Source organism: Pimephales promelas, chromosome 20 (genome assembly GCF_988280905.1).
Source record: "Pimephales promelas chromosome 20, fPimPro1.hap1.1, whole genome shotgun sequence".
Lineage (NCBI taxonomy): Eukaryota > Metazoa > Chordata > Actinopteri > Cypriniformes > Leuciscidae > Pimephales > Pimephales promelas.
The window spans coordinates 7,922,315-7,973,228 of NC_142788.1; the positions used below are offsets into that span (position 1 = coordinate 7,922,315).

The 50,914-nt window shown below is 39.0% G+C and overlaps 1 protein-coding gene across 4 annotated transcripts; it reads left to right on the top strand.

Annotated features, from left to right (window-relative positions):
* The first annotated feature begins 962 nt into the window (after positions 1-962).
* Positions 963-49,586, top strand: rbm10 (RNA binding motif protein 10). 4 transcript variants are annotated; one of them, XM_039664032.2, is made up of 23 exons: positions 963-1,113; positions 1,766-1,839; positions 5,551-6,061; positions 7,407-7,595; positions 9,219-9,288; positions 13,673-13,746; positions 17,670-17,756; positions 23,978-24,038; positions 24,139-24,297; positions 24,372-24,532; positions 24,621-24,718; positions 26,492-26,579; positions 32,490-32,679; positions 32,761-32,843; positions 36,543-36,630; positions 39,409-39,500; positions 40,597-40,782; positions 42,965-43,129; positions 43,210-43,272; positions 43,957-44,145; positions 47,441-47,506; positions 47,622-47,710; positions 47,820-49,586. In XM_039664032.2, exons 2-23 carry the CDS (start codon positions 1,823-1,825, stop codon positions 47,893-47,895), a joined length of 2,802 nt encoding a protein of 933 aa, XP_039519966.2. In that variant the 5' UTR covers positions 963-1,113; positions 1,766-1,822; the 3' UTR covers positions 47,896-49,586. The 4 variants fall into 4 exon arrangements, with proteins under 4 accessions (XP_039519966.2, XP_039519968.2, XP_039519969.2 ...); XM_039664034.2 differs by having other exon boundaries at positions 47,823-49,586; XM_039664035.2 differs by having other exon boundaries at positions 43,966-44,145.
* The last annotated feature ends 1,328 nt before the right edge of the window (positions 49,587-50,914 follow it).

The following is a 50,914-nucleotide window of genomic DNA, read 5'->3' on the forward strand; positions in this document are numbered from 1 at the left end:
TTGAGAGAAAAAAAGCCACAATTTTATTTTAAGTTGCCAAAAAAATACTTAAGTGCAGTAACTGGTTTTACTCAAATACTGTACACCATGGACAAATGTGGGCAAAATAGTTTTTTTTTTTTTTTTTTTACCCTTGATCTGAGCTGTACAAGACTTGGCTACTTTTCCTAAGTTTGCCTCCTGAACACACACAATTGTTTTTTTTTTTTTTTTACTCAATTCTACAATGTTAAGTGGGTGAGACAAAAACCTCCTTAATCTTGTATTTGTGTCAAAAATGGGCAATCATAGAAATGAATGGGTAAAACTGTAATTTAGAGCATTCTAAATTTGGCCAAAATAAGACAGCAGGTGACAGCAAAGTCACTTCATCTTTAGGTTTTAGCTCTAAGAACTTATTGGAATGATATTTTAATGTAGATAAAATACTTTTTTTTTTAACCATAATTTACATAGAAAATATATGGTACCTTTTGAAGTAACTAAATTCAAAAATACCCCCAAAATAATAATAATAATAAAAAAAAAAACACCATGAATGGACAGACAAAACTTTATCGAAGACAGTGATATAACATTTATAATAAATAAAAAATAGGATCACACCTGAGTCCTCTGTGCCCACATTTGTCCACAATTACAGAATTAAGGCCTATAAATTGAATACGGTTTGAGGGTCAATACGACACAGTGTACACACTGTTCACTAGTGAGATAGTAGTATGCGACATTGCAAAAGGGCGCATGGGGGGCGTTAGTGAGCAGCAGTTTTCTGGAACCCAACAAATGGGACACGGCACCTTACGCACACTGCAGTGCAAAGCTAATTCAAGATCTCAAGTACACGAGTGCCAGTTCAGACACGGCCTGAATCGAAGTACGCTTATTGTGAAACGAACAACATGTTTCCATGTTTAGCATTAGAAATGGTCACCTTATCTAACACGTATATTATGCGTTTGTATGCCAGTGTGCTTTAAGCCAATCAGCGTGAGAGGTCTGTCCCCGCCTACCGGGCTGAGGCCATCTTACACCGAGCTGTATCGTGAGTGAGGCGTCACGCATTTACACTGTATCAGTTTCTGTGCTCGTGACGCTGCTGCTGTAACAGAGGTAAATGACTTCGTGTTGTTATTATTATGCAATTTAAATACTGTTGTTAAAAAGTTCGGCGCTTTTGGACTCCTGTTTCGTTAAACTGGGTTTGGTTGGTGTCCGTGTCCTCTGGACTGAATCTGTCACGCGCAGCTCCGTAAAGTGTATTTTCACATGCTATTTATTTGGTTACGCAGAGGTAGAGATTTCATTGACGGTTGTTGTTTATGTATTTATTAGATGTATATGTTTTTCTATAGATTGGTGTAAGGCTCAATTTAGCATTTGCATGACTGAACAGCCCTGCAGAAAACTATTATGTCATTTCTGACAACGGTATTTCTGCCCTTTTGTAGTTTTTCCAAATGGCGTAAGGGTGCAACGACATGCGAACGAGTTTTTGGGTTCGGACCCCTATGCTTCGGACACACACACACGCACACGCACACGCACACGCACACACACACACACACACACACACACACACACACACACACACACACACACACACACACACACACACACACACACACACACACACACACTACTGTATCCGTCCTACTCGTGTGCATGGCAGCTAAAAAAAACAGTAAAAGTCAACATGATATCCATATTGTTATGCATTATTTTAATACATTTTAGGGTTGATTATTACAAATTTCACCAACAGTTGTAAATGAAGCAGGCAGAGGAAGAGGTGGGCGTTTCTGTCAACTTGCACTGAAGCATGGATTATGAGAGGAGGTAGGTCAGTGTTCTCTTATGTTTTTAATATGAATGTGCATTTAACCTCTGGTCAGGATGGATTCATAAATTAATGTTTTGACCTTATTACATAACTTTCTGCTGTCAGACATGTTCAGTGTTTTGACAAATGTCCTATGAACTGTTTTTCTTTTTTCTTTCTTTTTTTTTTTTTTTTTTACAAAATAATTAAGATATGTATGCATGCAGGGAAGTATATTTAAAGGTACTGCAGCTGGTCACCATTTTTCTCACCCTTTTAACATCACTTTTTTTGCAGCTTATTAAAATAGTACTGCTGTGTAATAGAAGGATTTACAAACATATGGATGTACAAATATTTAATGTTGTCTTTCAATTAAGAGGTCATAAAGCTTCATCGATGATAATAACTCTACAAGAATTAGATGGATTGAAGTAGTTTTCAGTTAAAATGTAACACTTGACACTGTCACTGCTTTCAAAATGTATGTCAACTACCACATGCTTGACGGTACATGATTGGTGGTTCTTGAGTTGGAGTAGAAGAGCATGCAGATTTAAAGAGATAGTTCCCCCTAAAATTAAAGTTCTTTCATAAATTAGAACCCTCATGTTATTCCAAACCTGAGAGCTGAGAGCTTTCTGTCCTTGAATAGACAGCTACACAACTGACACATTGTTTGACACTTCAAAAAGTTCATAAAGAGATTGTAAAACTGGTTTAGTCCAACATTTTCCAAAGAGACACACTCACTTTATATGATGCACAGATTGAATTTATGCTTTTATTAACATAGACATTCATCACAATCACTTTGTTATGATGCACAGATTGAATTTATGCTTTTATTAACGTAGACATTCATCAACTCACATCATTTGTGGTTAATGGAAGCTCAAGCATGTGCAAGAACCAATGAGGTTCATTCTTATTTTACGCAGCACGTTTGAGCATGTTATGCAAGAGGTTTGTTCCCATTATGTGTCAAGCAGGTTCAGTTTCTGTTTATGTCCACTGATCAATGTTTATATATGAATAAAAGCCTATATTCAATCTGTTCATCATATTAAGTGATTGAGTGTCTATGGATGAACAGAAAGCTACCACATTTCATCAAAAATATCTTAATTTGTGGTCCGAAGATGAACGAAAGTCTTACTTATTTATTGAATTATTAATGACACAATTTTCATTCTTGGGTGAACTAACCCTTTAAAGGTGCAGTAAGTTATTTCTGAGAAACACTGTTGATTATTTGAAATCAACACCCAAACAAACACATCCCTATCCAAAATAAACTCATCTTGGCCTTCATTACTCTACCACCAAAATAACGAACACACATTAGGGGAGTCCAAACTTGGTCCTGGAGTGCCACTGTCCTGCAGAGTTTAGCTCTAACTTGAACCAACACACCAGCCTGGAAGTTTCTAGTATGCCTAGTAAGACATTAAGACACCGTTTCTCAATACCAAGTACGCAGACTTCGGACTTGCATCCTTGGTAGTTCAGACTAGCCAAGTTAGTCTCGGGAGAACGAACTCCCGAGGATGCGAGGACGCATGGGTTCTTCTGCAAATGGAACAGAGCGTACTTGATCGCGTCACTCAGCACGCTCTACTCCGGTTATCTCTTTATATAGCCTATATTTTAGGCAAAAATAAAACGAAATTTGCTACAACTCTGCATCTTTTCGTCAACAATAAAACGAAATATGTTATAAAACACCTCTCTGACTCTTTTCATTAAAAAAAACAAACAACATAGCCTATTAGCCTAATGGCCATGTGGTTCAGGCAACGCGATTCTCTTCACTGCATATATTTATAATAAAATGAACATGATCTTTTTGTTTTCATTTAAAAAATATAAAACATTGATTTTTTTTATTGACATTTATCAAACAGAGACAGGGTTATGTCATTTTATTTTATTGTTCATATAGTGAAGATAATATATATATATATATAAAAAATGTTGTTGAAGTTAAATAGCCATTAGTTATGAAACCTCAAGAACATTTTTTTTTTTTGCCATGGAACAAACTATAGTTTAATGAGACCAAAAATAGACTTATACACAAGACGAATTATATGTCAAGGTTTATCCACTAGACTAGAGAGGTCAGAGCCGGCGGCAAGCGTCAGAAGCACTAGCCGAGGATAAGCTGTTCCAGTCGCTGTTGATCTCGCTGAGTGTCCGCTGTAGGCTTGGATGTCAGAACTCCGAAAACGTCAGATGCATTTTTCAGATAGGCGCTATCTTTATAAATAAACTACAGATTTGAGATTTAAACAACCACATTCTCGCCTGAAACACTCTTAAAATTACATTTCATGACTCAATAACAGTAGTATTTTGATATTTCGCGGATTTTCTCCTCTCCTATTGACGCTTGCTGGTTGGTGCGAGGTGCGTTCTGGGTTACCTGGCTATCTTAAGTCCACACAAGTCACCTCTCGATGCATCCTCGGTAAACGGGGTGGATCAAGAAGACATCCGGGGATTTGAAGTGGACTTGGCTAGATATGAACTTTGAATTGGAACAGTGCTTCGGCTACTACAAGTCCACAAGAACACAAGTACAGACAAGTATGCATATTGAGAAACGGCTATTGATTAACTGCTTCAGGTGTGTTTAATTGGGGTTGGAGATGAACTCTGCAGGACTGTGGCCCTTCAGGAGCAGGATTGGACACCCCTGCACTATGCAATACTGCAACACAGGCAACGACTTTAAAAGCTGCCGCATCTGACTGTCTCATTACTAAGCTAATATTACAACGCCAGCATATCTTAAATTAATGTTACTAGCATATCGAGCAGAAACAACTCAACCTTGCCATCCATTTCAGTAGCACCTCAATGCAGTACATGAGATCCATGGGGAGGAGTCGGATCAAGATCCAAGGGGTGGAGATGGGTAGGATTAGGGTTGGGTTTAGGGATCAGGGGGCGGAGTTGGGTTGGTTTAGGTGTATGTAAGGTTGGATCCAGATCCGACTCCTCCCTGTGGATTTCATGTTCCGCAGTGAGAACCATCTCATCCATTTTCAGACCTTTCCACCACTGGAAGGTTTCCCAATATTCAGAGTATTAGCTCTTAGATCTGATCGTAGCCTACATTCCTCTAACCTTTTCCTCTTTGGTAATATATTCTCAGCCATCTCTCTTTCTCTAGTCTCTACAAATGACTCGCTTGTTCTCCATCACAAGCAGATACGCACCCTAATTGCTGATTGACTGGAAGAATGTTGTGGTGCTCGATCTGATCTAGAGCTGCACAATTAATCGTTAAAAGATCACTATTCAAACACCCATGCGACCTTATTCCTAAATGACAACGATTCGCCAGTGTCTATTAACCTTTGACAAAAACACACCGGAACATTCAAATTACCGACCCAGAGAGAACGGTTTCAAGTAACTGTATTGTATTTATATCAAGCAAGTAATTGTATTAATTACATTGTTACTCAACTAGGTAGCGACATGTGACTGTTAAAATGTGTTCATCATTGAATCATTCACTCAAGAGATTTGTTCAAAAACACTAATTCATCCAGTAATGAAACGAGTGGTGTATTTATGAGTGAGTCATTGAATGATTCATTTAAAGCATCTAGCAAAGAGGATGCAAATTTTGATTGTTGATTGCATTTTAACAGAGTTTTCCGAAAGCTTTAATCTACAGAGTGCCTAAATATTGCTCTTTTTCAATGCCCTAGGGGTGGTCGTGGGGACCGCATGGGCCGCTATGGGAAAGAGTCTGATGAACACGACTATAGGGACATGGACTATCGTGGCTATGGACAAGAAAATGGCTTAGGCCTGAATAGCAGATTAACAAATGCAAGACAACACGAGCGTGACAATAGTTTCGAAGGTGTGAGAGACTTCGCCTCAGGCAATTTCTCGAATAATCGACCCGGATTCAGCCAAAAGGGGAAACGTGGATCCAAAGACAACAAACTTGGAAAAAGTCCCCCAAATCAGAACATCCATTCAAGATTCCAGCAAGATGATAAGAATTATGAATTTGAACCAGAGATGGATGCACATAGGAGAGATATGCAGACATTTAGATCAGGACAGAAAGTGTATGAGGAGGACCAAACGCCTGATGGAGGTGAAGAAAATGAGGACAACACTTGGGGCAGAGTTAGAGGACGGCACAACTCTCAAGGCGAATGTGGTGCTGAGGAAGACAAATATACCACACATCTTGGCCACAAACAAGTGAGTACAGTTGTCTCTCCAAAACGGTTTTAGTTTTGTATGATACTTAAATCTTAATTTGCTTTACTTGCCTTATATTGTTTATGCTCTAAACATTATACAAGTCTAAAGAAATCTCTTGGTGATTAAAAAAATTGAGAAGAGTTATATATAGACCCTTTTACAGTTGGTAAACATGGTGACGTTTTTTTGTGGGCGGAGCTTAGGTGGAGGCAGAAAGATCCATCTGGCCGCTTCACTAACGCTAGTTAGCAAGGATTGTTAGCTTGTTTTTTAACAATGACTGGAGAAAATCCGATATTATCTTAATGTGTAAGGTCACTCAGTGTCCAGGACCGCGATTGTTATTTCCAAAAGTTATTTTTAACGGACAGAACCAGATTGGCAGACCTGTAGTCGCCTACACGCTCACTCAATGCATGGATGATCTGACAGGATTAACGTACGTTGCCTCGGTTGAGTGGCCTGACTTCTACACCTACCTTATAGAGAAACCGATCGTAAAGAGAAACTGAGGGCATATAAATCTTTAGATGCCTATATGGTCCTGTACAAGACTTGTGTGTACGATCCGCAGTTCTGCAGAGCCAGCGCCGAGACCACGACAATGTAAAGAGTGACATTACAGTGCGATTTTAATGATGTGAATATTTTCTAGAAATAAAAGTTCCAGATACAGAATATTCATTTTTCATCAATTCTTGCACCAAACCACACAACAAGATGACATTTAATAATAGTAACAATTATTTAAGCTCCTTATTATGTAGCCGAATCTGTGCTGTTTTGTATTGGCCACCTCCAGTTTTCACTTTGTTTTGCCTCCAGCTAGCACCGTGACGTAACTGTGACGTCGGCGCAAAAGGGGTCTATAGGGGGAGGACTATTGCTGGGTTCACGTGCTATGGAAAATATTTTCCACTGGTACACTTGTGAACTGGTATTTACCAGTGTGTTGCATTCAAGTGCTTTTGTTTTCGTAATGTGGTAAAAAGATGGAGATCCAGACCTGTTATTTAGCTAAAACTATTTTAGATTGCTTAAGTCATCTGCAACAGCAAGAAAATGATTGATCAAAACTCAAAAGGTAAATAAAATGCTGTTGCCTATATTTTCTAGATCATGAATAGTATATATTTTACCATTCACGACTCTCGCGGTGCTCTCCGCCATTTTCAAAAGATCAAAGGTTATCTCATCTCGGCAACTTGTCCATCAAAATATTCTACGAGTTGCCCAGTGGAAAATACCACATGAGGGGGTGTTCATGTGTATTTTCACGTCGGCTTTTGGTATTTACCATAATTACCATAGCACATTAACGCAGCATATCTTCCTGATTTAGGGTGTTCCTGACCAAGTCCAATCAGCTAGGGGCAAAATGAGAGATAGAAACTACCAGAATGCTCTGGAAATGAGCCAGGAGGATACAGAACCCCGTGACCAGGACTACAGGTCTGATACAGAGCCGGTCCAGAAACCCAGTAACGTTGTCATGCTGAGAATGCTACCACCGAATGCAACCGCTAACGAGGTTTGTCAATATTTGTTTTGTTTTTTTACTTGTGTGTGTGTGTGTGTGTGTGACGGCTTGGGATGCGCGTTAAAAAGGTATCTTGTCCATGTTAATCAGACTTTTTGTTCCAACCATCCACAGTTAGAACAACAACACACACGTGACAATGATAATCTCATGTATTGATTATGTGCTTTATTAAACATTAAATTAATTTATTGTGAGTATGAATATCATTTTGTGTGTGACCTTTATAGCCATACTTAAAGCGAAAATGATAATTCACCTCAGATCTTCAAATGGAAATGTGTATTCATGCTGTGAACTCAATGTGAACAAGCAAGTGTTTTCTATGACAAGGATTTTTTCAGTCACTAATGTATTTTTAATAGTGTTAAATTGGTGCAATATTTATTTAATTATGTACTTCGTTGTGAGTGCAGTGCATTTGCGGAGAGACTCTGCCCACACGCTCTTCTGATTGGCTGTTTTTAAATCGATTTTGTTGCATCCAATAGACAATTGCTTGTCACTGGAATCTTATTGGTTAGAACATGGACACACAAGCAGAGCCAGACAGTATCGGAGTACATTTACTTGAGTACAGTACTTAAGTACAATTTTGAGGGATCTGTACTTTACTCAAGTATCATTTTTGGGGAGTACTCATGACTTTACTCACGTACATTTGAGAGGGAAATATTGTACTGTTTACTCCACAACCGTGAGTACGAGTTACTACTTCTAAAAAAAAAAACAAACAAACATGGAAATAAGGAATCTCGGAAACCCTCAATTTGTTGTTTCCCTCTCAAACATGATTGGATTGTGCAGGCGCCACTGATTGGTACAGCCTATCAGCAATCACCCTCAGCTTTCCCACCAAAGTCAACTCCATGGTCCAATTTAGATAAGAGACGAAACCATGGATAAAGAAGCAGCCGGTCCATCCAGTGAACGTGCCAGCCCGTGGCCCAATTTTTAAATTTTTTGAATATTCTGATTTTTTCTTAAATGTTAAATAAAGCAACATGGTAAAATATGAAAATGACTTGATTTTACTTTCAATTCCTTTTACATTCTCCAAGGTATTGACATTAACATTTTTCACAACTACATGTTGGACGTTTCTGTCCATAAATGTAAGCACTGTGGCAGTAGTAATGCAATATTTAGAAAATGTACTCTTGTACTCTTGATACTCAAGTACTTTTAATTAAGTAGACGGCTGACTGTAGTACTTTTACTTGTACTTGAGTAAATTTAGCAAGGGGTATCTGTTCTTTTACTCAAGCAATAAAGCTGTGTACTCTGTCAGCCTCTGCACACAAGATACACATAGATGCATACCACACAAGATAATTACAACAGAAAACAAAACAAAATACTCTTACTTTATAATAGATTTCTCTGTGGCAGTTGTTTGCTTGCACTATAAACTTCCATTGCGCATTGTACGTAGTTTTTAGAAACTGTGGGATAGGTTAATATTTTCTGGTGTTATATACACGGTATACTACAAATGACACTATTTTTATTGAACCTGGAATATTTAGTCATCCAGCTATTAGAATACCAATTTTGGGCAAACACCATGTTTTGTTTGCTCATCAAATCAAGTGTCTGGTGTTTGCTCTTTAGATTCGGGCTCGGCTGCAGGAGCAGGGGGTCCAGCCCAGGGAAGTCCGCCTCATGAGGAACAAGTCTACAGGTAAGCGTGCTCTACCGGAGGGCTTCTTTGTACCCCATACTGACTTCCAAGTCTCTCTTCCACTGCCTTTCATAACAAGCCTTAGCTCACTCTTGCGTCTGCCTAGGTCAGTGTGTTACTTCAGTACAGTCTCTGTCGTGTTTCTCACTTTCCTCCTGGTGTATTTGAGTTGAATGAAAAGGCTGCTTAGTACTGGTGTTTTGAAATCTTCAGGTGTATGTTTCTGTAACCCCTTGCACATTTTTTCATTTAAGCCATCACTTCTGATTGGTTCCTGTTCTGTATTGTGTATGACCATTTTCTTACCATACCCCTTGTCAGACTATTCTTAACCAGACAACATTCACATGCACACATGATACATCCACAAGGAACAGTAATGTATATGCCTTCGCACAAACACATCTACTCCTAGTGCCAAGCTTGCCTCACATGTTCTTCCAGCCTTATCACTTTGATTGCTCTTGTCATGAAGTCTGTGGAAGATCTTGCACCTTGTATTGTGTAAGTATATTGCAAAAGCTGTGTTGAGCGGATAAATGTGGCTGACCATTTAATGAGCAATTGTTGGCTTTTTTTGATGGGTAAGATCCTCATATTTTGTATCCTCAGCTAAAAGGGTGGACAAAGTAAGGTAAACACCATTTAAAAGCGTTTTGTTTCTTCAGGCCATTTAGTGCGTGTCGACTCTGGTAGTTCGGTTCTTTTGGTCTGGACCAAAAAAAGAAAATTATACATTTAGTCCTGGTTCGCTTAGCGTTCACGATGTCATTTTTAACACCAAACCTGAAGAACAGCTTTTATGACGTATATTTCGTGACGTAACTTACCGAACATCCAAAACAAAGCTGTGTTCTGGGATAAATCTGCTTATTGTATGTTCATATACATATGAGGATTTATTTTACCAGTGTAGAACTCACAAAAAGCTAATAATATGTGTAAAGAGTAGGGTTGGGTATCGTTTGAATTTGAACGATTCTAATTCCGATTCCTTGTTTCGATTCCGGTTCCTAAAGATTCTTGATTCCGATTCTTTTAAGAGGCAGGGTCAAAAAAGTTTAGCTAAACTTGCTAACCAATGGTCTTTCTGAAGGAAATACTCCGTCCGTCACAAATTTTGCATTTCGCCAAGACTTCGTTATTTTTAGAAAAGTGAAGCCACACTTTGGACCGCCAATGTAAGCTACTCATGTTCGACTCGCGCGGTTAGACGCTTCTTCGTTGGTGTTGTTCAGCGGTTTCTTCTTCCGGTCGGCGGACTGTCAATATCGAAACTAGGAATCGAAATTTTAACATTTGAATGATTCCGGGAAAAACGAAAAGTTAGTCCCGGTTCCAATCGATTCTCGATACCCAACCCTAGTAAAGAGTTTCTAAGGGTTGCATCTTGCGACATCATATCCTGTTTTTGGTTCGTTTAGATGACTTTGTTCCATGTTGTATTCATATTTCAGGGCATTTTTTTCTGGCAGTTTAGTGCGGAACGAGGAACAGTTTGCGTGACACATTGCTAATGTGAAAGCTGTCATGCGGACCAGGGTTACACTGAGAAACTGAATCCATGACTACCTGAAGGAGCTGGACTGAGTTCGGTTGGACTCTGAGATTCGCATTAATGTAAAAGCAATTCGTATTCGGGTGCGTACTTGTTCAGGAAGTAAAGTAAAATGTGCGTGCGTTTTAGCCAATTACGATGTATAGTTCAGTAAAACACATGTAAGGGATGATCATGTCCGCACCAGAGTTCGTTTGGAAGCGGATTGAGACTCATCTTTTCAGCGTCTCGGTCCGCTTGTTTGGTGTTCACCAGGGTTCAAATGGCAACGTTCACACTTAATCAAATGAACCACACTAACAGAGCAATCGCACCAGAGTTTTATTAAATGAACCAAACCTAAGTGTGAATAGCCTTAATTACACCGCTACAAAGGTTAGTCACATTAGGTTAAGTCTATGCTCTGATGGGTTTGCATTTGAAGAAAGCCAACGGACACCAATAAATCACAGTGTTTAAAAATATATCTTACTTTCAAATATTGTACATAATCCATAAAAATATAGGCAGCTGCATCTGATTGCTGTAACACACAGTTGTATACAGCGGACTAGGGGCCCCCTAAGAGGCAAACACTGTTATGTGATAATACCTGCAGAGATACAACTGAGAATGTCTTTCTGAACAGCAGGAGGAGGTCAAATACCAAATGCCTTGCTGATTACCAGATGTAAATGTAATTGTAAACATCTTCTGTATGAGTTGATCTGCTAAACATTTTCGATTCTTTTCTTGAATGGTGTAGTATCCCACAACACACGATTGAGGGCTTGTATGACACCATTCCAAGAAGGACTAAAGCTGTGGCTCTTTTCCTGTATAGATCCCTGGTATCAATGTATTATTAGGTGTTTCCTTTATTTTTTCCACCCTGTTTATGTGTCAGTGGCATGAAGGTATTTTGGAGAGAAGATAAAAATTCTTAGATATTGACTTTTAGCGGATGTGGAACAGCCATTTGCCGTAGTTTAGAGGTCAGTCCATTTATTTCATATTAAAATGGTTGTGGTTCAAGTATAATATCTTTTTTTATCAATTAACTATAGCAATAAAACATATTGTGCTGATGTTTTGCTTGCAGTTGGAAACAATGCAATAGTGGATTACTTGGAATTAGGGCTGTCAAACGAAACGATTAATCGCAATTAATCGCATCCAAAATAAAAGTTTGTGTTTACATAATATATGTGGGTGCATGCTTGTATATATTTAAGAAATATTTTCATGTATATAGATTGTTATATAATTTATATTATATATAAATAATATATTTTTTTCTTAAATATACATGTATATGTGTGTATTTATTTATATATATATATATACAAAACAATTATACACAGTGCAAACAAAAAAACAAAAACTTTTATTTTGGATGCGATTAATTGCAATTAATCGTTTGACAGCCCTACTTGGAATGCCTATTTCAAACAGCTTTAATCCTATGTTGGCAGTTTAGCCAGAGACCTTTGTTAACCACTTTGGCATTTCAGGCTGACTGATATAATTGGCCTGTACTGTATCGCCTGGTGTGATTTCAGACATGCCTCATAAAAAAATAGGTATTAATTAGAATTGTATATAAATTAGACAGTCAAAACATTAAAATAACGAGTATCCAAAAAGTTACATGTTAGATAAAGTAAAGCAATTACTAAAGCATCTAATAATAATAATAATAATAATAATAATAACATATACACATACTCACACTGCCATTAAAAAGTTTGGGTCACTAGGATTTATTTATTTTTTAATATTTCTTTTATTTCATTTTATTCAGGAAAGACATATTAAATTGATCACAAGTGACAGAAAATACTTTTACATTGTTTCATAATAAAAATCGATTTCAAATAGATGCTTTTATTTCACCAAAGAATCCTGTACTGTAGTTTCCACAAAATAGTATTATAAATATTGAATTATAATAACTGTTTTCAGCATTTATAATAATCAGAAATGTTTTTTTGTGTGTGTGTGTGTGTGTGTGTGTGTGTGTGTGTGTGTCTGTCCATAAAATTAGCATATTTGAAAGATTTCTGAAGGATCGTGTGACGCCGAAGACTGGAGTAATGATGCTGTAAATTCAGCTTTACAAAAAACCATTTAACATTTCACAATAATTTATTGTTTTAAAGGGATACTCCACTTTATTTAGGAAATAGACTCATTTTACAACTCCCCCAGAGTTAAACAGTTGAGTTTTACCATTTTTGAATCCATTCAGCCAATTTTCTGATATTTAGAAGAATATCAGTAACCAGACAGTTTCTGATCTCAGAAACTGTCTGGTTACTGATATTCTTCTAAATATCAGAAAATTGGCTGAATGGATTCAAAAATGGTAAAACTCAACTGTTTAACTCTAAGGGAGTTGTAAAATGAGCCTATTTCCCAAAAAAGTGGAGTATCCCTTTAACTGTATTTTTGATCAAATAAATATAGCCTGAGTGTGCAGAAGAGACTTTCAAGAACCCCAAACTTGTGAATGGTAGTGCATAATAATGTTTTTCAGATGTTGGGTTTTGTTGCTGAAACATCAGAAATCTAATAGATGTATAGTTTTGTGTGTACCCACATTTTCATATGAATCTCATGTGTGATTATTGTTAAATTGACTGGTGTAAATAGCAAAGGGAAACAAAAAGAGCCATCAGTTCTAGCAATTTAAAGGCAGCAGTGTTATTATTGGTTAGAATACATCTATACCTCTTTCTACCATCTCTCTGTCTCTCTCTTTCTCCCTCTCTGTCGATATGAAAACACTAACCCCTCACTGCGTTGTGTTCTGTCATTGTGGCCCGGCGACGGCTGTGTCTCCAGGTCAGAGCAGAGGATTCGGCTTCGTCGAGTTTAATCACTTGCAGGAGGCCAGCCGCTGGATGGAGACCAACCAGGTCACTTCACACTGCACACACACATACACACTAAAAGACCACACGTGTATGGATGTATATGCCCTTTATAGCTGGATTCCTTATAATTTCACAAATTTCGCCATCTCTTAAGAATGAGGTCTGCCGGTTGCCATTCTAAGAATATGCAGTCTGTCTAGTGCAAATATTTGACTCTGCTACTAGTTGGGTTTTTTTTCTGGAAATGCCCAAGCATGATATAAATTCAACCGTATCGCTGCCCATGAATGCTCAGTTTGTGTGTATTGTCTCCCTTTTTCAGTTAGCTGCGAAGTGTTTCTTGGCAACTGTAAAATCCTAGTCTGAGACCTGCCCTATATTTTGTGTCTCTCTTGTCAAATCCTCATGGCTTTGAAATGGCAGAACCACTCAACTTCCCAAAGGGTTTGAGTTCTGGTAGTTTAGAGTTCCATGAGAATTTGAGCAGAATGTTCCTCTAACGTATCTTTGAATTATTCAGTTATTACCAGTGTGTTCATAGATTAGCTGATATACTGAATATCGGTTTACATTAATGCCAGGAAGAAGTCATAATAAATAAATACTCTGTGGCAGACACATTTGTTCAGAGAAACTTACGGTACACTTTACTGGGTCTCTCCCTCCCAATCTAACTGTTGTAAACCTTGCTGAATACTAGAGAACATCACAAGTTATGGTCCACACTGCTGCTTATTCTGATCAAGAACCCCATACTTAAACAGGAAGAATTGGTTTGATGGTCTTGTAAAGCCATTAACCACAATTTCGTCTTTGTATTGATGATGCCACCAAAAAACTGACCCAAATAATGATGCAGTTATGTACCTCCCCATGCAATTCTACTGAAAACTCTGGCGAAAGCAAGATCATTTATTGGTCAAAGCACTGCAGTCTTATGATGTCACTGGTACGGCAGCATGACTACAAAAGGGCAAGTTCTGCATTAAACGTCATACACTCAGAATGATCTGATGGAAAACATGCAGGCATGCCTCGAGTGCCTGAAGGTCCCACCTTCATCTCCAGTTTGTAAAGCTTTTTAAAAATAACCCAACTGAGAGGAGCATGTATCAAAGAGCTGGCGAAGACTACAGAAGAGAGTGAGAGATGCCGTATAGAGTTTGAACCATCTGCTCTATCAACATGCCTGCTCTAACCCTTGCTTGGAGAAGAGTAGCAAAAGGAATTTCAGGTGATCCAGCTGGGAAAAACCTCTCAGTGGACACCGGGGAAGTGTGCCGTCATATCTCGTCTAAATTATTGGCTCTGAGTTAAAGCGTCAACACCATGATTCAGCACCTTGTTCCCTTCTCAGGGACCCGGTTACAAACATAACCCTAATACATTCCCTTTCGAGGGAACTCGACGCTGTGTTGTGGTGTTGACGCTAAACCCACAAGGCCATACTAAACAAATGCTTGCTCACCAGCTGTTCTTTGAATGAACTGCAGTGAACGAAGCATAGTCCAAACCAAAGGTCTGAACCTAGAGTTGCCATATAGGATGCATACCAAGGGACCAAGAGCTTTAGCACCTAGAGGTGCAGCTCTGATGCCTCATCTAATAACTGTCAGGGATGCTTCAGCGACCAGACTGGTCCTAGGATCAAAGTTTATTAGGTAATCTTCCTACCAGAGTCCCGAGGGGCAGAGCTGACTAGGGAGGTTACAGCTTCCACTGTGTCTACCGAACGCACCCACTCTGGAAAAGGGCAGACTACTGTTCCACCACATTAGCCGTTCCCAGTTTGTAAAGCTCATTAAAAGCAACCCAACCGAGTGGAGCATATATTCAGCGTCCAGTCTCAAAGAGCTGATGAAGACTATAGAAGCAAGTGAGGGAAGTTTAGTGTTGGAACCATCTGCTCTATCAACTGCCCGCTCTAACCTCAGTCCTCCTTGGAGAAGAGTAGCAGAAGGACTTTCAGGAGATCCAGCTGGGAAAACCTTCCTACTTTGGAAACAAAGATACCTACATCTTGGATGCCCTTGAGATAAGCTAAAACATATCAAAAATTAATTTCAAAGTGAACTATCCCTTTAAGGGGAAAGGATTTCTCCCCCTCTTTTATCCCCAAAATGTTTGACGACAGACGCCTCTCCATTGCAACCATCACAGCCATAGAATGACCGATGACCCAAGCCATCTGCTTGGTGGCATGGAGGATGAGATCTGTGGCTCTGTGGTGCTCCAGTCCCTCCCCTTGGTCCAGGTGCTTCAGAAGGTCGGCCTGGTAAAATCCTGCAAAATTGATGTAGTGTGCAGTGCTCCAAGGGCCTGACCTGCCGCTGTGTAGGAAGATCTGAAAAGATCAGTGGAAGACCTGTGCCTTCAGAGAAGACTTGGGAGAGATGGCTTGAAAGTACCTCTTTAACCTGGGGCATCTTCTCATATCTGTGCTCACACAGCCCCTCTATGTTCAAAATTATTTGATGTGACTATTCGAGCTGAATTTCCAAAGATCTCAATACCTTACTATGGAGATCATGGCGAAACAATCCATGCCATAAAGTGCCGATGCCTGGCTCCCAGCGAAGAGAGCTGAGCAAGAGCAGCAGAGCTCCTCGATAGCTGAACCAAGTGTGTTTTGCTCCCAAACAGGTCCCCGATTTATTACAGTTGTCCACTGAAATAAATCGGGGACACAGTGAAACACAACTTCTTAACTTATTTTTTTTAGCTTTAGTTTCTTTATTATCTTTTTAACAAATTAACACAAACTTTTTCTCACACAAACAAAGACCCTTCTTGAAGACTAAGAAGCTGTTGACTTATAATGAGGTAATTTTTAATTTTGCACCAGTGATATCATATGACTGCCGTGGCCAATAACATTGGCGTGATTTCACACGTTTCAGACAACTGCGCACACTGAAGACATTCCCATAGTATCAACACCATGTCTCAGCGTCGAAAGTGCAATGTAGAGTTAAACTGGGATTTCTGTCTGCACAGAGGTAATGACTACCTATTATTTCACATTAAAGACGTTACATTAACTGTGTACTTGCTGCTAATTTATTGCTACGAGCCTCGCAGAATTGTGCAAATTCACTGATTTGTTGTTCATTAAATGTACAGTAGCAGCCCAATACCTTGTAATCCACACTTTCTTTCATGCTGTGCACTCTGATTTCTGGTATTTGTCTAGCAGTCAGAGTAGAAATGGGTGCTTTCAGCCAGTGCTTGCCATTTGTGCATGTTGCAGATCGTTCATGAATGGACTGGGGTCCCAACTAGAATAGATCTCGATTTGTATACAGGCTAATGTTAGTTAATGTTATTTCTGTTTTATTGTTGGTACAAACGAAGGGATGCCATACACAAGCATGGAGTCATGTTGTTTGTATTTATTTATCAGGCCTCCAAAGTCCTCAAAATCGGGTAATTGAATAATTGTTGTTTTTCCTTAAGTAAACAGTTACATTAAGGATGTTTTCTTAATGCCAGTAACTCAAATGAGGGGAGTTGTCAGCATTTTTTTAAACATTGAGGTCCTGAAGGATTTGTCCCATTTATTTTTGGCTCAGGTACAGTAATACATTCAAGTCTTTATTCTATGTGTCCTGTCATCGCTGTATGAATTTCCTTTTGTGATCTTCTGTCTGGATGTTTTATTTGTGGCTTAATGTGGGTGGGCAGGAGTGAGCGTGATATTTTATTTTTGTTCCCCTGAATGGGGGAGGTTGAGGCTTTTGGCCGGAGAGGGTGTCCGCAAACGCTCTCTCACATGCAGGCCGGCGCGTCTTTCTGAGTCCTCTCAAGCTGATGGTGATATCTGACTTCCTCTCTCTCTTTTATCCAGTCTTCTCCTCCCCTCTTGTGTTGAGATGAGGTCTCAAGTGTGCCAATTCCACCATGAAAATGATATTTACCCTCTTTTATTCTGTTGTCCCCTCTCTTCTTCTGTGTCTCACTTTCAGAGCGTGCTCACTATTTTGGGACAGCGAGTATCTATGCACTACAGTGACCCAAAACCCCGTGCAAATGAAGACTGGCTCTGCAATAAGGTACATTTCTTAATGTTCGCAGGGTGCGATTTTTTTATTTTTTTATTTTTTTATTTATTTTTTTTTTTTTCGGGGGGGATGCATGGGATTTCCCCCTTTCTGGTCAATGTATCCCTGCCTCTGCTTAATTATTTTTATCCCCCCCTCAAAGTGATCAGTACTACTACACTAGTGGTGAGATGGATCAGAAAACATCTTCACGAGTCTGCACAGACTTGCTCAATGTCCCGCCCACAGCGCTATCTGATTGGTTACACCTCACGGATAATAGCCTATCAACACTTGCGAGACATTTGCAGGTCCGCGCTGGGCTGCGGAACTGTGTGTAGAAAGGAAGGCAACATAGCTGTTCAGAATAAACATCACAATCTGATTTCTCACAATCTGGTTTCTATGATGACAAGCAGAGCTAGTGTCCCAGTCACTGAGAATGGCCGAAGTTATACACACGGTGTTTTACTCAACTGAGACTAAAGCAAAGGTTTTTTGATTAGTCGCTTACTCTTGAACGTCTGGCGCGAGTGATTTCAATGTTAAGTCAATGTAAAGACGCATTTGTGCGCGTCTAGAGGTTCTGAGGCGCGAATGAGGCAAATTGATTAACATAGATGATGCATATGTCTTTTCTATCATTTCACTGTAGCTCAGCATCGCGATGTAACGTTAACATTATAACTTTAACTTAACAGAAGCAGTAAAACTGTTTCTATTAACTGTTTCTATCAGGGACCACAGGACACACACAACGACTGCGTCTGGTTGTTTGTGTTTGTAGCTCCGGAGAATTTCTTCACAAATCCTTGATTTTCTTCTTTACCACTTATTTATAAACAAGCACTTTCTATTTTTATATTATGTGAACTTATCCTCGATAGTATTCCTTATAAAAAACAATTGGATTGCTTTGATATCGCTACTTATATCCAACCTCCCTAAATCCTGGCTACTAGCCTTTAGCCCGCTAGCATTCCACGCGTGCCCTCTCGCCTATTTGATCGTCTCATTTTACACCCGTTTCACTGAATCCTAGTTATTTCCGACATTTCAATCCTAAATTAGTAGTGATAGTTGTAGTATCACTACTAATTTACTGATCATCCGTTATAATGGCGAACATATCAGATGCGTGTCTAACATTACCTTTGAGTGCAGATGAAGACACATTCGAGCTCTTCACGGTGAAGCAGGAGCTGGAATACGTCGAGAAACAGATCCGCGGTCTGCTGGTAAAGCAAGCCGAGCTGCTGGATCGGCACTCAACGCTTGAAGCATCACGCGCCGACGCTAACAAATCAAATCACTCTTTGACTCCGAGTTCATCTACGCCGTACGTTACTCTGCCGAGGAAGATGCGATCATCTAAGGCTTCATTCATTCCGGCACCGAAACAACATGGACCATGGATCACACAGCGGAAGACTCGAGCCAGGACCAGAGCTGCCTCTCCGCCCCTCCCGGTCTTCGAGATCTCCACCCGGAACCGCTTCTCCCCTCTTCGCGAGCCGGAACGCGATGACGCCGTGATCATCGGCACATCCATAGTCCGCCATGTCCGCGCTAATTCGGATAAAGGTAAAGTGCGCACTCACTGCTTTCCTGGTGCTCGTGTTCTTGATGTTGCTGCACAGGTTCCAGAGATCCTGAACGGGGACGAGCGCGTCGGAGCTGTTGTGCTGCACGCGAGAGCGAACGACATCAGGCTGCGGCAGACGGAGGTTCTGAAGAAGGACTACAGGAGCCTGATCGAGACGGTACGACCGAGACTGTACAGCACAGATGGTCTCCATCCCAGCCGAATCGGAGCGGCTGTGCTGTCGGACAACATTTCCAAGACATTACGCACCAGATGACTAATGAGTCAAAGTCCAAATTACAGCCTTTGCGGTCCAAACTTAACTAATAAGCATAGTGTGGAACATTATATAGAAACTGTGTCTATTCCTCGTTTAGTGAAGCCAAACAATAAATCTAGTGTAGGATCTAGCAAAAATCTTATTGTAATTAAACCAGAAAATCTAAATATCAGTCAACAAAAACAATTTCTAAAGCTAGGTCTCCTAAACATTAGATCGCTCACACCTAAGGCGGTTATCGTAACTGAAATGGTCACAGACAATAACTTCGATGTTCTGTGCCTTACTGAAACCTGGCTTAAACCAAATGAGTATTTCGGTCTAAACGAATCTACTCCGCCAGGATACTGTTATAAACATGAGCCTCGTCTGATCGGTCGTGGCGGCGGTGTTGCAACAATCTATAAAGATATTTTTAATATTACTCAGAAAACAGGTCACAGGTTTAATTCATTTGAAGTACTTGTGCTAAATGTTACGCTCTTAGATGTAAGAAGGAAATCTATATTATCTCTAGCCCTGGCTACTGTATATAGACCTCCAGGGCCATATGCTGAATTCCTAAAAGAGTTCGCAGACTTTCTCTCGGATCTATTGGTAAATGTCGATAAAGCAATAATTGCTGGAGATTTTAACATACACGTAGATAATACAAATGATGCGTTAGGGGCTGCGTTTACAGATTTATTAAACTCCTTTGGGGTCAAACAAAACGTCAGTGGTCCCACTCATCGTCTAAATCATACACTAGATTTAATTATATCATATGGAACCGATCCAACTGATATAGATATTATACCGCAAAGCGATGATGTCACTGATCATTACATGGTGACTTGCATAATACGTACTGCTGAAATATGTCATGTTGCGCCACGTTATAGACCAGGCAGAACAATCCTTCCAACCACTATAGATGGATTCTCAAATAGCTTACCTGATCTATCTAAGCTGCAAAGTGAACCCAAACAAACAGATGAATTAGAGGAAATGACTAGCAGTTTAAGCACCATTCTTACTAGTACATTAGATATTGTTGCGCCAATTAGATTAAAAAAGGTTCGAGAGAAAATTAAAGCACCGTGGTACAACAGTGCTACACATGCTATCAAGAGAGAAACTCGCAACTTAGAGCGTAAATGGAAACAAACTAATTTAGAGGTCTTTAAAATCGCGTGGAAAGACAGTATGTCACGTTATAAAAAGACACTAAAAACAGCCAGGGCTGAGCATCTCCGCAAACTAATCGAAAATAACCAAAATAATCCAAGGTTTTTATTTAACACCGTGGCTAGACTAACAAATAAACAGACATCACCAGAGCAAAATATACCTTTACAGTTTAGTAGTAATGATTTTATGAATTACTTCAATGCGAAAATAGAAAGCATCCGAAACAAAATTATAAATGTACAATCCGCTATGGTGTCTTATGATTCAGCTTCAATTATGGACCCTCTAGAACAACTAAACCGCTTTACAACGATAGGACAGGAGGAGCTAAATAAACTTATCATTGCATCTAAACCAACAACTTGTTTATTAGATCCAATACCCACTAAACTACTGAAAGAACTATTACCTGTAGTGGAAGAGCCTCTCCTCAATATTATTAACTCGTCTTTATCTTTAGGTCATGTCCCAAAAATATACAAGCTGGCTGTAATAAAACCGCTCATTAAGAAACCGCAATTAGATCCAAATAACTTGGCAAATTACAGACCCATTTCAAATCTTCCATTTATGTCCAAAATACTTGAAAAAGTAGTGTCCGCTCAATTGTGCTCTTTTTTGCAAGAAAATGATATCTATGAAAAATTCCAGTCAGGATTCAGACCGCATCATAGTACAGAAACTGCGCTAGTTAAAATTACAAATGATTTACTTTTAGCTTCTGACCAAGGCTGTATCTCAATACTAGTCCTACTTGATCTTAGCGCTGCGTTCGACACTATAGATCATATAATACTCTTGGATCGACTACAAAACTTCACCGGTGTCCAGGGACAGGCATTAAGCTGGTTTAGATCGTACTTATCGGACCGTTCTCATTTTGTCTGTTTAAATGGGAAAAAATCAAAGATAACGTCAGTAGACTATGGAGTACCGCAAGGATCAGTTTTAGGCCCTCTGCTATTCTCAATATATATGCTGCCACTTGGTAATATTATAAGAAAACATGGAATTAATTTCCACTGTTACGCTGACGACACTCAATTATATATTTCATCACGACCAGATGAAAACACTAACTCATCTAAAATGACAGAGTGTCTCAAAGATATAAAATGCTGGATGACGCGTAATTTCCTGCTATTAAATTCAGATAAAACGGAGGTATTACTTATTGGTCCAAAAAACTACTCACAAAACCTCTCACAATACAACTTTAATATAGACGGATGTCCTGTTACTTTATCCACAACAGTAAAAGACCTGGGTGTTATACTAGACCGCAACTTGTCGTTCGAAAATCATATTTCATATGTTACAAGAACAGCCTTTTTCCACCTTAGAAACATTGCTAAGCTACGTAACATGCTATCTATTTCTGATGCAGAAAAATTAGTTCACGCATTCATGACCTCGAGACTAGATTACTGTAATGCTTTATTAGCCGGTTGTCCTGCATCCTCAATAAACAAGCTACAGTTAGTACAAAATGCAGCTGCTAGAGTTCTTACTAGGTCAAGAAAATATGATCATATAACACCGATTTTATCATCTCTACACTGGTTACCTATTAAGTTCCGCATCAACTACAAAATACTACTACTGACCTATAAAGCCCTAAATGGTTTAGCACCTATGTACTTAACGGACCTTCTTTCGCCCTACAATCCACCGCGTTCCTTAAGATCACTAAATTCAAGGCTTCTGGTCATTCCTAGGATATCGAAGTCCATTAAAGGAGGGAGGGCGTTCTCGCATTTAGCTCCAAAACTCTGGAATGGCCTTCCCGATACGGTCCGAGCCTCTGACTCGCTGACACAGTTTAAAACTAGATTAAAGACGCATCTCTTTAGTCAAGCATTCACATAATGCTTACCTTCTAGTCCTCTGTTATGCCATACGGAACCGTTTGCCACTGAAACTGCTTAACGCACCAGTGGGGCTCGACAGCCTCTTAGACAAACGGGTCGGCGCGTATGGTTGGGTTGCGGAGAGTTCGGGTTACGGAGAGTTTGTGAGTTATAACGGAAATTATTATGAACATCAGCTATGCTAATTATTTCCCATCTGCCTTTCTGCTGTTATCTCGGGACGCTTGTCCCGAGAAAAATGGCGTTCGTCAGGTCCAGTTTTGTGTCCAGCCTCTCACGGGGATTTCGGATGCCCCAACGCCTGTGATGAGACGACTCAACGCCTGTGATGAGACGACTCAACGCCTGCGATATGTTATGGCGCCGTTTGATTCATAAACAATATTTATATTTAATATTTATATTTAAACAATATGAATGTAAGCCAGAGGAGAACTGGCCCCCGACTGAGCCTGGGTTCTCCCAAGGTTTTTTCTCCATCCAATCTGATGGAGTTTGGTTCCTTGCCACTGTCGCCTTGCTTTTGGCTTGCTTTGAGCTTGCTCAGTTGGGGTTATTTATTTAGTGTTTAGCAATGTTGTTGACCTGTGTTGTGCTACTTACATGTTATCACTGTGAAGCTGCTTTGATACAATCTGTATTGTGAAAAGCGCTATATAAATAAATGTGACTTGACTTGACTTGACTATTATGGTTTAACTTTGCAATCAATCCGTGGTTCAGGAGAGGCTGATATAAATTTGCCTCTACACTATTAATGTATTGATTTAATTATTGCATGTTTTTTTGTGGTGCATGATCACAGTTCATATATGCGTGGGAAGCTATTAGAGTAAAAACATTGCGTTAGGATACTTCATGAGTTAATACGATTTTTTTTTCCTGCAAATGCAGTGATGAAGTTCATGTTCTCATGAAAATTTTTTTTTTTCAAAACACCCCCCCCTCTGTTTTTTTTTCACAAATCGCACCCTGTTCTTAACTCAATAATTAAATAATTATGTTAAATTAAGTCTTAGTGTACCTTAAAGGTATAGTTCACCTTTAAATGAAAATTGTCAGCGTTTACTCACTCTGGTGTTGTTCTAATGCAGTATGCCCTTTAAATTTTGGGTCGCTCGTGCTTGTCCATATAATGGCAGTGAATACTTTGCTTAATTACTTTTACAAATTCTTAAAAATAAACTAAAGTCATCTGGGTTTGGAACAACATAAAGCTGAGTATAGATGATAAAATTGTCATTTTTGATGAACTATGCCTTTAAGTGAACAAATACTTGTAAGCAATGTAGTTGTCTTCCCAAACATGTGTTTTGATTGGCAGTGTGGAGTCCAGAACTTCAAACGAAGAGAAAAGTGTTTCAAATGTGGAGTTCCAAAATCAGGTGTGAATGGAAATTTGTTACAGTTCCTTTTCTAATGCTCCAAATGGTAAAAATGTGAAAATTAATCTAAGTTCTTCCACATATGACTCTTTCTTTTCAGAGGCTGAGCTGAAACTCCTTCAGGTGCCAAAGAGTTTACCTTTGGGGCAGTTAAAGGACTCAGCTCAGGGTTTACTCCCCCTTCCCATCATATACCAAACAGCATCTCCAATTCTCAACTTAAGTTCCTCATCCCAGGCTGCCGAGGTGGCCAATGACAGTAAGTCGTACACACGTTTAACACATTTACTTTGTGGTAAGATGGTGTTCACATCTGTGTTCACATCTCTTCAGCTCTGATCCTGCGGAATCTGGGACCCCATACCACTCTAGAGGCCATTTTGTCCGCTTTGGCCCCGTTTGCTACTCTCTCCCCTTCAAATGTTCGGCTCATCAAAGACAAACAGACACAGCTCAACCGAGGGTTTGCTTTTCTGCAGCTCACTACTATCGTGGTAAGACAGCGACTCTACTTGCAAATGGCCACAACTCGCCAACAAAACGTGCAAGACTAACACAAATGGGGATTGTATCCCGTTTTAGGAAGCTTCACAGCTGCTTCAGATCCTCCAGTCCCTGCAGCCTCCTCTCTCTATCGACGGCAAGCTCATCTCTGTAGAGTTTGCCAAGGGCTCCAAACGGTACGAGTTCATGCTTTTCAAATACTGATCCTGCAGCTGTACATTGATGTTAGGGATGCATCGATTGGGAAATTCTGGGCCGATACCGAGGCCGATGTTTATCATAACAACTTGGCCGATGGCCGATGCCGATGTTTTTTTTCTTTTTGTTATTTGTGATGCGATCTGGGAAAACCCGTCGGATGTCGCGCCTGTTCATTTTCAGTAAAGTCTAAAAATAGATTGAATCAGTTTAATGTCAAATTTGGGTTTTCAATAAATTATAATTCTAATAACATCTTGTTTATCATCTCTGAATATATCTTGGGGAAAATTCACTAGTTTAATGCAGAAAAATTGTGATTTATAGTGGCAAGCTGAAAAGACGCGTCTTTCTCTAAGAACATTTGCAGAGTGGAGGTGCAAAAAACTAGCCTGGCTGGACGCACCATGTAAACTAGCCTGGCCTTCGAAGGACGCACCAATTCTGTCCCCAACAAAACAGCTATTGGGGACAGAATTGGCTATATTGTCTTTATATATATATATATATATATATATATATATATATATATATATTTTACTGGAGGACATGGGAGCAGGACCCAGCAGGCAAGGGGGTGGAGAATTCGCAGGAGCAGGACATGGGCGAGGGGGTGGAGAATTCGCATCATCTGTGTGTGTGTTTGCTTGGCCATCATCAAGTGGTGTTTCGGACGTGCTGTGATGATGATAGCTCAGTTCACAACGACAAAACACACAGATCACTTGATCTTGTTAATGGGACAATTTGGCAACTTTTTAAAAGTAAACTTTCCATTCAGTATCTTAGGGCATCCATTTCGGCGTCACACGCTCGTCATCCACTCAAAACGTTACTTCGCAAGCCGAAACGAGTGTGTGCGGAACAAAACGTCCTCGCGCTGCGATCTGATACCCATTCATTTCAATGGCTTGCACTGCGCGAGGACGTTTTGTTGCTTCTTCAACCAAAGCACAAGCGGATCTAGCTAGACCGTAAACAAAACAACAGTCACGCCGCAAACACACGTTTTGGCTTGCGAGCCGGCTTTGAGTGGATGGCGAGCGCGAGACGCCGAAATAGATCAGAACGCATGCCGTCCTGTTGCAAAAGCATGTGAAAAAACTACAAAGTTTGCTAGGACAAAAAGACTGTTAATCGCGCGCTAAAAAAATTAACGCCATTAAAATGGATTTGCGTTAACATCAAATTTAAATGTCAAATTTCACCATGTGGTGGGTTTTCCCTGTTCGCATCACATTTATTCCTTCTTTTATGCCACTGAAACATACAAGTCTTTCGGCTATTGATCACACTATCCTAGAATGAGAACAAATTCAATCAGACCAATTTATGAAACAAAAACAACCTTTAATGTCACTTTCTGGTTGACATTATAACCTTATTTATGAAAAATAACATTCAAAAACGGGTCCCTCTTCAGTCTCGGTATCTCTCCCTGCCCAAATAAAAAGAGGGGAAAAAAGTTTCTCCTGAGCACAGGGTTCATGACACATATAATCATTGGCGAATGTCATTTTTATTTTCTGATGACCGATGGCAGTTAATGAGGCAAATATCGCCCATTACCGATGTTCAGCCGATCCCTGACTGATGTCATAGTTGTGTAATAGGAAAATGCAGCAATGCCACACATTTGAGTGTGTTCACAGGTCACATTATTACTGTAATGCTTTACATGTATGTTATACAGTTTTGTGAGTGTTCACTCTCTGTCTCTCTCTCTCTCTCTCTCTCTCTCTCTGTCTCAGCGATGTTTTTCTGGCAGATGGGAGTCGGGTGAGCGTGGCGACCGTAGCGAGTACAGCTATAGCTGCAGCTCAGTGGGCCGTCACTCAGGTACACACAGCACAGGGAAAGGGCTTGATAAAAACTATATAGACTCATGCAGGAAATAATTAACTCTAGGATCTTCAATTAGTGATTATGAATGTGCACTCAAGGTGTAAACGTGGCCCTGTTGGAATATCAATTATTCCACTTAAAGGTGGAATACCTAAGATTTTATGCTGCTAGAGGGCGCTACATTCAAAACAACAACGACGGCTTTGCTTGATGACGCCGTGGAGGTATGCGGAATGATTGGAACTGTTGTTTTCAACTCCACCGTGGATAAATCAGTCAGACGGGAATTGAAAATTAGTTGTCATGGATGAGGTAAAGTTCGATTTCTATAAATGCGTTTAATGACATGCTTGTTTTTCATTAAACTGAAATAACTGCAAGAAAAGTCAGGTTTAAAAGTAAATTAGTTACCACAGATGTTACTGTACGAGTCACTGGACGAAGTGACTTATTTTTGTCTCAAATCGTTGCTAATGGATCCTGACTTCGCCCTATGCTGCAATATGCATTTAGTTTTGCATTTATTTACAGAAATCAGCTGCTTGAATAACAATAGCTGATGTTATTAGATATTTCAGGTGAGATTCTAAATTCATTCAGTTAACGGATGCTCTGAGGTAAAGTTTTCAGAATGCAAACTCAGCAACGATTGTATTTAATTGTACAATAACATAGAACAGACATTATCTTCCTTTCATGTCATTAAACATAACAATATTGCTGGCCATACACTGATGAGAAAGTGCGCGTCCGGTGTGCGATACCTGGAGTTGTCCTAGACGTGGCGCGGCGCTTCTCGTCCGGTGTGCGACCCCCTTTACAGCCAACTGTTCATATTCCGAGAATAGTTGAAAATAATAATTGTGCTCCATTCCATAACAAATGCGCGAAACAAGCTGACGTTTGTTGCTTGATAGAGGCTAACGCACAACTACAACTACCGCATTTGTCCAGGACTACACGTAGTACGAGCGGAAACCGAGGTAAAGCGGATATGACGCGATTGACTGGCGATTCCCAGCTCACCCCTGCTCACACGCCCCGTTTCCTTGGTTAAAATCTCAATTTTCTTGCGATTTAAACATTGTTTGTAACATTTGGAATATTGTAAGTTATCATCTTAACTAAATATATAACACTGGCCTTGTGATTTTGGGATATTTTAATGCAAAAATCTTAGGTATTCCAACTTTTAAAGGGTTCGTTCACCCAAAAATGAAAGTTATGTCTTTAATGACTCACCCTCATGACGTTCCAAGCCCGTAAGACCTCCGTTCATCTTCAGAACACAGTTTAAGATATTTTAGATTTAGTCTGAGAGCTTTCTGTTCCTCCATTGAAAATGTATGTACCTTATACTGTCCTTGTCCATAAAGGCAATACAGACATCATCTAAGTAGTCCATGTGACATGAGTGGGTTAGTTCGAATTTTTTGAAGCATCGAAAATTCTTTTTGGTCCAAACATAGCAAAAACAACGACTTTATTCAGCATTGTATTCTCTTCCGGTTCTGTTGTCATTGCTCGTTTCCAATGACGCCGCTGACGTGTTATCTTGTGCGCCCGATTAGGACATCCGCGACATAGGGCAGCATGATTTGGGCCAAAATGATAATCACGATTATTTTGATCAATATTGAGATTCACGATTATTTGTTGGTTTAAACCAAAAACTAATTTTATTGTCACATAGGCTAATTATAACTGCTTTCATATCCATACTGTGCTACATTCCTGCTAATGTACAACTATGTGCATTAAAATAAAACGGGTGCTCTCATTCACCAAAATTCAGTACATCTCTTTAAAGAATAAATAAAAATAAAGAAAACAATAAATAAAATGTAGCAAAACTTCAACAGGGCACTATTTTACATTTTACATTGTGTAAATATATTTTAGGAAGCAAAATATAAACTTGCATTGTACCTGCATAATGGATGTCAATAATACGCGCAAAATTTTTGGAAAGCATTTATGGGAAAATACCCGTGAAGAGAACGTTAATGATGATGTGACAAATATTTCGCTTCCCTTTGACACGACAAGCTTTTCACGACTTCAAAGACAGACGCAGGTAATTGCACGCGCTCTGCTGATCTCTCATTCACTGTCTGTGTGAAGCCTGTAGGCTACACATCACCATATAAACAGTCTTGTTATCATTATGAACTTGTTCAACATTCAATACACATGCATTAAGTTCAAAACAAGAAGGGTATAGTTTTATATAAAAAAAACGTGAATATCGCGGTTGCTGCGGTTACGTGCAATCCTCTGCGGTTGACTTGTCAGAAGCGCGGTACTACAATATTGCGGTTACCGCGACAGCCCTACTTCGGAGGATGCAGCCTTCACATTGGGATACAGCTTCGGTCTCTCTTGCGCACTGGAGCTCGTGGAGGCACGTGATCAGACAGTGGCTTACGGAGCGCTAGATTGGCTTTGCAAAAAAAAAAAAACCTTTGTTATAGAGCTGGTAAGTCTCGCCCCTTCAGCTAGCCCCGCTGGACCTCTAGGTTGAAAAATCGTCAATGCAAGTGAATGAGAGAAAATAATTATTTTCTAATCCCGTTTGAATTTTGCAATGAATGTGAACATATGTTGTCTGTGAATTTTTTTATATAATGTTTTGTGTAAAGAATGCTACAATTTAGCGGGTAGAATTTTCATACGGTTAGACTTTGTGTGAGAGCACTTTGTGGACTATAACTCTTTCGACGTGTTTAATATACATCACCCCCACTAGCACACGGATCCCGCTAAACATGCCTGTGTCTTTGGTGAACTTCTCCGCCTTCTTTCAGGGAGAGGACAAACTAGTTGAGCGTGGTGAAAACCGTGATTTGTGGAGGGAAAATGTGTTATGCGGCGACGTCACATATGCGACATGTAGTCTTTCTCGTTATGTCTATTCCACAACTGCTAGCCAAAGAATCATACAATATACTGTCAAACTCGTTACATAAGAAATTATATAAAAAATTCACAGTCAACATATGTTACATTCATGGCAAAATTCAAAGGGAATCAGAAAATAATTATTTTCTCTCATTCACTTGCATTGACGCTTTTTCAACCTAGAGGTCCACTTGGAGTTTTACGGATGGGCGGGACTTACCAGCTCTACACGGAGTGTTCTGTGAATGGAATGACGCATTTTAAATATCGCACGATCACGCGAATTTGATCGTGGGAAGCCAAAATCGTGATCATGATTAAAATTCGATTAATCGTGCAGCCCTACCGCGACATGCACACTTATGAATACATATTTCAAAAAATATTGCAATACTAAAATACAAACAATGTAAAAAAAAGCTTGAATACAGCGTGCGTCTCCATCAGACTGTAAACGAAGCTCGGGCGCACAAGATAACACGTCAGCAGCGTCATTGGAATCGTGAACGAGCAATGACAACAGAACCGGAAGAGAATACAATGCTGAATAAAGTCGTTGTTATGCTATGTTTGGACCAAAAAGTATTTTCGATGCTTCAAAAAATTCGAACTAACCCACTCATGTCACATGGATGACTTGGGCCCCGTCCACACTACTGCGTTTTCGTTTAAAAACGGAGACCTTTTGCTACGTTTGCACCTCCCATCCACACTAAAACGGGAAAAACGAAGACCTAAAACGTTTAGAAACGCTGCAGCTGCGTTTTGCGTTTTGAATCTCCGGAGGGCGTTTTAGTGTGGACGAGACAAAACGGAGGAGTTTACAAACGATGACGCAGAGGCTCACGCTCGGCTCTATGATTGGGTGTCATCAGTCATGACGTATCTTTCCCTGATTCGCCAACCACTGTTTACACCGGCGCGCGCATGCCCAGTGTTGGTGAATGGTCACGTGATCCACGTTTTCAGTCGTTTTAGTGTGGACGGAGATAAATTCTAATACGCAGGTAAAACGCTAGTGTGGACGGAGATCGTTTTCGTTTTAATTCTCCGTTTTTAAACGAAAACGCAGTAGTGTGGACGGGGCCTTAGATGATGTCTGCATTGCCTTTATGGACAAGGACAGTATAAGGTACATACATTTTCAATGGAGGAACAGAAAGTTCTCCGACTAAATCTAAAATATCTTAAACTGTGTTCCGAAGATGAACGGAGGTCTTACGGGCTTGGAACGACATGAGGGTGAGTCATTAATGATATAATTTTCATTTTTGGGTGAACTAACCCTTTAAACCACAGTTACAGTGTTCAAGGTTTTGGACTGAAAATGCTCTTGTGTTGAAATTGTTGAAAGTCACTGTTACTAGTTCAAAACTTGCATGACAATGGAGGAAAATCTGTGATGTGTAACTAATGTCAGACTATTTAATAGTCACACATACAAATGAATTTTCTTTACTTTTTTGTTATTATTGTTAAACCTTTGAATATTACTACATTAACTAGTGATGCAATTGGCTGAAAATTAATTTTTGGTTTTGGCAAAAACATTTTGAAGGCTGAAATCATTGACCGAAACAGATGTATAATAATGTTCATTCAAGCATGAATGAACATCAGAAGATTTATTTAAAGAAACAGTACAACCAATTTACAGAAATGTAATCACTCAATCAGTGTTTTAACCACAGAAAGATGTCGATAAAATAGTCATGTAATACATTTAAAGGGTTAGTTCACCCAAAAATGAAAATTAAGTCATTAATTACTCACCCCCATGCTGTACCAACCCCGTAAGACCTTCGTTCGTCTTCGGAACACAAATGAAGATATTTTTGATTAAATTTGAGAGCTGTATAACTACCACATTGGTTGCCTAAGGGACTGCCTCTTGACGGCCCAGAAAGTCAATGAAGAAAATGTTTAAATATCCCAAGTGACTACCGTGGCTCAACTATATGTTTATCAAGCGACGCGAATACTTTTTGTGCGAAAAAACAAACAAAAATAACGAGTTTATTCGACTATTTCTTTTCTTCCTTGTAGGCCAGAAACGAGACTTCCTTAGATTTCCACGACGCATGCGCGAGATTTGCGATCTGCTTCAGTTATTTTTGTTTTTCTCGCACAAAAAGTATTCGCGTCGCTTGATAAACATATAGTTGAGCCACGGTAGTCACTTGGGATATTTAAACATTTTCTTCATTGACTTTCTGGGCCGTCAAGAGGCAGTCCCTTAGGAGACAATGTGGTAGTTATACAGCTCTCAAATTTAATCAAAAATATCTTCATTTGTGTTCCGAAGACGAACGAAGGTCTTACGGGGTTGGTACAGCATGGGGGTGAGTAATTAATGACTTAATTTTCATTTTTGGGTGAACTAACCCTTTAACTCTGGAAAACCATTCAGTGCCCAAAAATGCATTAGTTAGCTAGAAAACTTTACTCTATAGGAGAACATTTTGATAAATATACTGTATGCAGTATATTACATATTCATTATATTTTTACTTAACCCGTTTCATCATTTTTAATGTTTGTTTGAATAAATCTCTTGAAAACAAGCTATTTTCAGCCATCGTTTAAATATTTATTTCACCAGCAAATTGGAGTAGAAAATTAATAAGTTGGTATGAAAAAGTTCCCTGATGTGCAACCTAAATGTTTATAAACGGCTCATATTTTATTTCAGTGTTGGATTATTAAATACATTTGAAAAATTAATTGATTGTTAAACTTTTCAGTTTTCAGCTAAAAGAAAACGCTTTCTGTTTCTGTTCTGTAAAAGGTTTCTGTTTTGGTAAAAAAAAAATATATTAAAAAAAATCTTTTTTGTGTGCATCAGTAATACTACCCCTTTCACAGGTTTTTCCTTTAAGAACACATACAATGTTCTTTGGATAACTAATTAACCTCTTAACAAATGCCAGCTTATGTATTGACAGTTGCAGAACAGTTTTCCTTTTTTAACACACTCTGCCAAATGTCTGGTGATGGTTGCAGACAGCGCAGCTCTCGGGTGCAGCTGCGGGTGGTGACTTCAGTGTGCACCAGCAGGGGGCAGCAGCTGTGTTTGGGCAGGAGGCTGTGCTGGGTGTCGGTGCAGAGGCACAACACTTTAAAGGGCCAGCGGCTGCAGGACTGACTAGCCACGCTTTATTAGGCACTCCTGGCGGAGGAATTACCTCCACAGGTAACACTACCGCTCAGTTGCATCTGCTTTCAGCCTGTGGGTCTTTTATTGTAGTAAGTGTGAATGTGTATTCCACCATAGGAGAAGCTGCTACCTCCATATTGGCGCTCACAGCATCCCATACCCAGCTTGTTGCCACGACAACCTCCACACAGGCCAACCAGGTAGAGTTCTGTTTTATTCATTATTTGATTTTCTTTGTTACTATCAAAATTAGTGGTCGACCGAAATAGGTTTTTTGATGGCCGATGCCAATATCTGAGAGAGCAGAGTGGCCAGTGGCCGATATAAAGCCGATATTTATACAAACGATTAATCACATCCAAAATAAAAGTTACATAATATATATATATTTACATAATATATGTGGGTGCACTGTGTATAATTATTTTGTATATAAATACACACATGCATGTATATTTAAGAAAAAATATTATTTATATACAAAATATTTATATTTATATATAATATACAGTATAATACATATATAATACATATATAAATATAAAAATATTTATATATAATATATATATATAATACACAGTGGGCAACTGGATTAGGGATCGACCGATATGGATTTTTTAGTGCCGATACCGATACCGATTTTTTTCCCATCAGCCTTAGCCGATGACCGATACGGGCTGCCGATTTTCTTGAGCCGATATTTGGAGCCGATACATTTTGCTCCCTCAATTTACATCTTAAAAATAACATGATGTTAACAAATGTTACAGGTCTCAATTTAATAAAAGTAACATTTAACTAACTTCAAAAATTAATATTTAACAAATAGTAAAAACATGTGAGGTAGAACAAGAACAAGTAGATAAACAATTTAAAAAATATGAAAAACATGAAGTAGAACAAAAAAAGTTCAGTGCTGAAAATGAATATTTAAGCATAAATTAAATAATTACACTATTGCACAGAGTAGCAACCAGCATAATAAAGTGCACAGTGCACACTGTACTTCATTTTAAAAGAAACGAACTATGTACTGCATGGTTTCAATTTTCCTACATAAAATAAAATGAGCATGTCTAGTCTCTAATATTACTGCGATTGCGGAGACAAACTCCACACGCCCCAAACCTGAGCCAGGTGAGCGCTGAATAAATCTCCCACAAAAAGCACAGAATAACGTTGGCATTCCTTAATCCTATGACCAGAGTTCGTTACCGTATGCATACTAGGGCTGTCAAAATTGTTTAAATGGCGTTTGCATATTCCCTCTAAAAAACATATTCGAACATCCCGTTGCGCGTTTTGTTGTTGACGCGCATTACATCAATAACAGGACACATTAATAAAAAGAGACATAACTACTAGTATTAGATGGTTTATTTGAGTTTAAACATATTTGACAACGTATTATAAAGCAAGTAAATCAACTAATGGCCAAGACCATTAGAGCTCACTCTGTGTCGCCCTGGACTCGCTCAGGCACTCTCTCTCTCGCCCTCACGCTCTCTGTCTGCGCGTCGGTTAAATGAACAACAAACAAATGTTGAGTGCTAAACAAGAGTTTTGTGCAAGCAATTTAAGGTTGCGAGTCGCGACTCTTGTCCCAAATATAGCAGGCTTCAGTTCATTCAGTGATTGAAGTTTCACAGTATAGAACCGACAGTGAGCGCTCCAAGCGAGCTGTGCAGCTGTGGTAACATTATTAGTTATTAGTCTGCAACCGCGGGCGTGTTTTTCCACATTCAAATATTAATTTTCACCTTCAAAATTAATAGATATTCGAATGTAGAATATTCGAACGGATAACCTACACCTTGACTATTTGCAGCTTCTTAATACAATGGCAAGCAGTTAAGTTTTATAGACGAGGCATTCGCGTTTTCCATTTGGACCCACAAACTTGCTTAGTTGCAAGCACATAACAGTTATAGGGCGACGTGTTTCCATTTTCAAAGTGTTTGACAATATTTCAGGAGTCAAACATTTAAAAGATCCTTTGAAAGTTTAAGTTACCATTCTCGTGAAGAGCACACTCTGCTAGTGGAGTAGGGCGGGGCACGTGAACTGCAGCATCTCCAGCAGCACGGAGCTGCCCGTGGCCGCCTGTCTATAAATAACGGCGGGAAAAAAGAAAACTATCGGCGAACGCGCAGCGGTGTATCGGCCGATTTCGATACACGTAAAAACCTCAAATATCGGCCCGATATATCGGCCGGCCGATATATCGGTCGATCACTAAACTGGATACAGCACAGCATATTTTGAAACAAAGGATTAGTGACCAAACTCCATCGCACACCTGCAGGTGATAGGTGCGTCGGATAATAAGACCAGACTAGCTAGTCATTTAAGCAGATGAGGAACTCCCGCACACTATCGTAACTTGCACTTTTAGAATGAAGTTTATTCACACACAACGTTTCGGTCACACGTGTGACCGAGACGTTGTGTGTGAATAAGCTTCATTCTAAAAGTGCAAGTAACGATAGTGTGCGGGAGTTCCTTATCTGAAACAAAGGATTAAAAATGTTTCGATTGCGTCTCCTGTGAAGCTGATCTTCTGTTCGCAATTCACTCACTGCACATGCATCCATGGGCGTCAGTTTGGTTTGAAATGTGCTGGGGACAGAGACGTACTTGGAAGGGCATTTTCAAAAGTGCTGGGTACAATGACGCATTCATTCTTTTTTTTCTCTTTCGAGTAGGTCATGTTATGAAAGACGATGTCCTGTAGCTTCCTGATGTACATAAATAAAAATTAGCACAATGTCCGAGTATAGTGAGTATATAGAGTATATACGCCCTTTATTGCATATGCACAGTGATGGTCCAGAGGTAGAATTTTTGCCTAGCGTGTCGGGACTCTGGAGGTTTGAGGTTCTAATCCGCACTCGTATATAGTTTTTTTTTTTTTTTCCCTCATCAAAACCAATAATGTTTATCAGTGGTTGATTTGATATAATGTTCATCAGTGGTTGTATATGTTTTGATGAGGGGGGAAAAAATAAGAAAAAAAAATACGAGAGCGGAATTAGAACCCATGAGAAACAGGGACATGTTTATCTGCATTTTGAATTGTGATTTCACCGGAACGAATCTCCGCAACGGATTGAAGCGCGTTTCCGAGAAAAGACAATGCATTTCAGTGCTAGATCGCTTGTTATTTAACAAACAAATGAAATGAATGCTGTTAACTGGAAATTTTTTATTTGTATTGGTACATCTGTGCCGCAAAAGTGGTGGGGACAAAATCGACCCTGGCAAAAAGTGGTGGGGACATGTCCCACCCGCCCCCCCCCCGTAAATGACGTCTATGCATGGACCGTCACTCAAAGTAACATGTTTATGCCGGCTACAAATGCACACTTCACAAGATACCACAGCTGGATTCGATTAAATCTGTAAGGTTTGTGTGAAATTAAATGTTCATTAGATATTCAGATGTTCGTTTAAATGATGTAGATGCGCATTTGCTGAATGAAAAAGTATTTTAGGCTGATTGTTTGCTTTTATATTATTTGTAACAGAAAAGGCAAACACATTACTTTTTCACATACATTTACTTTATTTGATTAACAGTTCTGTAGCCCCCAGTTCTGTCAAACAAAGTATTAGATATGACTGACCGAGATCGTAAACTAGTGAAGACTGAGAATGTGAGAGAGCGCTGTGTGATCACTGCGTTCTCTGCACCGCTCGTCAAAATAAAAGTCCCGCTTTTAACACATCAGCCAAGAAAAATTTTTCGGCTGATGCCGATATTTTAAAAATGCTAAATATCGATTAAAATACAGATATCGATATATCAGTTGACCACTTATCAAAATTCGAATAGTCTAAAAAGCACTAATTGTCTGTCTGTATACCGTGTGTGTGTGTGTGTGTGTGTGTGTCCAAAGGCCCAGGTGGAGATCATTGGGAAACCTCAGCCTGCTACACTGAACCAGCCTGCCACACCTGGAACTGCTCTGGAGTGCCAGCAGTACCGTAAGCACACAAGCCCAAACATTAAAGTGCTCCTATTATGTTATTTTAAACACTCCTAATTCCTTTTCCTACAACAGGTTTACATGTGTCCAAGAGAAAAGAAAAAAAGTTAAATTTTCTAATAATATACATTGCAGCATCACATCTTTTCTCACCGTCTCAGTTTGATCAAATATTCTGTCCCTCTAAATCCCTCCTTCACAAGAGCCTCCTCTGCTCTGATTGGTCAGATGACCCAGTCTGTTGTGATCGGTCTACTCTGCTCTGATTGGTCAGCTGACTCTTATTTTCGACATGTCGACAACACGAACCAAACTCTACCAAGCCTCAGCTACAACTCCAGTGTTTGAGGGTCAAAGTAGACGTTGTTCGTGGGCACCCAATAAAGACCATAGGCTGGCATTATGCTAATTCATTTATGCAGTAAAAAAGACTGGAATAACTCATTTCGGCAGTTGAGAATTGGTTCTTTCTTTTTTGAGCCAATAAATCCATTTATAATGCACTTTCCAGAGGTGGGAGTAAGTCATAAATGCATGTCTCAAGTTAAGTCCAAGTCTTAACATTGCAAGTCAAAGTCAAGTAAAGTCATTCTGTTGTAAGGGTCAAGTCAATTCAAGTCAAGTTGCAACTTGGTCATCAAGTCATACCAGTTGTACAGCTAATACAAAAATAAATAAAACATCTCCAGTTAAATAGCAGATAATTAATTTATTTTGCCTTTAAATAAGACATCTAGCACTAAAATCTGTTGTGTTTTAAATCAAGAGGAGCGCTCTTTTTCGCTGCTATCAGCTGCATTGGGCTTTTGCACCTCGCGCACCGTCTTCATTCGGACGCGCGCTTCATTCTATCACCATTGCAGAGACGATTGTGTAGAGGCCGCTGGATGAACTTGCAAAGTATAACTATCAGACCAGTCCTATCAGACCTCGAAACACTACCGGCCCACCGGGAAAAGTCCTGAATCTCTGGATTGCATCTCCGCTACTGAGTATCATCATTTAAATGATTTAAACCCAGCCATTTTTTAAAACGTGGGTTGTTGTGACTGACGTAATCAGGGATGTGATTTTTCCGGATTAATCCGGAATTCCGGATTTTCCGACTTGAAAATGTGACCTACGTGAATCATGCAGATCTGTAAAAAAAAAAAAAGAAAAAAAAAAGAGGGGGACGGGTGTCTGGAGCCGGAGTGAAAAGGAGAGAATATGCGGACATAACCCATAACTGGCTGATGTGTGTACAGAAAGTTCCTTCCAAAGTATCAACAAGGATGTATTTGCGTTCAGCTAGAGAATGTCTTATTGGTTCAGCTTGTTCACCTGCTCAATTTCGTATCTCAGTCGCTCGCGTGCTGGTATCATTGTCAGTTGACAAGAACATCACAGTTAGGTCACCAGGACTGGGCGATATATCGATATATTTCAAATTTGCGCTATGATCCTTGCTCCAAGCAAGCTGCTGACTGCTTTTGTAGAAATATGTAGCAGCTATATCGTGCATTCTGTCAGTTGGATTTCTGACACTTCCGTCTCAACAGCATTAGTGTACAACGCGACAAATACTCGCAATATTAACGCAGAGGAACGGCTATCTGTTCAGCGAGTTCACAAAAGTTAATTTGCATGTGCTTTAAAGCCTTGCCGGTTAAACATGTCATTCACTGCTGATGCGCTGTTCTGAGCGCGAACACCCGACGTGCGCATGTACTAAAAGCTTGTCTAACAGTGCCTGGATGCTGGACTAAGTTATCTTTCGAGTATTATTTTGCTAATACTCTCAAATACACACAAGATTTACATAAGAACATTTGGTTATGTCTAAATTCAAAGCAAACCGAGAAAATTGAGAGAAATCTGCTTGTCGCGTACAGGTCTTAAAGTGACAGTAGCCCTAATAATAAAAATGCAGCCGCTTGTTCTTAAAGGGATAGTTGACCCCAAAATAAAAATTCTGTCATTATTTATTCACTGTAATGGTGTTCCAAACCTGTATTAATTTATTTCTTGTGCTGAACAAAAAAGAAGATATTTTGAAGAATGTGGGTAACCAGACAGTTGCATTTATTCCTGTACATCTTCCTGCTTTTTTTGTCCTTAGCCAATCACATGCCTGGTAATTCCTAAAAAGCTGACAGTTCATCGCGATCTCACACATCTGTGATCAATGAAGCTTTCATAATATATACACTTTGTTTGTTATAATTAGAGGATTTGCCCACATACAGAAATTCAGCACTGTCCGTTATGAGCGGTGAGGGAAGTCTATCGTAAATGCTTCTGATTGGCCATTGCGTTCAAGAAAACAACACACTCACATGTCTGTGATTGGCTACATCGCTCAACGCTTTATTCTCCCTCAACCCGCACACACAGAGTGCATTACCGCCGTGCTCGGCGCTTCCTCTTTTGACGCATTGAAAAACACAATTTTAGAGTATTTTTTCCACAAGTCATTTCAAGTAAATAGGCACAAGTCCGAGTCAAGTCTAAAGTCAAGTCGAGTCTTTTCAGACATCAAGCCAGTAAGTCTCAAGTCCAGAAAATTGCGACTCGAGTCTGACTCGAGTCAAGTCATATGACTCGAGTCTCCCACCTCTGGCACTTTCATCTTTGAAACTTTGCTGATATTTTACATTCACCACCCACTATATTACACACTACATGAAAGGTAATAATCAAAAAGCATAATAGGAGGCACTTTAATATTAATTTTACCAAAAATCTTTTGTAGTTACTTTAGCTGACCTAATGAATTCTTTCCTCTTTCCTTCAGCTGATCCTGATGTGTCCACATACCATTACGATGAGAGCTCTGGCTATTATTATGACCCTCTTACAGGCCTCTACTATGACCCAAATTCACAGGTAATAAAATAGGCTTGGAGATTGCAGAGCACGGTTTATGAAGCGCGTGTCCCTGCTGCGTACACCAGTATCCTGAAGTATTTGGCAATTACGCATAAGTGCTTAGAGAAGAATGGGCATATTAACATTGTCATATATTTATTTCATTAGTATTTGTTTTTAAATAATAAAATATTGTTAAACACCTTAAAAGAAATAGTGAAAAGTTGACATTTTAAAATAATTGTTTGAAATATTGTTTTAATCGAATTGTACCAGCATCAACAAATAATTTTTACGCTCAAAGACTGTTTAATGCTGTTTAAATGTGGCATACATGTATTTACACTATTTCATAATGTAAATAGCCTAAATAAAGTATTTCAATTATGAAAACTAAAAAATCGGAAGGTTATTACAAGGTAGGGTAGCAATGTTTTAAGTTGTTAGTGTAATTTCACAGATCAGTGCTGAGTAATATTAATTCACTACTGTAATGTATTTACTATAGGGTTAAGGGGTTGGTTTCGGATTAGTTACTGTGGTAATAACAGATCAGCATAATTACATGTAACTGACCTTTAAGTAAAGTGTTACCCCAATATTGTGACAGAAATCATTTTTCTGATTCAGGATTCGGTCAGTGATTGCATGTCTAATCTAAACGCCTCTGATTGGCCACTGCATTCATTAGCTCAACAGATAAACATGGAAATGGTTATAATGCTCATTGCTGCAAAAAACAACACATAAAAATAAATACATACAGATCTAAAATGTACAAAAATATATACAGATCTAAATATAATTCCGCAATCAACACTTTCATTCATTTTCTTTTTAATCACTACAGTTGTAATAGATTTAGTTTAATTTTGGAGGGGCATCTTATGCCCCATTATCTATTATGAGCATTTTTTGTTCAGTTTGGTGTTATTTTTGGCCCAAGACCCCATTGATTTCCTACTCTGATTTAGGTGTTTAATTGTGTCAGGTTCTTGGGTCTTTATTTTATGACGTCAGTGTCGACCAAGCTTACTGCGCAACTTAATACTAATTCTATACAAGCATACTGATACTGCAAATGTGTTCTGTTTGTTTTATGATGTTCTTCTAGTACTATTATAATCCCCATACGCAGCAGTACATGTACTGGGATGGGGAAAGCCACACGTATGTTCCTGCACCATCACAATCGTCCGACGACACCACAGACCCTGCGGGAGTGACCTCTGACCTTTCAGGTGCTCCCAACAGCGGCAAGGACAAGAAGGACAAGCCCAAGAATAAGACGGCACAGCAGGTACACCCTCAAACTAAGTCACCATGAAATCAAAAGTGTGTTTACTGGCACAAACCTGTCACTCACACTCAATTCCCCATGGACATAATCAAGTCCCGTCCTACTTTTTATTTATTTTTTATTTTATTTTTCATTTCACAGCAAATTTAAATGAAAGGTGTTCAGAAATCAGAAATGCTCACTGCCTGTGAATCATTTTGCATGTTCAGGTTTACTGGCGTATTTTAAGCCCAAAGTATACTTCAGTTTCTGCTGAAACACACAGGCTTATGAGTGATTAAAAGACTTTGTACTGAAATGTCCCCTTAACCCTAAAACCTTATTTTGGACAAATGTGGGCAAAATAGTTTTGATTTATTTAAAAAAAAATATTTTCCTTGATCTTAGTGGTACAAGACTTGGCTACTTTTCCTACGTTTGCCTCCTGGACACACAGAAATGTTTTTTTAAATTATTTTATAATGTTTCCTGGGTTGCCCATATAATGTTAGTATGTTTTTTAGATCAAAAATAGTCATAATTTAGAAATAAAAGGCATTTTTTCCTAGCCTGATTTTAGCCTCTGATCTGAACACACTGTTTGAAGGGGCGTGTCTGCTGTGTGTAACCGGCCTCTGCTGTGATTGGCTGACATGCTTGCATATAAAATTGCTAAGTATTACATGTGAAACTGTTTCGAATAATTTTACTCCAGCTATTACAGTTTTTTTTTCTATTACATCTATCGAGATTAACGAATCGTGAGATGTTTTTGAAGTATTTAGATCTATTCCCATCACATAAAATGTTGCTGTGTTGAGTATTGAGCAAGCAGAGGACAGACAGCCTGTCGATCGCGAGGATGAAGATCTTATCATCGCAACGCAATTTCTGCCTTCTCTGCTTTCACTAATGCAGACACGATCATGTAAATACAGCAAGAGCTTCGTTGTGCATTGTAACGTGCGTCATTGAATTCATAACAAGTTTGGCAAGTGTCCAGATAAACTTGCGCTCTGTGGAAAGATATCGATCGCTTTCTGTATACAATTTATTCACAATTATTATTATTATTTTTTCATCCTACTAAAAGAAACGATGTGAAGTCCCTGGCTTGACTTACTGATGCATAAACAGTATTGAACGATTTTGAGTGAAACATTAACGTTAACTTTACCTGTCTGGACTTGAACAACAATAACACATCAGCTCGGTCCGAGGCCAGCTCTTGGGAAGTTGAGGAAACAGTCATCGGTGAAATGTTTGGAAATATCCAGAGAAAATAAAATTAACCCATTGTTTCTTCAGAGGCTCGGATGAAGGAACTAAAATACTTTTGTGTTCATGTGTACATCCAAACACTGATCAACGGCCATGCTTCGGCTGCGCAGCTCTGTCTCGTCTGTCACTGAACATGGGCTGGCATATGCAAATATTTTGGGTCATACATATTAATGACCCCGACTTTTGTGTCAGAGTTGGTATTATGTGGAGATTCGCCTGTTTTTCAGGGGTGTTTTTCAAAAACGAGATTTAAGTAAGAAGGAGAAAACAATGATGTTTGAGACTCACTGTATGTCATGTCCATGTACTGAACTCTTGTTATTTAACTATGCCAACATAAATTAAATTTCACATTATAGAGCACCTTTAAGTGGGTGAAAAAAAAACTCCTTAATCTTGTATTTGGGTCAAAAATGGGCACCCATAGAAATGAATGTGAAAAACTGTAATTTAGAGCATTCTAAAATAAGCCAAAATAAGACAGCAGGTGACAGCAAAGTCACTTCATCTTTAGGTTTTAGATCTAAGAACTTATTGGAATGATATTTTAATGTAGTTAAAGCGTAATTTACATAGAAAATATGGTACTTTTTGAAGTAAATAAATTCAAAAATACCCCCAAAATAAAGAACATTTATATAAATATTTATAATAAATAAATATTAGGATCACACCCTCTGTGCCCACATTTGTCCACAATTACAGGATAAAGGGCTATAAAGTGAATACGGTTTGAGGGCTACACAAACGCTCGTCAACTTGGCCGTCTGTTGTTGTTGCCATCTCCACAAGTTTGTTGCTGTTTCATCTCATCGGTTTCTTTTCCGACTGTGAAAAACGAAGTATACTGTGGGCTTTAGAAGGTGAGGTTTTGGTGAGATGGCATGTCATTTCCTGATGTATCTGTCTGTCTCTTCAGATAGCCAAAGACATGGAGCGGTGGGCTAAAAGTCTGAACAGGCAGAAGGAGAATGGCCGGTCTTCCTCGCTGAGCACTAACTCTCGATTGATGGCACAGGGTAGACCTGATGACAGGCGGGAATCTGCCAGCGCGGATGCGGGATACGCTGTCCTGGAGATGAAGGTTGGGGTTTGCCCTGCTTTTAAAATCCCACATGTCTGACTGATGGTGTGAAATCTTCTTTCTTTTCTTTTTTCACACAGGGTGCCTTGCTGGAGAGGCCTCAGATTCTGATGGAACAGTTCAAACATCTGGAAGAAAGAGAAGTGTGTTTATTTTTTGGCCCTGATAAAAACATGGCAAAGTTCTTTTCCGTTCTTCACTTAGGGGTAATAAGAAGTCTGTAATACTTTTGCAGCGATTATACTATTAGCGAACATCCCAACGCCGTTCACACTGCTGAGAGCAATGGTTAGATGAATATGTAAATGTGCTGTGCGCTTTCTTCTCAATAACAAAATGACAGCGATGAGAAAACAGCTGTTAAGAAAGCATTAGATCATAGTGTTCCAGCTCTGCAACTCGGCACGTCACGTTAGGTTTATTACTATAGCACTTTATGCAATATATTGTTTAAAAGCCATCAGATTTACTGTATTAAACGTGAAAATTTAGAAGCTTTCAATTACAAGTTTCTGCTATAAATCATCTCTCCAGTGTGTTCATGCTATATTGCATTATACTATATTTTGGCCTGATTTATTTTAAAATTACGTCACACCAGTTCCTTCTGTGTCTTCACTTTGAGGTTATTGAGACCTTTGCAATTTACATAAGTGTTTGGTTCTTAGATTATTTAGCATTTGTTGTTTAGCAATAGTTTTTTTTGGGATTTATTTGACTATTTTGACTTGTTTCTTGTTTTATTATGTGCATCTTTTTGTGTGTGTCGTTTGAAAAACATTGTCTATTGGCACTGCAGTGTTTTAAAAGTGTGGTTGTGTGTGCTGGTCTCTCAGCTGAGCCCTCCCCCGGGTCTGGTGGCCGGCTACAGCGCAGAGACGGACAGTGAGGAGGAGGCCGGAGAGCGAGAGGAGAGACTGACGGACTGGTCTAAGCTGGCCTGTCTGCTGTGCAGGAGACAGTTCCCCAGTAAAGAGGCTCTGATCAGACACCAGCAGCTCTCTGAGCTTCACAGAGTGAGTCTGACAACATATGAGTGCCAAGATCATGGTGTTTTCATTTGGAAACAATTTTACTCCCCATATATATTTAGATTTTGGTAGGGATATTAGCAATAACCAGTCCTATTACTGTTAACTTAGCAAAAAACATAATTTTTAATAGTTTTATTTTAAAGTCCCTCTGTAGTCAGTAATTTTATCCCTTAAAACTCATCTTTGATCACCAAAATGTTTCCTTGAAAAAAATCTTCTTGCCTTAAAATAGCTTGAATGTAATTCTACACCCTTGCCTCATTATACGCAGTTTTATGAATATGACAGCTTCAGTCTTTTCTAGTCGACAATGATCTATTGGATCCTCTTCAATCTGGTTTTCGCCCTCTCCATAGTACTGAAACTGTACTAGTTAAGGTACTGAATGATCTGCTACTCTCTGGTGATTCTGGTTCTCTGTCAATGCTCCTGCTGCTCGACCTCAGCTCTGCCTTCGATACGGTCTCCCATCAACTACTCGTATCTCGCCTTTCGGCTGTGGGTATTTCTGGTGCTGCTCTTTCTTGGTTTTCCTCCTATCTCTCTGACAGGCATTTCTACACTTCAGTTCATGATTTCCGCTCTACCACTGTTCCCCTGAAGCAAGGTGTCCCCCAGGTTTCCGTTGTAGGGCCACTACTATTCATAATCTATAAAATACCTCTTGGTCAGATCCTCCGCCGTCATGGTTTTGATTATCATTTTTACGCTGACGATATTCAATTATATACTACCTGTACATCGACTCTATCCACCACAACTAACAAAATCTCTGCTTGTGTGCATGAAATAAAAGATTTGCTTCATTCAAACTTTCTAAAACTTAACATGGACAAAACTGAGATTATTTTTACCGGACCTCCGTCACTCACCAACGACATTTCTACTAACTTCACCTGTGAGTTCGCCTGCTCTTATATCAAACCATCTAGTACTGTCAAAAATCTTGGTGTAATCTTTGACTCCTCTCTATCCTTCCACTCTCTAAATCAGCATTCTTTATTTTACGACGCATCGCTCAGCTCCGTCCCTTCATCAGTATCTCTGATGCTGAAATTGTCATCCATGCATTTGTCACATCCAATGCATTCTCATCCTAGGGCGTCATATAGTGACACTTTTGAAATTTCGTCTAAATCCAACGCACATGGCACCCTTTAGCATCAATATAACACGCACAGAGCTTTGTTCGGTTATGGTCTGCGTCTCATATTGACGATAAAGGGTGCCATGTGCGTTGGATGTAGACGAAATTTCAAAAGCGTCACTATATGACGCCTTGGGATGAGAACGGGCTGGTCTCATCACGTCTTGATTACTGCAATGCACTTCTTATTGGTCTATCTGCTAGCTCCATCTCCAAATTGCAATATATTCAAAACTCTGCTGCCAGAATACTCACTCATACCAAGCGTTCTGCACATATAACCCCAATTTTGCATGATCTTCACTGGCTTCCTGTGGCTTACCGTTTTAAATTCAAAATTCTCCTTCTCACTTTTAAAGGGTTAGTTCACCCAAAAATGAAAATTCTGTCAGTATTTTCTCATCCTCATGTTGTTCCAAACCTCTATGTGTTAATTTGTTCTGCTGAACACAAAAGAAGATATTTGGAAGAATGTTTTAAAGGGGTCATGAACTGGCTTTTAAAATTTTATTATATTGTTGTCTGAGGTCAACTTATGACGTTCGCTTGGTTTTTGCATTCAAAATCATCAAAATGAATAAGTAATAGGCTATTTTGTACCCAAGTTGTGAGCCTACCTGAAAAACGGTCGGTTTTTATGGGCGTCTCGCACTGAAGACTTAGAAATAAACGCCCACTGCTGTGAGTGGGTAACAGTTTTGCATATTATAATGAGTTTAACTCACCTGTCGGTGTACGTGGGGGAAAACGTCCAATGTTGTCAAATGGCAACCGGATTCGCCCATACATGTTTAACCAAGAGTCCGTGTGTTGCACAATTCCTATCAGATCCAATATAGACGGCACAGCACCGTTCTTTACTCTTAAAGGAGAACTCCGGCGAACAATGAACCTGACTCCCTGACTCCAGCCTTCTCGTCGTCCATCGGCATCGCCTGGATCAATGGGGGGCAGATCATTCAGTGTTGTTGCACCCAAAATGTGGAACTCTCTTCCCCGATCACTCTGCTCTGTTAACACTATTTCTGAATTCAAATCCACTCACTTGTTTTCTGAATGTCATAATTCTTAAATTGTACTACTTATTTTTATTTATTTATTTTTTTAAAACACTTTGCTGGTTTGTTTGCTGTCTTTGTCTCTTGCCTTTATTGTTGCTTGTTTACTGTAAAGCATCCTTGAGCTTTGGAAAGGCGCTATATACATAATAATAATAAGTTTAATAATAATACGTTTTATGTAAATGAGCCCCACCTCCACTCTCTCACTCAGCTCAGAGAACCCCTCGTTGACGATCACACGTTGATCTGATTGGTTTACAAGGTAGTTTGTGACGTCAGAAACACCAGCGATTTCAAACCGTGTGCAGTTTTAAGGAGAAAAACTCCTATGGTTTAGGGAGAAAATATGGTTTGTCTTAAAGCGTATTAAAAACACCACATAGACATATCAACAACATTTAAAAGCATGATTTTCACCACAGGGGGACTTTAATTTACAAAAGCTGAAATATAATAAAAAAGCAATATTACACAGGAGCAGATTCACCTCAGATCTTGAATCTAAATAAAAGGAAACAAAAACATTGTGAACAAGTGTGTTCTATGACAGATTGTTTCAGTCGCTCAGTATGTATTTTTTATAATGTGTGTATAAACGGTGTAATTTTTATTAATTTGATTATGTGCTAATTAAATAATTTACATAAAAAAAATTGCAACTGTTATATTTGATAACTGTTGGATTATATTATGATATTGTTTTAAATATTAGTTTGAAAATACAAATAAGAGATTTTGGGCGGAAAAAGATACTTTTGAAACAAGAACGTTTTCACATTTTCGATCCTGATTGTATTCAGGAAAACAGCACTAATAAAAATAGTAATAAATACAATAATGCTCAAATAACACCAGCAATAACTAAACCAACTATGCTAGCTGTGCAACTGAAAACTTGTACCAAATGATTGTTCACACTTAGTCTGATTTATTCATTTTTGTCTTGTTTTATGTAGGATATTTTTTCCTGGCAAAAATTCAAGATTCCAAAATTCTGGCTGCAACAAGCAACCAAATGAATGAACAGAATAATACATTCATGTCCTTGTCTTTATTCTTCCATGTGCAGCAAAACCTGGAGCAGAGGAGAGCCAGACCGGGCCAGCCAGAGGCACACGAGCGATCCGAAGCTGAGGTAAACCCATTATTGCATCTCCAAACAGCCAATTCCCCACTTAACTGCTATTTTTCATTGATTTGACACTTGACAATGTGAAGTATTGACCTCTGGGTGGCGCTCTTCGTTTCAGCTGAAATACAGGGACCGGGCAGCAGAAAGGAGGGAAAAGGGGGCTGTCCCACAACAACCTGATGCAAAAAAGAGGAGATCGAGCCCTAAGTAAGTGGACCGAGTGAAGTTTTAAAGACATTGCACCATGTTATTTGGGAGTGTAGCATGGTCATATCATGGTGTTTGACTCTAATCTTTTGCTCTTGCACATGGTCAGCAGTGGCGTCGGATCTCACATGCTTCCTGGAAGGATGGAAAAAGGCTTTTTCATTCGCAACCTCCCAGTGGAGTAATGCTGTACTTCTGTGGACTTTCTCCAATACTGAGAGAAACGCCCTGTGAGCAGTTTTTAATCTTGTGATGCGGAACATGTGCACAGTGTTTCTGTACAGAGCAACAATGCAGCTAAGAGACCATCACAATTAGAACGATATATATATATATATATACACACATAGGATTCAAATTGACGAAACCCTCAGGACCCTGAGAAAAAAACACTATACAGCACACTGTTACTGGAAATACAGTCCAACTGTGTGACATTCTTGTACTCAAGCCCATTGTCAGCTTCCTAGAAAGCAATTTGTAAACATTTTTTAGATGGCATGAATTCAATAGAAAGGTTTTGAAATTCTGGGATGCTGAAAAAATGATGTCAGGAAGGAAATCTGGGATAATCCAGAAACTATTTCTCGAGTTTCTTTTGACTTTGAATTCATCTTTTTGTCCCTTTGAGCAACAGCCAGTGGCTGTAAGGAGAAGCTTTTGCTGATTTGCCAGTAAGTGTGCTATGCATTTCGCATGTCTCACACGACATGACCGTCTATGCAGAAACGACAGACCGCAGGCGTCTGTGAAGACTTGCACTGTAGATTCTTCTTTAGTGATTCTCTTCAAGAAAAGGCACAGCAGATTATTATGGTTTACTTACCTAATTTGGAGTATGTATCATATATGACTTCTAAACTGTATAAGATTATATAAGCTGGTTTACAGTTTTTCAAATGTGAATTTATGGTGGTCAGAGTGAGTTTGAGAGTATATGTCCTAATCAGCACTAAGTGCCGTTGTTTTTTTTTTTTTTTCTCTTTCTTTTCATACATACAAAATCATGTATATCTTGCTAATTTTGCTTAAAGGTTATCAGAAAAGGCTAAAAGCCTTTTTTTTTTTTTTTCATAGTTATGATTTAGAAAATGGTTCCTAATGAGAATTATTTTATGTGAATATAGAACGATGATAATGTGACATGTTTTGAAAGCAGAGTTGTTGTTTTTTCTTCTTTTATTGACGTCTCAATGCAATAAGAGAATCTCACAAAACCTGTCAAATACACGTCTGGTTCACGAATCCAAATCACAAAGAAATTTCTTAATTGATAAATTGTTTTTAATTTTACAAAAAGAAAATTGAGAGCTTATTTTTAGGACCATTAAGATTTTCTAATCTTGCGACATTTTCATTCCAGTTCCAGAAAGAAAATCATTTTTTCACTGTAATTTTCTGTTCTTTTATTATGCTATGAAATATGACTTTGTGAAACATTTCTTCTTGAGATTAAGTGATATTTGAAATGAGTGAACCCCACAACCCAACATGTACTCAAAGAGAGCCTTTGCACATCAGTTTGGGGTCAGTTTTATTTTTTATTTGAAAGAAATGAATCCTTTTATTCAGCAAATATTAATGCGTTAAAATGATCAAAAGTGACAGTAAAGACTTTTATATTATTACATAAGATTTTTATTTCAAGTAAATGTTGTTCTTTTGAACTTGCTGTTCGTCAAAGAATCCTGAAAAACATGTCACCGATTCTACAAAATTATTACTGCACAACTGTCATCAACGTTGAGAATGATAATGTTTCTTCATCATCAGATCATCATATGAAAATGATTTCTGAAGGATCATGTGACACTGCAGTAATGATGCTGAAAATTTAGCTTTGATCACAGGAATAAATAAAAATACAGTTATGTTATTTTGAATTCTGATAACTCATAATTTTCTTTTTGGTCACATAAGCATAAAAGACTGACTTTGAAAACATTAAGAAATCTTACCGGTCTCAAAGTTATGGACACACAAAACATATTTTGAATCATTACTGCCTTTTTTGGCGTTCCTGTGCATTTGCGTTGCGCTCATAGACTGTAAAGGTTGCGCTGCATTTCTTAGATTTTTGTTGTAAGGCTGTGATTAGATTTAATACTCTTTAAAACTGCACGGGAAGCATTTACTGCGTAAGCTGGGCCTTGTCCCACAACAGGCCAAGTGTTCAAGAGCGAACATGGGAAAGATCTTGTTAGGGCAGGACTGTTGAGATGCCAGTCATGCAGAATATGAACCTGCTACACACAAGTACTGTATATGGCCGGCGTGGCAGCGTACGGTAGTAACAAGTGAAGTCTTGTTGGTTTTTCGCTTAATCCAAGGACCATTTTCTTCTTCATTCCAGTTTAAGGATTCTTGGAAGCCAAGCAAATGGCGGTTGGAAATACAGGCTCACTCAGTTTCCTCCCTGTCCTCGAGGGAGTCGCTGCACGGGCAACACAAACGGCACAATCCTCAATCCTGCACGCTCTATTCTTTCCGAACAACAGCCCGAGGACGACATGCCTGACATCGTAATGTCAAAAGTCATAATTGATCACACACCTCAATTTTTTTTTTCCATTTATTTTATTCACATCCTGTTGGAAAATGACAGACTAATTCAAGGAATGAATAGATAATGTTTCCAATGAAAGGTGTGCTGGGTCAAAGGTCATTGATCCCATTCAAACCATAGAGTTAAAAAAAAAAAACACCAAAAACTTTCTAAAACGTGTGCTTGTACATCACATGCTTCTAAGTCACAAATACAGACAATACAGGAAGTTACAATCTGTACATCAGACGGACACATTCAAAGCAGGTGTGTGTGTGTGTGTGTGTTCCAGCATGGTTTCCTCGAAGAACGTCTCAGACTCAGTGCAAGTTCAGTTTGTAAAGACAAATTAAGAAGATAATTGCAACTTTTTATCTCACAATTCATACTTTTCTTCTCGCAATTCTGACTAATATTCTTGGAATTTTGTGATATAAACTTCCAATTTAGAGTAATAGAGGCAGAATTTTGAGACAAACTCAGTCAAAATTGTGAGTTTATACCCTGAAATTCTGAAAAAAAGTTGTAATTATCTTCTTCTTGAACGGTGACATCTAAAAACGGTCTCATCCCACAGTAAATCAATTAATAAATAAGAATACAGTAATGCACTTCAACTCCAAACCAGTCAGTCTTCCTTTTTCTTTTTTACTATTATT

Coding starts and splice junctions, on each gene's coding strand:
- rbm10 (XM_039664032.2), top strand. Junction 43,130..43,209: donor ACGCTGTCCTGGAGATGAAG/GTTGGGGTTTGC, acceptor TTTTTCACACAG/GGTGCCTTGCTGGAGAGGCC. Junction 44,146..47,440: donor AGCTCTCTGAGCTTCACAGA/GTGAGTCTGACA, acceptor TTCCATGTGCAG/CAAAACCTGGAGCAGAGGAG.